Source organism: Malus sylvestris, chromosome 8, assembly GCF_916048215.2.
Source record: "Malus sylvestris chromosome 8, drMalSylv7.2, whole genome shotgun sequence".
NCBI lineage: Eukaryota > Viridiplantae > Streptophyta > Magnoliopsida > Rosales > Rosaceae > Malus > Malus sylvestris.
Window position 1 is genome coordinate 21,735,442 of NC_062267.1, and position 72,089 is coordinate 21,807,530.

Genomic DNA, 72,089 nt, shown 5'->3' on the forward strand with positions numbered 1-72,089 from the left:
AAACTTCCACTAATTCAAGATCAAGTCCTCCCCCACGGCCCTTGAATAAAGTGTTCATCATTCATCATTCGTTCATCCCTAGATCAAGCCCCGACCGCCCTTTGGATCAACGATGTCAACAAATCCGCACAACTGTTTATCCCAAGATCAAGCCCCGACCGCCCTTTGGATCAACAACATCAAATCCACCCATTACAAAGATAGAATCAGAGGCTAAATTTGTAGAAGAGATTGTAACCCCTAAATCATCAATACAAATATTATTTTGTACACGTGTTTCTTGTCTCGTTCATCGCAGGAATTTCCGTGTTTACAGATGGCTTGGGGGGGTGGAGATGACGGCTGAGGTTGGGGTAGGTGGCTGGGTAATTAGTTTTATGTTTAGTTTATTTTTTATTTAGTTATGATTTTAAAATTTTGAAAAAGAAAGATATTTTTTTCTCAAAAAATATAATTATTTTTCTTTTCTTTTTTGGTCCAGGTGGCGGCATCTCATTGGACTTGTGGGTCTCACATGTGTGCCATGTCAGTGCACTAACAAAATTGTGACAGAATTTTAACATAATGACTATATTGATTTTTGAAAACAAATTTTAGGAAGGACATTGATTGATTTTCAAATTCAATGACCAAAATGAGGATTTATGTCAATTTTAGAGACCATTTGTGATAAAAACATTTACTTGAATTTTCAATGGCAATGAGAGGTTTTCAATTTGTTTTCCTTAAGCCTTGGCTCCAGCATCATTTCCTCTTCTCGAAGAAAACTCGTTCTCAAGTTTTATTTGAGTAAACTTCAAGTCAAATCGCAAAGTGTAGCAACCATTCTTTCCTGCAATGCTTTGTTTTCTTCCTCTAACTCAGTGGCGGATCCAGGAAATAATGTTTGGGGGGTCAACAAGGATAGCGCGCGCAGCGCGAAATTTTTTTTGAACAGAAACGGCATGCATATCGTCATTTCATCGGGTCTTGGTAAGATAGCGTGATCAGCCTCTCGCCGATAGTTACCATACTGAAAGGTGCCTTCACTTTCCCTGACAACCAAAAATACCACAACTAATCAGCATCAATGTAATCTTAGATCTCAAATTGAAAAAAAATGCAAACTTTGCAAGTACGAACAGTATGATACCAAAAATACCACAACTAATCAGCATCAATGTAATCTTATACAAACGTGTTTATAGCAGGTTCTATGCTGAAAGCTAGCTGCTTGCCATGAAATTATTTTGGAGAAGTCAGACCACTGAAGAAGAAGACACCTAAACCGCCAATTTCATCGGGTCTTGTTAATCACTTCAACTATATATTTTATGTATAAAATGGCTCCGACAAGTTGTTGTACATATCTTAGTATTATATGGAAACTGTCCAATTTACCTGAAAAAGGATTTCTCTTCCATTGCGCACTGCTGCACAGGGGCGGATGAAATGACGATGCGCAATTACCATTACAGACCTTCGGCGTGCACATCTCTACCTGCTAAGAAAATACAGAAACATTCTTAGTTGACTGAAGTAAAATTTAACAAGAACAAAGCTACTTGTTTCATTCGTTATAATTATTGGAACACCTCATACTAAACATACATATTTTTTCGGAATTGCATGAACTGTGTGATTTCCTTGTCGCATGAAGGTCATCCTTCTGCCGAGGCCTCACTCCCAAATCAGCTTCACTTTCTTTATATGCATACATGAATGATCAAAACGATGACTAAATCGACAATCAAATACAGAAACGAAAAATGAAGAACATAAAAACACAAATGAAGGAGATATAAGGTGAGAAGACAAACCCGAAGAGCACGGAGAGCACGGTGAAGGCAGGCGAACTCTTTCTTCTTCTTTCAGACATTTCGTCGATCACGTGGTGTGCAGCTCCAAGAGGTCGCACCGGCAGCTCCAAGAGGTCGCACCAGCAGCTCCAAGGTTATTTCCATGGCTTCCAAGGGGTCGTGTGACCCCATTGACCCCACTGTGGATCCGCCCCTGCTCTAACTTACAAATAGATTTGTTGCATAGAATGTAAGGAGGTTGGTCATCTATTGAGCTCGAATATATTATTAGGATATCCATAAAATGTATTAAAAGTTAAAACACTTGAACAATTCATTCCTTTCACTCAACCTCTTGATGAAAGTATGTATAAAATCCCACCAAATTGTGTTATGGAATTGAAACTCAGCAAAAGTTTGTGCTACCTTTATCCATACGTTGGTGATGATTTGTCATCTTGTGTGTCCAAATTTGAATGTCATCTCCAAATTTTTACGATCGTGAACTTCATTGATGGACTTCATATTGCATCCTTGATTAATCACTTCATCCAAATACTTGCTAGCATCATAAACATCACAATCATGGTTGAGAGAATGTGAATAACAAAGTGAAAAATGATTACCTAGAAGTGAGACCAAAGAAAATGAGACAAAATCAATTTCAGAAGATAAATTGAAATTGAATGACAGATTTATGAGCATTTCAATCAGTAAGCCTATAGAGTAAAAAAATAATCGTCGTTGAGACGTCATTGCTTTGGCCGGATTATGGCAACACAGGTGGAATTGCTCCTATGTGGCCAGACATTGAGGACGAACCTATAGAGTAAAAATATATATATATTTTTTTTTTGCCAAAAATATTGAATTTAAAAAGAAGTTCGAAAACAGAAAAAGGAAAATGAAGAAGAAAAAGGTTTTGGCCAAATATAGACAGGAAGAAACAAAAAAAGGGGCAGGGTTTGAAGAACCCTAACACAAGCGGAGTTGGCGACAAAGCATACTGCTAGGCACCTCAGGCAAGTTTATATTTCACATCCAATTTTTCTGTCTTTCATATGCAAATCACTGCTAAAACCTCACTATAAACCCCCCAAAATATGATAACCCTGATTAACAAAAAGCTAATCTCACTCTCACCAACCTCTGACGGGCTTCACAAATCCCCTCTCTGCAACTCAATCTCACTCTTTTTCTACTCTTCGTCCCGACCCAAAAAGCGGATATCAAAACCCAAAATTGCAGTAGCTGAATACTTAATCAGCCAGCACCAGTTTTCCCCAGAAGCCGCTCTGAAAGCCGCATCAACAGTCGCTTATCTGAAAAGCCCTGCTGAATCCAGTTCGGTGATTTCGTTTCTCAGGGAAAGCGGCTTCTCGAAAACCCATCTGGAAGATGTGGTTAAAAGGGTCCCCAGGATTCTTATTGCCAATCCTGACATTGTCCTCAAACCCAAATTCAAGGTTTTCCAGGACTCGGGCTTTTCGGATTCCGACATTGTTGATATTGTGTCCTCTGACCCCTGGATTCTGTTGCGAAGTGCCGATAATCAGCTTGGCCCTGCTCTGTTGGTGCTGAAGAACATTCTCGGATCGAATGCTAGTGTGCTCAAGGTTTTAAAGTTGTCTGGGGGAGTTCTTAAATATGACTTGGAGAAGACATTGATGTCCAATGTTGAGGTCTTACAGAGTTATGGTATAAAATCGTCACAAATTATCAAATACATATTTCATTTTCCGAGATTTTTTGTGCATAAGCCGGAGAGCATTGTGGATGTTATTAAAAGGGTTGACGAAATGGGTTTCGATATGAAGTCCAAGAGGTTCCTATCAGCAATTCGGATCATGACTTCGCTCACTGTGGAGACATGGGAACGGAAGGTGAAGCTTTTCAAGAGTTTGGGGCTTTCAGAAGATGATATCTCGGCAGTGTTTAGGAGGGTACCCCAGGTGTTTGGAGTATCTGAGAAGAAGATTGAGGAGGTTACAGAGGTGCTTCTCAGCACTGGCAAGTATGATATCTCATTTATAGTTAATCACCCAGAATTGCTTATTTATAGCGTCGAACACAGGCTGAAACCACGACTACAAGTTATGGAGATCCTTGAAAAGAAAAAACTACTTGGGAAAACACCTAATTTGACCACAATCTGCAAGTACTCTGAACAAAAGTTTGCTGAATTATATGTTGTTCCTTTTACAAATGAACTTGAAGGAAGAGTGCATGGAGTGGAAATCAATATCTCCTGATCGTTACTGAGGTATTTTCTTTTGTGCACTTCTGTTTCTTTCTTTCGTTCTTTGTAAGGATGTAACTTTCACATTAATGTGATCTTCGATCAATGTCGTAACTGCTTTGTTTATGAAATTCTTTGAACTTTGAATTCGATGGGTGGAGTGACTAGCATTTCTGAAATTCTTTAAAATTTGAATGCAATATAAAGGAGTGACCATCGAACAAGTAATGATATTTGCTGCTGAAAGTTATGCTTAGTGCTCTTTTAGGCACTAGGTTACCGATATCTTGACCTAAGGTTATTAGTTTCTGCTGTGTGTTTTGACTCTTACGGTTGCATATGTTTTTACTTTGGTCATCCTTGTTTGTATATTAGTGATCGTGATTTAAATAAATTTGTTTCCCAGATGGTGAGCGAGGTATTAACTCTTTGTTGCATTGCAGTCTGCAAACTTATTGTTTAACAGTATGATCTCTAATCAAAGTACATGTAGTTTCATTGAGTTCATCTATCCAAGAGTGAATATTAAATTTCACTATAGAGGTTCTTTTTATAATACCTATGATGCTGATAGAAAGCCGATGATTAGTGGTTAATTGTAGGTCTCTATTTAGGACCATTTGAGCCTGTTGTTTGCCTCATTTTCACTTATATGGAAAAATCGACTTGATTGCAGTTGTAGTTGTAGTTGTATGTAATGCTGCTGTTAATTCCTCAGGTGATAACATATTGCAGAGCCACAGAAAACTCTGTTTGACACTAGGGAATGAATGTCAAAGCTTGTATACTTCTGTACTAAAAGGAAAGTGGTAAGGGATGCCAAGGAAAGGCCCAATTTTTTAATCCCATGGGGGTAGCCAAGTGGTGAGGGAGGGTAGGTTAATGAACTAGGATTAAGATAGGTCATGAGTTTGACTCCTCCGGTTTATAACCGAAAAAAAAGGCAGTTCCTCTGAAGAGGAGATTTTCGGATGTTCCTGTTCTGATACCAATACAAGGACATGTGAAACTCAACTTTTAGTTAGATTGGACCATTCAAGTACTAGCTTTTTGAGTCCTAATTGCTTTTATTTTTACCAATATGGCCTAACGTATCCATCTTTACTACTTCAAAGTCAAACTCCTCTTTTAAGCTCATAGACCATCATAATAATTCAAACTGTTTCTATACCTCAAACATTTTGATGTAAATTAAACTTCATATGTCAAAGTTATCTAAAGCGGATGTGTTCCTCATATGCACCTGAGTTCAAATCCTTCTCACTGTTTCGTTCAACTTTCACGGTTTCACCTATGTTTCAATATTTTATGAAAGGACAATATTAGGGTATGAATGTTGTTTACAGTGTGTTTGAGAATGATAGAGATATAGGAGGAATCATTGTGTTTATGGGTCTGTGACATCATCCATATCTCACCTCACACTTTTTGAAATTCAACTTCTCCATCCATGTTCACTTCACCCTACATGTCTCAAATTCTCCATGATGCAGAAGATAAGCAAGGTCAACAAACATAGATAGTGCCTTTCAATTTCTCCATTATTTTTCGCAACTTTAGACTTGGGCTAGCTTGCTTGCCCGCCATGTTTATTGAACTTTTTTTTTTTTAAATCTTAACTTATGGATTAAATGAACAGAAGACTATGAATTAGTTAAGTGAGCAGTATTAATAGTATATGTGGGTTAGTCGATTTGACAAACACTGTGCTCGCTCCTTTGTAATCCAGTTTGAACTTGTTCATAGATTAGAGTGGTTAAGAATATCGCAGGATAATACAATATTATGAAAATCCATGTTAGCATGGTATTATGAAATCCAATTCCTTGCTTATTGAGGAGTATACATTGGGAAGTTTATACTATGTTTTATTGTATGACATGCACTGGAATAATGAAGGATTAAATGCGTGGTCAAAGGTCCAATGAACAATAATTTAACGACCATAACTCTCTATATCATTTAAGGGAGTTGCAATGGTTTTGACTGCATTTCTAATTTTAGTGTTTGTGGCTTGCAATTTAAACAAGAGATGCAGAGTTTAGTAGGTTAAGTGAGGAGATACAGACAATGTACTTTTTCATAAGAGCACCTTAGAACGAAATGTCAAAATTCTAGGTGTAATATCATTGTGCATATTTGACCTCAAAAATCTTTCTAAACGAAGTGTTATTTACCAACTAGATGTAAAAGCTTTGTGATTAGGAGTAATTTGACATCAATGTCAACTTTATTTTTAATTAATTTTAATGGTGGATCCCTTATTTCACTAATATTTCAACGAATAAAAATTTTGTTTCAACATTTTTTAAATAATTACAAGCATTTTAAACTCTATTTTAATAAGTAAATAACATTTGACAATTCGGTAGGAGAAGTACAAAATTTGATATAAGATTTCAGATTGTCACATCAGCTATCAATTTGAATTGGACTGTTATAATTTGACATATCCTTTTGAGATAGTTTAAGGGTTGGTTTGAGATTGTGGTGCTTTTAAAAAAAAATAACTTATTAAAAAAGTTAGAACTTAAATGAGTTTGGTAAAATAAAAAATAAAATGTGTTTTTTTTAAACTACAATAAAAGTATAAAAGTAGAAAAGCAGAAGTGTAAAGCATAATAATCAATTCTCATTTAATGAAATTTCAAATGGCAAGTATACCCTTATATGTTTTATAAAATTACAATTTTTGCACCTACATTATTGTCTTTGAGAATTATTATATCACATTAAGTACTATATGTAACAACTCGTCCCTAAAAATTTTTATTTTTATAATTTTAATAAGTGAGTTTACAAAAATGCCCTTTGAGGCAAAGTGTTGAGTTTTGTTGGTTGTTGTGTCGTGTCAAGTAAGGTTTATTTTCTTGGCATATTATCATAGTACTCGTCGCTACGAACGCGTGGGCGCAAACGGAGCACAATTTGGAGTTATAACGAAAGAAATATTAACGTTTAAAGTTGATGGCAAAATTGTAAATTAATATTTTCTAGAAAACTCCAAATTTTTGGAGCCAAATCAAGATGGCCACGTGTTTGCCCTAGATTTAAAGAGAGAAGGAATGGGCAGTGTAAATGGGAAAATTATACGGGTTTTACGGTGAGGGGTTATTATTTTTTAAAAGAGAAATGGTTTTTGAAAAGCTTTGTTTTTACCCACTCACATTTTCTGTTTTGCGCCATTCCGGGTTCTAGTAGCAACGTTTCTGTATTGACGAGGATTTGTGGCATATCCCAATACCGGTGGCTTCCTATGATGGTATAATCCTTATCTTACCTTACTATACTTTACTTATGCTCTGACATCGCGTGTGAAATGGGTTCATACCCGCTCACCGCACACTCGTGTACTTAGGCACTTTTAGGATTAAATTTATTCACATTTTCCACATCATCACACTTTATGGCTTCGTCACCTTCTGGGTGTCAGCCAACACAACTCGATTTGGAGTCCTAGTGGACTTTCCGGGTCGGGGTGTGTCAGTTTGGTATCAGAGCATAAGTTGGGCAGTATTGCATTCATCACACGCATGATGTAAGCATTCTTGGTTTTTGAACCTAAATGTCGAATCTTGCCACCTCGTTGAATACGAAAAATGTGTTAGTTGATCATTTTGGCGAATGTCCTTAGAATAGAGCGAAGAAATTCCTTGCTAAGGAAAGATATAGAGTTGAGGCAAGTTGATGGCCTAGGTTAATGTATCGATAACCATGTATTATCGGAGACTTTACCAACCAATTCCATCACTATTCTCCAACCATCAGTATTGATCCTTTTGAGATTGGAAATCCGAGCTAGTTTTGATTCCTTGGCAATATCTATTAGAATTTCACATATTAGAATTCTTGCGAAGTCTACTTTTGTTAAAACTCTAGAAATGTTTCATGTGACGATGTGGTGCTGAAGTGGTAGCACTCGATGGAAGAATATCTTGGGAAAATTTCTTTTGGTCCCTGATAGCTCTAATACTTTTGTGATGTTGCTTTTCGATCCTGAAGAAACCTTGTTAGCTCATTCTTAAATTCTACCTTTCTACTTTTGGCCTGTGACAACATCAGAATTGTTTAGTCTTTCATCATAATTCATCATTTTTGGAATTGTTCGACTCTTTGATAATTAGTCTGCATCAGCTATGTCCGTACACTTAGTTTCATCTCCTGGTATTAAAGATATTTTAGTTGATTTTGAGTCATTTTGTTTCCATGTCATTTCCGATGCTAACAGACTGTCCAGGAGGACCCCTTAGGCGTCGAAACTTTTAGTTTAGACTATCAGTCCTTAAATCACCTAACCAGCATTCTATCGAGCAAATCATTGCCATTGGTAATTTATTATTCTTGGAGCTATCGTTGTAACAAACTGTTGTCAATTTTGAGTCAAGGGAAAAATCTAAGTTTCCGTCTGTCAAGCCTCTTTAAACTATTGTTCAAGTTGAGCCATCTTCCAACCTTTTCGTTGCTAGTGCATGATGCTGTTAGACATTTACATGAGTTCAGACCTCGAAATTGTATATTCAATCCAGATATCTTGTACTCTACATTTCATGAACTTGTTTGATTTTCAAATTCTTGAGAGTTCTATTAGCCTTATTGATAGGGTTTCTCGCTCAATCAGTGAGGAATTCATGATAGGTCGACTCAGCAAATGTGTGCGCTAGTTTCATATCGATGCTGGCAGGAACCATTGAAGTATAATCTTCTTGCGAGATTACCAGATTTATCAAAAAGAATTCCAAACGGCTTTGAGGATTGAGCAGTATTTTAGTATGGTATTGGTGAAGGATCTTATTGTTGTGGTAACGTGAACGTCGAAACACTTCTAGCAGCTGGTTTGGTGTGCTCTAGAATAGTACGATATCGTGATCGAGGCATGAATCGGATGATTTAAGCATATTCGCACATGAAGAGCAAAACAATATTTTGGCATCTTCAGGAACTTCTCACTAGCTTATCGAGACAATAATGTGTTCGAAATGTGCCCTAAAGCCAATCATATGATGATCCTTTACGGACATTTCACATTTTAAACTAATCTAGTTTAAATATAAAGGGCAAATATTATTGTTTGAGCCGTTTCATATAAATGTTATATGCTTAAACGATAAGTCCAAGGAATATGTGATTGGGAGAATGCAATCTAAAGAAGTTAGATTCATGAGACCATTCTTTCGTATACACATCCTAAACGTTCCTGATCATAGGATTGCCAATTGGGCATTGACAGTCCGTTAAGATCAGTACGTGCTGTGTCTTCTCTCAGGGAGAGTGACTAGTCTCGAGTCATTGGTGTGTGTGACATCAAGACAAGTACGTAGGTGCTCAATAGAGAATGAGTTCACTGAACACGATCAACGAAGAGTTCTCATATTCAGGTCACATGAGAACTCATGGTTAGGATAATGCAAAATAGTCCTTTGACCTGAGGCATCACAGTTGTCTTGTGGTTAAGTCCTTGATCTTTGATTATGTCAAAGTCACTCCATTTAGAAGGTGTCCACGGCATCGTTGGGGTTAAGCCACTTAGCCATGGAGACAAGTGAATGCGCAACAAGGGATCTCTAACCTTCAAACCGTTTGAGGGAGAATACTCTATGATATGATTTAGAACCTCTGGCCAGAGTATGAATGAGATTTAGGAAGTCGTTCCAAATCACATTCAAGGTAATCATATAAGCACACGAATCACATTGGATAGTAGACATGAATAAATAAACTATCAAACCAAACAATGTGGTCAAGAGTATTGCATTAGAGAAAGACCGTATTGCATTTGTAATCCTAAACTGAATAGGTTCTCCACCTCTTCTGATTAGCTTGGGTAACCATGATATGCTGCTAGGTGTCACTCATGGTTTGTGGAAGCCCTAAACGTGTGTAATCACTAAAGGGAGAATTGAAAGTAAGTTTCAATTCACAATCGATGTGAAATGGTTTTAATCGCCCACTGCCTCGTTAAAAGGAACCTAATGGATCGTACACCGTTTAAGGTGGAGATTGAAGAAACAATGGAGATGCGTGAGAATAATTAAATGGTTTAATTATTTATGGCAAGGATTAATTAATATGTTAATTAATCAAACAAATAAATTTCGTTAAAAGACCACGGGTTAGTTTTAGGCCTCAAGGCCCAATGGGCTTCGAACGTCAAGCCCATTGACTTAAGTTGTATGACAACTTAATTCACAAAGGCCCAAAAGCCCAATAAAACCCTTATGGCCGGCCATTTAGAGGAGGGTAGTGAACTTGCTTTAATTACAAGTTTGCCACTCCAATGAATAAAGGTATAAATATGACTTTATAGCCAAAATTCATTTAGGGTTTCTTTTGGAGAAAATTGGAGAGAACATGTCTCTCCCTTTCTCTCTAAAGAGGCCGGCCCCCTTGGAGGGATTAGCTAGCAATCCTACTCCTCCAAGGTCACTCATTTCTTCTCCAATCTCTCCTTGGTGTAGAGACTTAGAGGTTCTCAATTTTGGGAACTTGGAGAAACCTTTTCATTCATCCAAATCCATAGATTTTAGATGCAAGGAATGAAGGCCCTCTCTTTGGGTGATTAGCCTTTGCTTATGCAAAGAGGAATCTACAAAGGTATAAATTTCAACTCACTTTGCTTTGAGTTGAGTTTTGGTTCACCAATCTACTAGGCTTTGAATTTCATGGTTAATGTTTTGTTTTTAAGTGCATGCAAGCATGATTCCGCCTTTAATTGTTAATTGCATGCTTATAGATGTTGCTTAAATGAACATGTTTTCACAAAATCATCCTTCAAGTGGTATCAGAGCCTAGGTCTAGTAGTTGGTGAATCCTTTTGGGTTTTGTAGTTCATAGTTTTGATTTAAAAGTTGTAATATGTTACAAGCTTTATTCTTGTTTCTTTGAATGTAAATTTTGTTAGAAAATTTGCCATCTCGAATGTTGTAGATGTAGTTCATATGACCATGAATATTGGAGCTAAAATTTGGTGCCATGATTTTGGGAAAATTCGGCCAAATCCATAGGGTGATTTTTTGGGTTCTTGTTTGACTTGTTAAAAGTGTTTTAAAGTGACTTTTGGAACCCCTATGTACCCTAGTTTGGTTATATGTTATTTCCCTAAAGTTTGAATGGTTGTGGAATGTTTTTTGGGTGAAAAATTTTCATGGAAATTTTTTGAGTTTTTCATGAATGTTCTTCATTGTTCTTGACATTTTTGCCAAGAACAAAAAGTTTTGTGTTTTGATTCAAAGTTTTGATTTATTTCATAAAGTTTATATTTTATGTTTTTCAAATGATTTAATGTGTTAGATATTTGTTTAAATGGTGTAAGATATATTGGTGGGTGTGTAAGGATTAATTTCCTTTCACACACACCACTTGCACCACTTGCATGTTTTACGTCAAAACTCACAAATCAACACACACATCACTCAATTTCTCTTCCAAAACCGGCCCTCCCTCAAGTGGGAGTACTTTTGGGGCTTTTATGCAATTACATAAAGTTTTGATACTTCTGTGTATTTGCACTTTGGCCCAAAAGTTTACGTTTTTACGTTTAGGTCCAAAAACGCTAAAGGACAAATTGTTTTGCTCCTTTAATGAAGTTTTTGCATTGTTTAAATTTTGGGTTCTAGTGTAATTACATGAAGTAGTGGACTTTTGTGTTCTTACAAAGTGACCCCAAAAGTTTATGTTTTTTGCAATATTGCCCAAAGGTTGTGGTAATTGCATTTTGGCCCAAATTAGGTTGAGAACAAAATTGTTTTGTCTCTTTAAATGAGAATTGGATTTTCATTTCATTTAGCTCCATTTAAATCAATTTTATGGATACAAAAACCAAATGAAATGTTGCATTCAATTTAATTAGTTAAAGTGTTAATTAATTAAAGGGTGATTATGAACCTATGCCTAATATAATTGAGCTCTGTGAAAGGCCGTTTCAAATTTGTTTGAACCATGGGAATGTGTAGATTAGATTTTGGTTGTAATTTGATTTGATCAAATGTTGTAAAAGGGCATAAGCCTTCCTTACTTTAAAGTAATTTGTTTTATTCAAATGTTGTAAAGAGCTTAAGCTCTTCTTTACTTTAAAGTACTCATTTTCTTGTTTTATTTGATATGCATGAAATTGGAGTAGTTGGGTCCAACGCCCCTAAGACAACACGCCTTAATGTGATTAAACGCGTAACCAAAATCAATCACCATCCCTAGACCGAGATTCAACACTAGGCTCGTGTTGAATCTAAACAAAGGTTCATAGTCATCCTAAGGCCCTAAGGCAACTATATAGTCCATCAAATGAATGCAAAAGTTTATGTTAGTAGTATCATATACTCTTGCTTTAAAAACCGTTTTATAAGCATAGTGGGAGTATTATATACAACTAAAAACAATCAAATGGACCAATAGTTGTAATAGGACCAAAATTGTTTTAATAAAGATTAAAATGAATATTTATATGTGATGAGACCTAAAAACCCTCAACCAAACTATTATTAAGTTGATAAGCGTGAGAGTGCTTTGAACACTCTTTCGTGGCCTTCCACCGTGGTGGGCTTCAATCGTTTGTGACTCATACACCGTATTCGTCCAATTCTGGGGTTGCAAAGTATGTGCTTACATTCAGGAGAAGCCTATACACATATGATGAAGTGAAGGTAGGCAACGAGTGTGGTCAATATGATATTCTTCTGAGGCCATTCTTGAACCCCTACTTGAACTAGCATGGTGGGAATGACTTAACTAAGTGCAATGTGCCAATATGATATTCTTCTGAGGCATCATTCTCTAGAGGCCAAACTAGATGGGTACTTGCAAGAGATGCAAATGAGTAAGCGTACTCTCTCATTATTATTAACGCTAGCCAATATGATTTTCTTCTGAGGTGGGCTTGGTAGTAGTGAGTCTCCCATACCCTACTAAGAGTTTCCTCCAAAACTCTCGAATTCCAATGAGGGATATGGAATTTGCCAAAAATAGTGGGTGGTGCTATTTGATTTAAAGACCCGGATCAAATGGCTTAAAATCATTCAATTTATATTCGTTATGTATTTGTTTACCAATATATTTGCAAACACTATCCAACACTTGACAAATAAAAGCCGAAAGCTTTAGTTTCCGGACTTGGTACTACAAAACCATAGATTGTCTTTAATGGCTTGTAAATGTACCTAAGTAGTCTCATCCTCACAATCTTCCTATTGATAATGTATCAGTAGAAGAATATGTTAGAAAAGGTCTATCATAAAGAGGACAACACTTTTAATGTCATAATTCTTCAATTACAAATTGTTGTATGAAGAAATAAGAGTTGCTTTGAACAACCCTTAATCAATACAAACATTAGTGCTTGTTTCTTTGTTACATAAATAAGGAACTTGAGAAGAAAGCACAAAGGCATGGACACTTTATGTGCCATGATTCTTCACTTACAAATTGTTGTATGAAGAAATGAGAGTTGCCTTGAACAACTCTTGAAAGTTTGTAATTATGTTTAGAACATAATGGTTGGTTGACAAAAATAGTCCATCAACATGGACTTATGATGATTTTGAATCATTGAGTGTTGAAGTGTTAAACCACTTCAAGAGACAGAAACTAGGCAAGGACTTCACCTTCGTGTCCCTATCCTAATGGTTCACTAAGTTTATTGTAAACTATATAGTGACCAATATCCACACGCTCTCCAAAATTGTTTGATGTGTATAACACAATTGAAAAGGTTTCAAGAGAGATAGTGGGAGTTTAGGGACCATGACTAATGTAGTCAAAGGTGAAAGTCAAATAAAGAAGATAAATTAACTCCAAGGGAACAAACTTTCTTTATGAAAGGATGGACATTGGAAGGGGTATTTGCAAGAAATGTCTTGCAAGTGTCAAGAACACACCTTTCGAAGGTGTTGTAAATTGTTCTTAAATAGTTCAAAACAGTTGGTTCTTCTACTTGAATGCTTGATTCCGTATTAGTAACTATGTTTTACAATCGTTGTAAAAGTGTGACTAATAAGAAGTAGAAAATATATGAGAGAAGGAAAAGGTGCTTCACATTCGGAACGTGAATAAAATATAGATCTCTGCGAAAGCAGATAGTACTTACTTCCTCATATGAACTACCAAAGAAATTGGAAAAACCAAAGATTGTCTATACATTCCAATTTTAAGGAACTTAATTTCGTCACTATAGTAGAGATGGATGAATGTTTTGTTTGACAAAACATTGTTCTTTATTAATCAATGATTGGATTATAGTAATCTAATTGATTGTCTCTATAGTAGAGATGATATGGTAGTGTTAACTGTTTAGAATATAATGATGCTTAAAACCCAAAAGGTTGCAAGGTAGTGACTAATCCCAACTAAGTTGTGATACCTCTAAAAACATAAGTTATGAGTTGGTGAAAGATGGATGCTTTGGATTGTTAGATCCGGATCCAATACCTTCTTGTTAAAATTGTATAGAGGCGAAATGTTCGAATCTTTATTCTTTTGGAAAGAAGAAAGAATCACAAAGTTGTTGAGGTTAATTCACTTAGATGTTAGTGGCACTTGTCCACAACATAATACTACTCATGTTATATGACATTCACCGAAGATCACTCTAGGTTGGACTATAGTTTATTTTGAATAAACACAAGTCCGAATACTTTGCAAAAGGTTTCAAAGAATTCAAGAAATGTAAGTTGATGAGTAAGACGTCTAAAGTATTTACCTCCTTAGATTTGATCCAAGGAAAAGTAACACTTTAGATGAGTTTCCTTGAAAGATATCAAGGAAAGTAGCATCATAAGATAATGAATTTCTCCATTAGGAGAAGAACGAACTCGAATAAGATTTAGTTCGTTAGATGTTATCTATTACCCATATATAGGATATATACTTCTAAAACAATATGATTGTCAATTAGAAGATCTTCCAAAATTTTCATGACTCCATAAGATGTAGTTTGAAAGAAAGACAAATCTCAAGCATGTTAAGATTTGGGGTTGTGTGCTAATAAGCAATATTTGTTTGATAACAATCTTGTGGGATATCCTTAAAATAACTTTTGGATATCGCTTCTATAAACCAACTAACAAATGTTGTTTTGTTGGGTAGTTCATTGTAATCCTACAATATGATTTGCCTAAGAGCAAATGAATGAGAGATAGAACTCAAAGAATGGGTTCTTTGAGAGACAAGATAATAATCAACAAATATAACAACCTAGTTCCTATACCAAAAGCTCCAAGGTAGTTGAGAAGGATTTATAAACCGTCTCAGTTGAATGGTTTGAACTTTATGACTATGTCATAGAGTTGCACCTCTTAATTCGAAAGAAATAAGAATGAAAATCCTTATGACTACATTGAGTGTATATATGATATATACTCAAGGAAATGGTAAAGTACCATTTGACCCGAAATAATGAAACCTTCATAAGCTAAATGGTAGCTTAAGGTAACTACAATCAAAAGGATGATTGACTTTGAAGAAACCATTTTTGACGTAGTCTTGGTTTCAATTAATTCGAAGATAGCTAGCTACAACTAAATGGTGATTCAATGTTTGGACATAATATGGGTTTCCGAAACCATTATTAAGATAGTCTTAATAATATATGTCTAAAACTATGAATCACAAGACATATAAGTTGTAGAGATCCAACCATCATGAATCTTAGCAAGCTAGTGGGAGCTATAAGCATCTTATGAGAAAAGGATCAAATCGTTTGATTTCTCATAAAGATGTAAATGAATCTTTTGTTTACTAGGTTTACAAAAGGTTAGTGGGAGTTAATCATGTTCCTAAAATTTAAATATATATGATATATTAATTTTGGAAATGAAAAGAATACTTCTTCTTTAAAGTTATGACTTTAAAACATTATATGAAGATAGAATGTATATGGGAGACATAGTCTATATACATGGGATGGAAATCTATAATGATAGATTTTAGGATATAATTGGATTATATCAATCCCTAATAATAGACAAAAGATGTTAGGAAGTTTCTCATATGATGATAAACTTCAATCAAATGGACAATTCTAGTAAGACTAAGAAGTTGCTCTTCTCAAAGAGAACGTACTCTTTGATTCCCATAGAAATAATGCGTAAATAGAATCCTTTATGCATAAGCAGAAAGGTGATTTATGTATTTCATATTGTATGAAAAACGTTGATATGAGTTGTACCTAGAACGGTACAAGACGATATCAATGCAAGCCCAGGATCAGAACCATGGCAACTGTCAAGTGAATCCTTAAGTATTTAAGAAATACTAAAGGATAGATTCCTCAAAGAATGAGGAAGAATTAGAGTAACGTAATGGAAGCGTAAATGTATTAGATTATGAATCTAATCCATCATTGGATGTTTCTTCATTATGAATGAAGAGATAAACAGATATCTCTTTATTATGACTAAAGAGATATTTGGATGGAACATTAAAGTAATGACTTTAGTGTGTTCCATTATGAATGCAAAATATATTGCCATATAGAAGTTTACAACAATGTTGTTTGGATGGGAAAGTTCATTTATGAACTCTCTATTCGGTTCCAACCAGAAAGTGTATGACACTAATGGGGCGATAGCTCAAGCCAGGGAATCAAGGTCTCATCAAGGTCCGAACTCATATGAGAGACTGAACCACATGATTGAGAATCATGTATAATGGTGACGTCGTTATTCTCAAGGTTGCTTTTATGGATAACATATAGATATCCATTGTCTAGGCCTACTACTCAGCCATTTATGAAATGACACTACAGAAGAGGTATCATCACTGATGATCAAGCTGATTGGCTCTAGTGCAAGTGGGAGATTGTTGGAAATGTGCCCTAAAGCCAATCATATGATGATACTTTACGGACATTTCACATGTTAAACTAATCTAGTTTAAATATAAAGGGCAAATATTATTGTTTGAGCCGTCTCATATAAATGTTATATGCTTAAACGATAAGTCCAAGGAATATGTGATTGGGAGAATGCAATCTAAAGAAGTTAGATTCATGAGACCATTCTTTCGTATACACATCCTAAACGTTCCTGATCATAGGATTGCCAATTGGGCATTGACAGTCCGTTAAGATCAGTACGTGCTGTGTCTTCTCTCAGGGAGAGTGACTAGTCTCGAGTCATTGATGTGTGTGACATCAAGACAAGTACGTAGGTGCTTAATAGAGAATGAGTTCACTGAACACGATCAACGAAGAGTTCTCATATTCATGTCACATGAGAACTCATGGTTAGGATAATGCAAAGTAGTCCTTTGACCTAAGACATCACAGTTGTCTTGTGGTTAAGTCCTTGATCTTTGATTATGTCAAAGTCACTCCATTTAGAAGGTGTCCACTGCATCGTTGGGGTTAAGCCACTTAGCCATGGAGACAAGTGAATGCGCAACAAGGGATCTCTAACCTTCAAACCGTTTGAGGGAGAATACTCTATGATATGATTTAGAACCTCTGGCCAGAGTATGAAAGAGATTTAGGAGGTCGTTCCAAATCACATTCAAGGTAATCATATAAGCACACGAATCACATTGGATAGTAGACATGAATAAATAAACTATCAAACCAAACAATGTGGTCAAGAGTATTGCATTAGAGAAAGACCGTATTGCATTTGTAATCCTAAACTGAATAGGTTCTCCACCTCTTCTGATTAGCTTAGGTAACCATGATATGCTGCTAGGTGTCACTCATGGTTTGTGGAAGCCCTAAACGTGTGTAATCACTAAAGGGAGAATTGAAAGTAAGTTTCAATTCACAATCGATGTGAAATGGTTTTAATCGCCCACTGCCTCGTTAAAAGAAACCTAATGGATCGTACACCGTTTAAGGTGGAGATTGAAGAAACAATGGAGATGCGTAAGAATAATTAAATGGTTTAATTATTTATGGCAAGGATTAATTAATATGTTAATTAATCAAACAAATAAATTTCGTTAAAGGACCACGGGTTAGTTTTGGGCCTCAAGGCCCAATGGGCTTCGAACGTCAAGCCCATTGACTTAAGTTGTATGACAACTTAATTCACAAAGGCCCAAAAGCCCAATAAAACCCTTATGGCCGGCCATTTAGAGGAGGGTAGTGAACTTGCTTTAATTACAAGTTTGCCATTCCAATGAATAAAGGTATAAATATGACTTTATAGCCAAAATTCATTTAAGGTTTCTTTTGGAGAAAATTGGAGAGAACGTGTCTCTCCCTTTCTCTCTAAAGAGGCCGGCCCCCTTGGAGGGATTAGCTAGCAATCCTACTCCTCCAAGGTCACTCATTTCTTCTCCAATCTCTCCTTGGTGTAGAGGCTTAGAGGTTCTCAATTTTGGGAACTTGGAGAAACCTTTTCATTCATCCAAATCCATAGATTTTAGAAGCAAGGAATGAAGGCCCTCTCTTTGGGTGATTAGCCTTTGCTTATGCAAAGAGGAATCTACAAAGGTATAAATTTCAACTCACTTTGCTTTGAGTTGAGTTTTGGTTCACCAATCTACTAGGCTTTGAATTTCATGGTTAATGTTTTGTTTTTAAGTGCATGCAAGCATGATTCCGCCTTTAATTGTTAATTGCATGCTTATAGATGTTGCTTAAATGAACATGTTTTCACTAAATCATCCTTCATAATGAGTTATCGGTATTACAGGCTGTAAACTATAATATCAACGGCTTAATTGTTGGGTTCATTAAGCAAGTGAGTAATACTAATCATCTACAGTAACACTTATTAGTTAGCTATGGTTTGGACTCATTTTTGAAGTTCGTGACACGACAAATGTTTGGCGAGGTCCATTTTCATTTTGGGTTTTGATTTTTCATACAAATATTTTCTCACTACATTATTTTATACAGGTACACAACTATATTATCAAGGAAGGAAGAAAGTATGAGCTTGAAGGCATGAAAGAGGAATAATTGCAATCCGATCGCAACAAAATGGTTTCATGCAGCCGCTCTAACTCGATTTCTTCCTTGTGTATGTATTTACATACATATTTTCTCACCTAGTTTCGAGTATTTTACTTTTAGCAAGTTATTTTAAAAATTCGGGCACGAAACGTTTTTAAGGAGGGTAGATTTTAACAGCCCGTCCTTAAAAATTATGATTTTTATAATGTTAATAAGTGAGTTTACAAAAATGCCCTTTGAGGTAAAGTGTTGACTTTCGTTGATATCGTGTCGTGTTACGTAAGGTTTATTTTCTTGGCGTATTCTAGTAGTACTCATCGCTACGAACGCGTGGGCGCAAACGAAGCGCAATTTGGAGTTATAACGAAGGAGATATTAACTTTTAAAGTTAAGGGCAAAATTGTAAATTAATATTTTCTAGAAAACTCCAAATTTCTGGAGCTAAATCAGGAAGCCCACGTGTGTGACCCAGATTTAAAGGGAGAAGGAATGGGCGGTGTAGATGGGAAAATTATACGGGTTTTACGGTGATGGGTTATTATTTTTGAAAAGAGAAATGGTTTTTGAAAAGCTTTGTTTTTGCCCACTCACATTTTCTGTTTTATGCCCTTCCAGGTTCTAGTAGCAGAGTTTCTATATTGACGAGGATTCGTGGCATATCCCAGTACTGGTGGCTTCCTATGATGGTATAATCTTTATCTTACCTTACTGTATTTTACTTATGCTCTAACATTGCGTGTGAAATGGATCCATACCAGCTCACCGCGCACTCATGTACTTAGGCACTTTTAGGATTAAATTTATTCACATTATCCACATCATCACACTTTATGGCTTCGTCACCTTCCGGGTGTTGGCCAGCACAGCTCGATTCGGAGTCCTAGTGGACTTTCTGGGTCGGGGTGCGTCACTATATCTTTTTTTAGTCATTTAACATATTTAAAACAATTAATATAAAAGTTTACCACATTCAAACACTCATTTTTTATTATTATTAAAAGCATTTTTACAAAAAAAAGTTTACCAAACACCAATAACTTTATTTTACAGCTATTTATTCTCAGAGCACAGCAAAAACAATTTTATAAAAGAACACAACAATACCAAATTAGCCCTAAGTAGTTTCTGTTGTACCAACAATAAGATATTTACAAAGATTTTAAAAATTAATTTATAGTGTCACAAATGGACTATTTGCAACTTGGTGTTTTTTTTTAATTGAACAAACAATATTATCTACACTAAGGATGACAGGTTAGGCTAAATCTCATAATGAGCTAGCAATAACATGGTTCAAATTCTCCTTAGGCGAAAATCGAACTTAAGACCTCTCACTTGCAAATGAAAAGAAATGCCACTATATCTTATGTAACATCCCACATCGCCCAGGGGAGTGATCCTTAAATGTATATTCACATCCCTACCTAGCACGAAGCCTTTTGGGAGCTCATTGGCTTCGGGTTTCATAGGAACTCTAAAGTTAAGCGAGAAGGAGGCCAGAGCACTCCCATGATGGGTGATCCACTGGGAAGTTGCTCGTGAGTTTCCAAAAACAAAACCTTGAGGGAATGGTAAGCCTAAAGCGGACAATATCGTGCTACGGTGGTGGAGCGGGCTCGGGATAAGGTGGACCCAGGTTGGGATGTGACAAATGGTATCAGAGCCAATCCCTGACCTGATGTGTGCCGACGAGGACGTCGGGCCCCTAAGGGGGGTGTATTGTAATATCGCACATTGCCCAGAGAAGTGATCCTTAAATGTATATTCTCATCCCTACCTAGCACGAGGCTTTTTGGGAACTTACTGACTTTGGATTCCGTAGGAACTCCGAAGTTAAGCAAGAAGGAGGCCAGAGCACTCCCATGATGGGTGACCCACTGGGAAGTTGCTCGTGAGTTCCCAAAAACAAAACCGTGAGGGAATGGTATGCCCAAAACGGACAATATCGTGCTACGGTGGTGGAGCGGGCCCGAGATAAGATGGACCTGGGCGGGGATGTGACATCTTAGTACTAAGTGACCGTAACTTTGTATTAAATTCAAGTCAAACTTCGAAACTTACTCCAATCAAGTGGAGACAAATATTAATTCACCAAAAGCCAATTGATCGGCTTCTATGTACGTTAAGTGGTGCTACATTTTCTTACTACTCTTGCCTTGCATCCTGATTATAAAATTTACATTCGGTTTGTGATCTTTCATGTGTGATCAATTAAGTCAAATACAGTGTGGATAATGTCTATGCATTCTAGTGCAGATTTGAACTCCATCAATTATTTTTCCTTCTAACAACTAACAATTTAACCTATTAACACTATTGTTTGTAATATATATATATATATATATATATATATATATATATATATATATATATATACACCTGTGGTGTGGACAATTCCACCACTACTGATTGACCCGACTGACTAATCTCCCAGGCACAAAGCTAGCCTGATTGGGACTCACAAGATGGCTCATCAAAGGCCTTAATCTGCTAACAATTTTTTTAGAAATCACTATATATATATATATATATAATTTACATTTGATTTGTGATCTCTCTTGTGTGATTAGTTAAGTCAAATACGGTGTGGATAATGTCTATGCATTTTGGTGCTTTGAACTCCATCAATTATTTTCCCTCCTAACAACTAACAATTTAACCTATTAACACTATCTGTTTGTAAAAAAAAAAAATGTGTGTGGACTAGTTATGGTGGGCGACTTAAAGTATAAGTGGTTTAGTTTTTCTCTACAAACCTATGTTAAGACTCGAACATCCAACTCAAAATCAACTAATATCAAATCAATAGAGAGGTGAGAAATGCTAAGGAGACTCTCCACCACTTCATCATTTTAGCACAATATTTATGATGTTAAATTGAATCCCGAAAAGATGTGGAGAGCTCATAGAAAGTTATACTTTTCAGAGTTTTTATATAATTGTTCAAGGCCTTGGGATTAATGATGTATCATGTAAGATTTTATACTCTTTTCATCATGAGATAGAGTGAGAATTTTTTCGGCTTAGACATGCATGGAAGGCCCCAAATAAAAGTAAAGTCTAATCCTAATTCCTAAGGCAAGTTGTGGTTAGAGGGGTCATATTTTTTCCAAGCTCTCAAGTACATTTCTCCCTCACTTCATCATGACATCCACACTTTGCTTAATCCCATTCCTCTTTTTTATGATGAACTCTGCGGATCCCATCCCTTATTTTCTAGGCTTTCGATCTGCTTTTCACAACCCCCTTGGGTTTATTAGTATAAGCAAATTCAGTTAAACAATGCATTGTTCATATTCTAACAACTCACCAGCCGCCACTACATCTTGTGTTTGGCTATAGAGAGTTGGAAAGAGAGAGAAAGGATAGAAAATTAGAATTTAAAATGTAAGTTTAGTAATTTCTCTCACATATTTTGGAAGATTAAGAAGCAATCTTTAACTTATAAATGATATTTAAATTTTCTTATTCATGCGCTATTCGATGAGTAAAAAGGGTAGCATACTGTTTTTAGCTAAATTGATTACATACTCTTTTTAGCTAAATTGACTACGTTTTGCAAATGGTTATCTAAATTTGATTGATATTTTCTTTTCATTTCTATCACTTACCTATTATCTCTTGGAATTTCTCAAAGGAATCAATCTCTTTATCTGTCACTTATCGTTTAACACAGTATAAATTTTCGCATTATATTTGTCATGAGATATCTTTATAGATGTGTCAAATTATGATTTGCAGGTGAACAAGTCAAAGGAACCACGAAGCAATGTTCGTTATTATGCCTAATGGTAGTTAAACCAAGTGATTTGTATGAAATGATATGCAACCTGAATCACTAAGCAATTATTTATAAATCCCATCAAGATGAGAGGGTGTAAAATCACTAGGAATGACTTAAGAAGACCCCCAAAATTCTTGTGGGGTTCAATTCAATTGAAGAGAAGTGGTTTGGTAGTTGTTCACTTGCTTTGTGGGCACTAGCAATGCAATGGAGGAGGAGAGCATGGGTCACAAGTTGGTGGTATGATTTGATCATCAAACAAGGCTCGTGGCCTTTTACTTTCCCATGCACCTTTCTTCTAAAAAGCTTAAACATGTTTTGGAAGCATAGAGAAAAGTAAAGGCTATGAAAGAAGCAATGTCTTGTGACCCTGTGACCCCATTTCAAAGGGTGCAAAAAGTAGTGTCACAACAAATGTCAAACAGATGTTGAAGAGTGCCAAGTAGGGGTGTTGAACCGGAAAAAAACCTTTCGGTTCGATTCTTTTTTGCTGATTTCGGTACAGGTGCGAAAAATCGAACTTGTTCTATATAAATTAGTTTGGTATCGGTTCTATGTTTATTATCGAACCATATCGTGCCCAGGCTTAGTGCCAAGGGAAAATTTTGATGACTGTCTAGTATCAATTTACAAGACTTGATACATTTCCGATACTTTATTTATATTTATTAAAGAGTGTTAAAAGAAAAAAATATTAATTGTTATGGGATATCGGTTTATAGTATTTTATACAGTCTTTTAATACTTTGTCAATACTTATTACAATTGAATTGATATTTGGCCAGTGTTCGGTAATATAGACGACTAATCTCTCAAATATTATTAATGTATTAAATATTGTAGATTATTAGTCGATATCCAGTCAATTACTGCGGAAAAAAAAAGAGTAGGGAAAGGAAAACAAAAAGAAAGTTAGAGAGGTTAAATACATCAAATAAAGGCAAAAGCAGAGGAAAGCTGTCAAACTCTCTCACCTTTCTTTTAAAAGCCAATCCAAAACACACATCAAAAACCCAAAAACACACAATTTCAGCAAGAGAGCAGAGCAGAGCACATGATCTAAGCAACAAACAGTCAAAAGATGAAGGGAAGGGAAGCCAAAGGAGCACTCTCAGCTGATCTCTTGGTATGTTTTCCTTCAAGAACCAATCTAAAACTCATGCCAAAGCCAATTTGCAGTCCCGCGAGGCCCTCGGAGCCCAACAACCGCCACCACCACCATCCCCACCACCACCAACAGCTCGTGAAAAAATCGAGCATTGGGAAAAGTGGTCTTGGCCACGCCAGTCCGCTGCTGTGGAAAAAGACTAAGCACGCGGACCCAGAGAACTCCGAGCCCACCTCCCCAAAAGTCACCTGTGCTGGACAAATCAAAGTCCGGCACAGGTCTGGCTCATGCAAAAGCTGGCAAACAGTGATGGAAGAGATAGAGAGAATTCACAACAAAAAACAGAGGAAACAGAAGAGGCCCAATTGGGCTGAGGCTCTTGGGTTCAAGAAAGAAGTCATGCAATTCTTGACTTGCTTGCGAAGCATTAGGTTCGATTTTCGGTGTTTCGGTTCTTTTCCTCACGAATCCGGTATTACTTCCGAGGACGAAGAAGAGGAAGAAGAGAACAGAGACCGTCGAGAAAACCATGTGGGTGGTGAGGGAATTAGTGACGGTGGTGACCAGAGTAGCTCAAGCACCGTGTTTTCGAAGTGGTTTATGGTTTTACAGGAAAATCAGAGTAACGGGTTTTGTAAAGAGGACAAGAAAAATAGAAACTGTACGCCAAATTTCGATGATGATGTCGGAATTGGATCAACTTCTGAAGCTCCGGCAGCGGCCGTTCCGCCGCCGAATGCTCTGTTGCTAATGAGGTGCAGGTCCGCCCCTACAAAAACATGGCTGGAAGAGAAAGAAGAAGAAGATGATGAGGAGGAGGAGGACGACGACGAAGATGAAGAGAAAGAAGGAGAAAATGGAATGGAGAAAGAGGAGAAAAAAGCAAAAGTTACACTGAGGAGTTTAATGGAGGAAGACAAGCAGAACAAAAAGATGGAGAAGTTGGTGGTGATGGCATATGATTCTGATTTCTACAACATTTCATCAGACATTGCAAAGGAGACGTGGGTTGTTGGTGGATTGAAGGAAGCAATTTCCAGGAGTCGAAGTTGGAAGAGATGATGATTTTTTTTTTTATAATTTTTAATCTCCTGCTTTGATTTGTTTTTAATTTTATTTTTGTGAGCTGTTTTGTCCACTGAATTATTCAGTGGGAAACTGGTCAATCCAAAGCTCCTTTAGTATTACTTTTGCTTCATTCTTGTTGTTGTAGAGTAGTACATGTCCAGCTTTTCTCTTTCTTTTTTGCTGCAAAAGGGTTTTGCCAGCATTTTACATTTTCGTCGTGTATATCTTTTGCTTCAGAAATTAGAAATAGAAACTATTTGTGATTTTTAATTTTACACTACACGCTGGTGCAGGATACACTGCAGTTTAAACGGCTAGATTAATATTGTCAAATTTCAGCCGTTAAATATATCAGCTCAAATATCGATGCACTGTAAAATTTAGAATTTCAGGGAATTAAGTGCAAAACATGTGTGTGTGTGTGTGTGTGTGTGTGGACATACTGGTGAGTGTTGAACCAAGGGGAATGTTCCAAGTAGAAAAAGGACTGAGATTTAGTCAGAATTGTAGGACCAAGAAACATGACATATTATATCAACCAGCAACTCTTGAGTAACTGTAGAGGGATTCTCAGAGCAGCACCTTCCTCATGTGGAGTATGATCAATCTACCAAAACTCCAAAATGAACAAAAAGATAAGCTTCAAATGGATTCCTAACTGCTCATTTAGAGAGAGAATTGATGTCATTTTGTCACTTTTTCTATGCATGCAAGTAAGTTTTATCTAAACATAAATGGGTCTACAATGTGATTAATAAGTTTGTCTAGATTGTTATCTTTTGACGATTACGTGTATGTCATCCATCTGTCCTAAAGTTTATCACGATTGCTACGTTTTTATCACTCTTCCTAAATGCATATTGTTTTTTGTTTCATTGTTATTACCTTGTATTTGTATGTGCTCTAATATTCTAATGGATGAGGCGTTGGGTTTTTATCTATGCGTTCCGAGTTTGAAACTCTCCCTCCCCTAAAGTAGTGTAATAATTTCGAATCCTATCCCCTCCCCTTAGTATTAAAAAAAAAATTGTTTTTACCTTATAGGCCTTTTCTTTAGTAAAACTAAGTCATATCTTAATAGATAAGCATTCTATAATGTAATTGTTGGAAAATATTAGTATGTAGGTTTATTTTAGTATTTGGGTTTTACTTGTTAGTTTAGGATTTGTGCCTATCCCATATGAGTTAGGGTTTCTTAGGTTTAGTTCTCTATAAATATTGATTGTAATTTAGTTTGAAAATTAAGTCATTCACAATGTAGTCTCTTAGGGTTTTGTAGCCATTCGACATTCTCATTTGTTTAATAATATTCTTCTTTTGTTAGTTTTATCGTTGCGCACTCTGATATTCAACTTGGTATCAGAGCGAGTTCGATCCTTAGGGTTCAATATGTTCTCGTTGGTATCAATTTGTTTACCTTTGTCGTCGTTTGTTTTAGATTTGTTAGTTGGTATTGATTGTTTGCAAGGAAAAGAAAAATGAAAGAAAAAAAAAAGTTTTGCTTGCAGAGGAGAAGATCCCCCGACAAATAAAAAAAGGGGACGAAGGAGAAAAGAAGGCAAAAAAAAAGAAAAAAAAAAGGAACCACGGAAAGGAAGAAGGAAGAAAAAAAAGGGGAAAAAAAAGAAAGGAAAAAAAAATATGGTTGTTTTGTGGCACATGTATTCTTGCATTGGGCATGGTAGCTTGAACTTGGAATGGAAATCTGGCATCGGCATCACCATCGGTATTGGCATTGGCATCGGCATCGGCATTGAAATTTGGAGTTTTGCATCCACATCTACTTTGGCAAACTCATGTCGTGTACCGCCATGAGTTTGACAGGAGGTGTTGGAAAATATTAGTATTTAGGTTTATTTTAGTATTTGGGTTTTGCTTGTTAGTTTAGGATTTGGGCCTAACCCATCTGAGTTAGGGTTTCTTAGTTTTAGTTCTCTATAAATATTGATTTTAATTTAGTTTGAGAATTAAGTCATTCACAATGTAGTCTCTTAGAGTTTTGTAGCCGTTTCGGCATTCTCGTTTGTTTAATAATATTCTTATTTTGTTAGTCTTATTTTGTTTTGTGACCTATCTTATTGTTATACTTTTCCAATCTTTCTATATGCATGTTTTCCATTTGCCCCAAATTTGTCTTCACGATTACTTGTTTGCCAATCTTCACAAATGCGTATCATCCATTTATCAGATGTTATTTACTCTTAGACCTCATCTTTAGTATAAGTGATTTCAAACTTAATAAAATTTTAGCCTGAATGATTACATTTTGGTCACTCTTGCTATGAGTTCAAATCTCCTACACCCAAAATCTTTTGTAACTTGTATCATTGAATGACACATGTCATTTTTGTATAGTTTATCTTTAATAGTTTAAAGAATGGTCATGTGTTAACAAATAAGATAGGTCACAAAAAGACTACCGAAAAGTTTGAGTGCAGAAGATTTGAACTCTCTTGCTGCATGCATATTATCCATTTTTTTCATGTTTTTAACTAGTACAATAAACCCCAAAAATAAAACTCAGTCAAAATGTTGCCTATATTGGGACGAAGCCAAAATTTGTGGCTAAATCTCTATGTATCAGGTCCAGATCACAATGAAGACCCATAAGTGAAATTCAAAGAAACAGTTGGACCCCGAGCCCAATTGGAGGTCATAGCCTAACTTGGTGCAATTAGTAGTGCAACAACGTAAGTTGTATTTAATTGTGTCATGGACTTTACATTCTTCAAAGAACACACATTTGTGAAACCCTTGACAAAATAAAATATTCCAAATAACACACATTTATTCAGTTGTATAAGAGCAATCATATGATTGATCAACTGCAATCACTGTTAGGGCTCAAAATTTTCACCTAAAAGCCTAATTATATTCGGAAGCCTATTCATTATATTTTCATAGCAAACCAAACTCAAATTCAAGCGTAAAGTGCAAAGGGTATGCAAATTCACAATCATGCCATGCCAGAAAAAAAAAAAAATTCATAATATGGACAGTCAATAAATTTACGCTAAACTCATACAAAACCACATGTATTCATCATGTCTATATCGAAAACAAGTTTATAATATTAATACATTAACATTTTAATTCGAATCACGCCAAGTTACTCTTCACCCAACACGCTTAACTGGCCCAATCCACATAATGGGACTTGCCGTGTGGGTTATAGTGTAGACGAGTTATGAATGTCCATTGGGTCTGTATAGAATTAAAGCTTGTGAATGTTTTGGGCTGCTTGGGAGCATCAAAGTCCAAGCCCACAACTTTAATTTCAGGTTGGAAGGATGTGAGACATAATTTCTTACCCTTTCCTTACAAACCAACTAAAAGACTTCAAACCCAAGCATATTCAAAACCCACTTTCCCTAGATTCATGCGTTGAAATAATCCAACCTTGAACCGCACACCTCGTTTTAACGTGCAAGAAGAAACTTACCAATTTAAGCTCGCATAGGAAACCAAGAGAGAAGAAGAGAAGAAGCGTAGCCAAAGATTGAGTTTTGCTATGAGATTTGGTGCACGAAAGGAGGGATTATGAGCAGAACGCACGAGGCTACCAACACTCTACACTACAAATCCAAAGAGGCATTATGTGGCTGCAACAATGGAAAAAAAGAAAGGAATGCTTAACAACACACGAAAAAGAAAGAAAACCAAGGATTCTCAAGCTGGGACTTTGAGGAACTCCTGCGCCTATAAATTCAAGCCATTAGCCCGCTTGGAAGGCATAACGCACCAAGCAGAGCAAGCGAACTCTAAGTGCTGTAAAACCCTAATTCATGAGCCTTGGCATTTCTTTTATTCTGATATTTTCCATAAGCCTCCCTTATCCCTCAAAATTACCAACCCGTTAGAAACCTTGATTCGCCACTTCAAAATCAGCCACCATCAACGATATATCTCTCACGCCAAACTATTGGACTTTTAGCTCCCAACACATCATTCAGGCAATTCATAATTTGTTGTACAATCATTGCTAATAGGAGCTGTTGATTTATTTAAAAGTTGTTACCAAACAAGTTTTCATTATTCATTTTAAAAAAAAAAACAAAAAACAAAAAACTGAAAGTATTGACCATGCAAGTTTTCAAATTTTTGTTTAAAGAAAAGGAAAAAGGAATGAAATAGTTATCAATAGGTCCTTAGACCATCTCCAACTATTAGACTAAAACCTAAAATTTTTAGCCAAAAAACAACCTTTTTGTTCTAACCTTTCAGGCCTAAATTTTTTAGCTTGAGATTATTAAAGAATAAATTTAGGCTAATTTTTTCTTTTAAAGTAATTAAAAAAAATTATATACACTATCATAATTTAATTTTATGAACATTTTAACCTAAAAATATTTAAATTCCAATAAATATCAAAAAATCACTAAATTTGGGTGAATTTTGAGGTAAATATATTTTTTTAATTATTTTAGCTGTTGAATTTAAATTTGAGCCATTAGATTTTTTTTTTTTACCATTAGATTTGATTATAGGGAACTTTAACGAAAAGCTCTCGGTACTGTTCACTTTAATAAAAAACCACATTTTTACACTAAAAAGTTAATCATGGTACCATTCACTTTATCCTTTATTTTGTCCTTATCGTTACTCAGAGTTTTCAAGCTCTTTTCATTAGTTTTCCTTTGATTATATTCGATCTCAGTCGTTCGATTCAATAAATCCTGGGAGAGATGCCCATGTGGGTGGGTTCCCGCTAGTGGTGCCCACATCATTTTCTGGGCTAAATCCTGGGGGGGGGGGGGAATTTGGCTTTTGTTTGGTTTTTAGCTTTTAGCCCACACATTTAGCATGGGTTGGGTTTTAGGGGGGGGGAATAAAACCTAAAAAATAGCATTTAGCCAGAGTTGGGTTTGGTCTTAAAAAGTGAAAAGTAAAATGAAATGGTCATCAAACATTCCCTAAGTTCTGCCACTTAGTACTACAGGTTAGTGATATTCCTCTTCACTTGTAAGTGAGAGGTCTTAGGTTTGATCTCGTCAAAGACGATTTGCTAGCCCATTGTGAGGCTTAGCCCACATCCCCATCCTATTAGTGTAAATAATACCGTTTGTGCAAAAAAATAATAATAATAAATTCCTTAAGCTCTGATCAAACAAAAAGAGGTTGTGCTCAAGTGGTTAATTAAGTGCATTTAACCTTCAACCTGATGTCCTAGTTTCGATTTTTCTTTCTGCTATGAATATATATATATATATATATCATCAAAATAACAAAGTTCTTGTTCGATTTCTCTACCTACTATCACTTGTAGGAAAATAACAAAAATAACAGAGTTAACAGACAGTATGAATATTTAAAACTTCCTCTAACTTCTGATCAACCATAATTCACTTTTACCAGGGCACATGTTGGTGTGCAACATATGGGAGAACAAAAACCAAAGTGAAAGAAAAAAAAAACAATCATGAAGGTATACAAATTCAAGTCCACTCAAATTCCCTTATTCTAAATTTCATCTATGATTACACTGATCCTCCTCCCATCCTTTTTGCTTTATGTGCAGTGCAGGCAAAGTTATCAAGCAGATATGATTGGCCCAATCAATTTTGTCATGTGGCCTTCTTCTTTTGCAAGATGTGAAGTTTCTTCTGCCAGTCACCTTATATAAACTGTAATTTTTGGTTATCTTCTGTTTAATTTAACTATCCCGATCAGCTGCTAAACAATGTGACTGAGCTTTCTAATAATTCATGGTTTTTGCCTGGAATTTCTTTGACCCTTGATCCATTTTTATATATCTTGAAAGCTGGGATTGTGCTCACATCCTCCATTTTGGCCAAGTAGGGGTGGTCTTCAACCTCCACCTAATTTAAAAAAATTACTCTGAAAGTTAAAAAACAATACTAATATAATCTCATTAAATATGTAGAAATTGAACTTTCATAAAAAAAAAAATGTAGAATTAGAACTGGTAACAAACTTGTAGTAAAAGTAAAATTGGAGGGAAACCAAAGTTTACAAACTTGTATTCAAAAGTAGACTGGGGTTGGTTGGTGGGGTCAATGTTTTGGTTTCAGTCCAGAGATAATCTCATACTGACATCAGTGCGATTTCTGGTCTTGACCAAAACTAAACTATGCCCCTCGTTCTACTTTTTATTAAAAGTTTACACGAAGTTCTGTTTGTGAATATTTCATGTTGACCGTATAATCTTAGTAATATCTAACCTTGAGAAAATTGACAGATGGGAATCTTTTGCAGACTTGGTGCAGGGCTTGAAACACTTCCTTTTGTTTAGTTTTGTTACAAAACAGCACCACAGACATCCCTGTTGTTGAGACAATAAAGTGTTAGTTTTGTTGACTTCTTTGTAATCTAGTTAGGCAGAAATTAGACTTATTCAGCTACCTGGGGATGTCACAAAGTGTCTAAAATGCTCATTGCTGGTAACAAAAACCAAATTTGATCCTAATTTCGCATCTTCAACATCTTCGTCGTATTGTTTTTTAAGCTGGATCTTGGCTTCAAACAGAGCCTTCCCAACTTCCTTGTCTCCAGGAGTTTCCCGTATCAGCATCTCATAATCTTGAATTGCAGCTCCCCACCTTTCCAACTGAGATAGCACAAAACAAATAGAAGTGTACTAATTAGTAAAGGATTGTTACAGACTCAATTTTTTGTGCAGAAGGTGTGCTTGGCTTTCAAGTAATAACAATTCACCTTGGCATTGCAATCCGCGCGGCGTAGCCTGGCCTTGCTATAAGAGGGCTGCAAATCAAGTGCTGCATTGCAATCTTCAATGGCCTTTTCGAATTGACCAAGCTTAGAACGACAAGCTGCTCGATTGCATAGTAAAATAGAATTGTGTGGATCGTGCTGTAGTCCTTGGCTATATACTACACAAGCTTCTGAAAACTTTGATACCTTGAAGAGAAGGTTACCACTTACTCGGGCTGACGCAACAGCTCTAGCCCTCTTCACCACCATACTGACATTCTTGTCACATGGATTTAGCCGTTCTGCATTTTGAGCTGCACCTATGGCGTCCTCAAACCTGCCAACCCCGTAGCTCTAAGATGTTAAAATCTTGACATAACATCTTACCTGACCTAAGATAAATTAATACTAAATTACTAATGATCAGGATGCTAAGTGTACTTAAGTTGGCTGCAAATAAATTATAGGGACCAAACTAACTTGTGATGCAATACACGACATATTTAAAATCCTATATTATATTAATTAGCACTAATTAATTAATTAATTAACTAACCTGCCAGCCGCCAAGTAAACCTGAACTCCTATCACTAACAGGTAAGTACTATTTGCCATTCCAAAAAATTTGGTGCAAATATCAGTGCCAAAACTGGGTCGATTTTGGTAGGTGGCATAGGCTTCTTGATGTCTTTGAAGCTTCAGCAAGGCCTCAGCTTGTAAAGCAAACACCTAACCATGATTAGATTAATTATTCTGATTAACAGATTAGATTAATTAACTTTTGGCATAGCTTGGGGTTGACCAGAGAAAAAAGCTAATTACCTGTGGAGCTGAATTGGCACCTGAGGAAATTGCCAGTTGGGTTTCGTTTAACAGAACATTCCACTCTTGTAATTTCTGAGCTTCAGTGCATCTGCTGAGGCATTTTTGAAGAGCCTGACATTGGTCAACGTCTTTCGAGTAAGCGTATGGACCCGAGTGCTTGTAGTGATCCAATGCTTTCTCTGCTTCTCCCAATCTAAATGACAGATTAATGTTCTTGTGTAAGCAAATGTCTTAAAAGAATTAAATATGTTACCTGAAAATTTTTGTCATGTAGGAAAATATGTTACCTGAGATATGTTGTTGCCAACCGATGATGAGCTTTGTGGTAAGAGGGTTCAATCTGGATTGCTTCTTTGCACTCGAAAACCGCCTCAATGAGACGGCCTAAACCAATCAAAGCTGCTGCTTTGTTGCTATAGTAGGCTGCCTTGTTTGAATCCAACGCAATTGCGCGATCATACAAACCCATGGCTTCTTCGAATCTGTCCTCCTTGTATGCCTCATTTCCCATGGACTTCAAAACCTCAGGGTCATCGCTGTTTCTCCTCACAATGTTGCCCATCACACCATTGCCTCCTAGTTTTCCAAAGCCATTTTTTCGGCTAGGTGTGGAATTCGAGTCTTCGAGGTTTCTAGGATGATAAGCCAGATTCTTGGTTGAAATGGCACTGGGACTATTGCTTGCTATCTGACTGGTAACGCCGGGCTTCCTCAAGTTCCTAGACTGTCCTGTAAAAATTAAACTACTTAAAGTGGCTCGGACTGGAGCTTCGGTTTCGTTGGCTTGCTGGTGATCACTGATCTTCCTACTGAGCTCTGCAGAGCTAGCAGTGAACGCTCTTCGTAGCTTCATCTCTTTCGCCAAGTCAGGGTGCTGTGACATCTTAATTTGCCCTGCTCCATTGGATGAAAAAATTGAGCTTCTTGCAGCATCTGAATGTCTTCTTGGTTGAACCTTTTGGTGGCAAGCTGAAGGCCCTGGATGACTCAAGCTAGGCTTCCTGGCATGTTTTGAGTCCAAATTCGGAGAAGGTTTACCTGAATTCAAGGAAATTACAGTAGCACTACCCTCTGTGGATTTGGTTTGTTGGTTCTTGGATTCATTGTACTTTGAAGAACAATATTCACTGGTTGGTGCATTCAAATCATTTGTGCTAGTATTTGAGGGTAGTGAATGAACAGATGATTTTCTAGGCCAGTAGCTACTGCACTGGAAAATCCCACCCATAAAACCACAACCCAATTCATTTCCCACCTTGTACTTTGCCATATCTGCCATTTTTTTCTTCAAGTTTTTGGTACCTACAGCAGAAGCTACTTATAGAAGACTGGTGTGTTAAAACTCACGTTAAAAACTAATATAACATGTAGAATTAGGATCTGTATAATAGCAGAAAACAATTAAATGAACAAGGAAAAAAGAAAGACTCGTTTAAAAATATGGGAAATATTTTTTTGAAGAGATGGCTTCACCCCTGAAGGATTTTTTTGAAACAGAATATTATCCAAAGGGTGTTTAAATAAGCTCACAGCCTCCTTAGAGTGGCTTCCAAGAAACCAACTTTATCTTCTTCTTTTTTGAGGTTTTTTTTTTGGTAGAAGCTGTGTGTAGGGTCAAAACCATAAACACTTAAAAGGAAAACTAATGAAAAGGGCTAGAAAACTTTGAGTTTTAATGATAAGGACAAAATAAAGGGTAAAGTGAATAGTACCAGGATTGAGTTTTTAGTGTAAAAATGTGGTTTTTCGTTAAAGTGAACAATACCGAATGATTTTCGTTAAAGTTCCCTAAATTTAATTAGCGTCTTCAACAAAAGGGATTAGCCCCAGTGTAAGACTTTTTGTTATTAGGGTTCCCAAAATCGTTATTCTAATGACCAATTGATGTGAAATCTAAAACATTAAATTTAAATAAATATAGAATGAAGACATGGCACTACTATTCAAAAAATTTCCGCCAAAGGTGATATGATTAGAAAATAAATAAGATTATTCAAAAAGGGACTTCTCAACCTCTTATGGTGGCTGAGGCTCATCTTTTTGACGAAGCACAAGACGTATACGGCTGGGAAGTTAGACAATTAGACAAGGATAATGTTATTCACTATATATTTTTACTTTACACGCATCTTTATTAATTTTTAAGAACTCAAAATTAAAAGGAGTGAAAAGTAAAATTAGATATGTGGGTCACACTACCATTAGACAAATTTGGAGGATGTGGGTTTAAAAACTATGACAAGTGGCTTATTAAATCCTGATTAATATTGAGTTGTCTTTGTTAAACTTATGGTTAGAAACTGAGAAGTTGACCAATGCATACACCTGATAGGGAATATAATTAGACAAGGATAATGTTATTCACTATACATTTTTACTTCACACGAATTTTTATTAATTTTTAAAGACTGAAAATTAAAAGAAGTGAAAAGTAAAATTAGATATGTGGGTCGCACTACCATTAGACAAATTTGGAAGATGTGGGTTTAAAAACTATGACAAGTGGCTTATTAAATCCTGATTAATACTGAGTTGTCTTTGTTAAACTTTTGGTTAGAAACTGAGAAGTTGACCAATGCATACACCTGATAGGGAATACATAGCTACAAGTCTTCTAAAATAAGCTTTCCCAATTAAATAGAATGAATCATACTAATACAATAAATCATACGATAACAATGAATAGAATGAATCATACGAAAATAATGAATATAATTTTAAGCAAAAATGTGCTGGGAGAGAAAAATAGTGTTTGTTATATATATATATTTTTAAATACAATAAGAGCAATTCCATCCCTAAAGACTTTGCGCCAGCACCCAGCTCATTTATCCACTCAAGTGAACAGTAATAAATTCTAATAAACAGTAATAGGCCAAAGCATCTCCACCCCTAAAACCAAATAGATATTATTAATTTTTATTATAAAATAATAATTTAATTTTTAACAAATGCATCTCCGCTCCCCTCCCCTGTCTCTGCCTCAGAAGCTCCCCCACCGCTCCCCTCCAATGTGCAGAAGAAAGAAACCCATTAACAAGATGAAGGGATATGGGAAGAACACAGTGGAAGGGATCTCTCTCTCTCTGAACCTCAACCTTGAGGAAGGCATCGAAGGCCCCCAAACCCCCATCCCCGCCGCCCTTTGCTTTGCTTGCAAATTTGCCTTCTTCAACCTCAGCCTCGAGGAGCTCTGCACCAAGATCTTTCTGCGACACGTTGATCGTGTGGGAGGTTGATGGCTCGGCTGACAACAGATGGCCCGGCATGTGGGTTTGTCAATTTTAGGCCGTTCTCTTGCCTAGCTTGGGTTGGGTGCCGGTCAAAATGCTAGGCTGGAGTGGATAGCCTGAGTGCTGGGCTGGTTTTTTGGCTGGGTGCTGACCTATCAGTTCCCCGGTGGAACTACTCTAATCAAATTATTTTTTAGATATATCCTAAAAGCAAGAGAACAGTTTTAAATCCACATTTCAATTTTAAAAGTCATCCCCCACTATGAAAAGGAAAAGGGAAGCTCAACTCACATTCGAAATTTGGTGGGTTGAAATAATATGAAGTGCTTGTAGTTTCCAAAATTGAATAACTTATAGAGTAATGCATGGGAGATTAAATTTAGAAACTAAATTTGTAAACTAAATGATATGTCACAAATAGGAATAAACATATTTATCAACGTTTAAGTAATAAACTAATCATAAACTTCTATGTCTTTTAGTTTTCAAAATTTATCTACTAATTTAATTTCCCTAGCATTCCCCTAACTTATAATATTACCCAACTTCTTCAAGAACCTAGAGGTATCAGTAATGATTACATAGGAAAGGAGCTTTGTAGATGTCATGTAGATCAATTTTTAAATCAAATTTGCAAATTAAATAATGTATTATTTTAAACACGTTAATCAATATTTAAACCTTAATTCAATCATCAATCACATTATTTGATTTTAAAAGTTGGTCTTCCTAAAATTACTCTTTACAAAAATTTAGCATGACAAGGATAATTGGCTTCCAACCTGAGAAATGAAAATTTATATAATATTGGAATTGAATTTCTAACTACTTGTAAATTGAATGTATTTACCAAAATAAAGAAATAACCTCGAATCTGAGAATTGAAAATTCGAATATGGAATGACATTTAGATATATAAATTATTGGAACTATTACTAACTTTATTTGAGATAGTTTTCCCAAACAATAGATTGCATAATTCATGATCCAATATCATAGTGGATTAGGTGCTGAGTTTCCACACATGCCTCTTGCATTCAAAACTCCCCCCCTAAACTATTGTAATAATTTCGAACTCTCTCCCCTATCTTAATAATAATAAATTTATAAAAAAATAAGATTGTATTGAGTTGAAAAATACATAGCCAAATTAGATCAATTACAACAATTTCCCTCGCTGAAATTCCTTTATCGATTTGATAAATCCCGTATTAGGTGAACATATTAATCGTTGTTTATCACAAAGATCAATTGGTTGTTACATTATATTTCTTGTCGTTGTCGGCTAGTGTAATGCGTTACTTTTGTTAATTGCAATTGTTGTTCTTTATGCATAAATAGATGGGACTGTCGACCAAACTTGTTCTATACAGAAAAGCGACTAAGTCCATGCTGTTTGAATGTGTTTTGGTCTGCGATGTTGTAGGACCTATTGATTTGGAAAGTTTGTGAGAATATTTGTCCTGAATTTGCCCCCCTCATGTCTGGTGGTGACATATCTAGTCGGTGCCGGCTTATAAACCCTAACAGCAACCTCACAAATTCTCAAACAATTTGGCTGACGAATATAATTCCATCAATTATTAATAGTTGGAATTTGGAAGGTATACCACATAATCTCATATGATTAATATATGATCGATCGACGTGCCACTCCAACTAGCTAGCACAGTAATTTGGTTCGGTATATGCAATGAGATTCCTGAAACCTACCATCTTATACGAGGTCAAGCAAACAGAACTTAGGTTAGGCTTGTGCTTTTGAAAGGTTGCCAAATCTTAAACACCGATCTGATGATGAATTAGAGGTCATTTATTTAACAGGATAATAGAGGTTATTTGTTCGTGCAATGGTAACGTTGTTCTGTAAGGCAATGTGTCATTACGTTATTAAACTGACAACTAGGTCTGACAATTTCTTACATGACTCGTTAATCCGATACGAAATAATACAAAACTAATAGGTTTCAGATTAACCCATTAACGAGTCAGGTTGTTGTAGGGTCACTATTAAGATTTTATATAACAATAATCTGTCGACCTTACATTTCAAATAATAGGCTTGCCGCTCAAGTTGTTAAAAACATAAATTCATGCACCTAAGTCTTGTATTTGCTTCTCTTCCAATAGTCCTTGGATAAACCAAAGACATAACATAAATACCAAACTTATTAATAGGAAAGTTTTCCCTTGCCAAATTTTCTATGGTTATGTTACTCAACGGTGAATTATGTTGATTCTTGTCTATATGTGCAACCCAAATTCATACAGTAATATTTATTTGGCAAGAGAATATTACTCATCTCCTGTAATGTTTATAAGATTATAGAGGATGGGGTAATGACGCCATGTTGCAACACTTTTTTGATCTGGTTCTTCAGCCAAAATCCATGTATACATATTAGACTTTATTTGCCGACTAGTAGGCAGTTGTGTCATTCTCTTCAAGATATGACTTAACAGGGGTGGACTCAAAAGTGGCAAAGGGGCATTAAATCCCTAGAGAATCACACACTCTGTGAATTCTGAGCTCACTAAAAGCTAAGAATAATCTAGTCAAAGTTTACAACTATACATAATACCAAATGATCGACGAACCCCACTCTGATCTGATTTCAATATCCCTCTCTTATACATTTGTCTTTATGCTCAAGAAACTTTGAACAAACGTATGGTCACGACTTCAAAGAATTTGGTATCGTAGGCTTAATATTCATAATATGCATGAAGGAGCAGAATATCTATGATGATTATTGCTGGATGTGGTTGAAAGCAAATACACGTGTTATGATTGTCTGCAAATAATGTATGCCTTCTATGTCACACAATCTAAAAATCACACGTGAATATTTGACTAGATAAATAAGCCAAGAGCGCCAGATGCTCCTGTTAGATGTCCTAAATCACAAGCAAACACTATGACTTTATTCTATGCATATCCTCATCAGTCTTTCTGTTACATTTAACCAATTCTTCATGTATATTATTGCAAGCAGAAAATGATGGCTGAAATTGTTTATATATGAAACAAAAAAAGTGTTTCTGAAACAACTCAGCTAACTTAGTGTCAGAAATTTTTGTTATAACATTGAGAAATATTTTAGTATGATTGTAACACGGGTACGAGGTATTATGTCCAACTAATTTAGTCATGATACATGTATCTATCTATAATATTATACCTCAAGTTCATAAATGGTTTCTCTAACCTATTAAGTCCCTAAGCGGAAATTAAGCAGTAAGAGTGGTTAGGGTTACTAATCTAACATATGTTCATGCCACAAAAGTTAGATGAGGATAACATTTATAAATTAAAGTAAAGGCGGGTACTCTGGGTAGGCCTAGGAGAGCAACACTTTTGCTTGGTGCAATCCAACTTTACCCAGCTGGACTTTTCCAACAAAATTGTGCCATTGGCATGCAATGTAAATCAACACACACAGCATTTTATGTATGTAAACAATTGGCCATACCAATACAAAATATAAGGATGAGCAACATTCTTTTGGGAAACAGATGTTTATATTGTCAGACTGAATTTAGAATTATACACGTGTTTGAAGACATAGGACAATAAAAGAACATTTCCTATGTGTCACGTAATAAAGAACATTCTCAATTGATTTGGTAAAGTTTCGCTTTGAACCCTCATCTATGTTTAACTATTACAAATTTTCATATTTAGAGGGATATTTAGAAAGAAAGAAAAATTGGTGCATTATTGAATAAAGGTATATAACACATAAAACAGAATAAACTGCACGAATAAAGACACGGTAAAACAGAGGATAAATCTTTTTCTACTTTGAGGCATTGGTAAAAGCTAAATGCATGAAATTATTATCCAATAAACTTCTTCTCCACGTTGGAATCTTAAAAAGAATGTAAAAAAAGAAGACAGGCTTGGAATGCAAGGCTTAAGCTGGATCATGGGAAAACGATACGTATAAGGTGTGAAAAACGAGGCAGCTGATGAGAGGCCCTGAGAGATTTTCTGAGATTGTAATATTGGCGTTTGGCAAGATGCAGATCGACGAGAGGCCATGGCCAGCTGCGTGCTGCTTGGGAACCAAGGCTGAGAGAAAGTTGAAGATACGTACAATAGGGTGTCCGGAAAGGGAGGCACGTGCACTTTAAGTAAAGACGACAACAGCTGGTCACGTGATCCAATGCCATCGAAAGCTGGCCAAGCCTTGAGCTTTAAGCATGTTTGTCATCTATAATAATGTCTTTGTAACCAGAACCCTAGCCAGTTGTGGCTCAGGTTCACATGGCATGGGGATCAGCCTCAACAAAACATTCTAATTAGCAGTTCCCATGCATACAGCTTCCCCCAATGCTCTTAAAATTTTGAAATTTGTAATCTCCCGACTCTCGCAAAGTGGTAAGCCTTATTTGCGTGATAGTTAATCCCAATGACATAGATTATGATTTGTTAAAAACGAACCAAACCAGTGGGTGTAAAAAAATGTGCTTGTTACATCTGGGTGAGATCATACTTTTTCTTTATTCTTTGTTTGAAAATTGTGTACTTATTCCATGTATTTTTATATTGCAATGAATATATTTTGTAACTTAAATCACTTATTCAGTTATTCTTTCCATTTCATAAACTCAAGTCAGAACTTTATTATATGGTTCAATTAATTGTCAGATAAAATATGATGCATTGAACTTTACACACTCTTATCATGTTTCCTTTTCTTCTTCTTTTTCTTTAAAAGAGAGAGAGGGAGAGAGTATATATGCATGTAATTATGTGTGATAAAATTTCATCACAATACCTTTTTAGAGCCGTAAAAATATAAAGGAAAAAATTCTTATAGAAGTGCTTATAATAGTGGTTTCATATTGTAGTCTTGTGTATTTGTCTAAATTAATACGAACTATGTTCAGGCACATGTAGGACGTGTTAGAGTATGATCATAAAACCAAAATCTTTAGGCCCGCTATTAGGATTTAGTTGGTACAGAAAAGTCTCAAGATAGGGGTACTAATCTTACAGATGTGGGGATTATTTTGAATTATGAATGTTGGCTCGAACACTTAGTATTGAACAAAGAAACATAGTTTGTTTGTATATGAATTTTAATAGGAGAATTACATGAGTGTAGGTAATAAATAATATATATATATATATATGTATGTATATATATATATATGTATGTATGTATGTGTGTATGTGTGTGTGCGCGCGCGCGCGTGTATGTAGAGGTCTTTGCTCTTATAAAGATACACTTAATTTCTAACCCAAGAGCCTATTATTGGTTAAGCATTAAGCTACAATATATATATATATATATATATATATATATATATGTGTGTGTGTGTGTGTGTGTGTGCGCGTGCGTGTGTGTAGAGGTCTCTGCTCTTATAAAGATACACTTAATTTCTAACCCAAGAGCCTATTATTGGTTAAGCATTAAGCTTTTGTCATAGAGGAGAAGGAACGCGATTGCATTTGATCATACATCGTCATCATCAAATCAAATTGATAAACCTTATAGGCCTAACATGGTCCACTACCAATATTACCAAATTGTCCTAAATCACCTATTACTAGGTTTTGGTTTTTATCACAAAATGCATTAGTGATATTAGAGGTAGAATCTCCTTGAGTTGTATATTATTTTGTCATATGTTCAACGTGAGATTCTATTCTCCAACATGCCCCCTCACAAGTGGCCCCACACGAGGTCATACAAGAAACCTATTCCCACATAATGAACTGATCAAATCATTATACTTGAGTTAATGCCAATCTTTTTTAAAGTCCAATTAGTCAATAGTCAGTCGCTAGAGCCAAAGCCAATGTTTTCAAAGGTCCAACTTAAAGGAAGCACATTCGAGTCCAATAACTCAGGCTTCTAACGTGTAGAGAGAATATCTTGCTCTAATAACATAATAAACGTTATAGGCCCAACATGTACACCAACAATATCACTGATATTGACGCAACTTAACTACTTATTACAAGGTGTTAGGTTTTAACTTAATGAGCATTGATGATATTAGGGGTCGAACCTTCCATATATAAGTTGTATATTATTTTATTATATGCCTGATATAAAATTCTATTCTCCAACACAATTTGTACAAATTAGTTTTCTTTCATATGAATAGGTAGCTTATAAGAGTTGATGAGTTTGTGGTTTATTAACTACCTCAACAAAGATCATATGTTGAATATCATACATGAGTACTGTCAATTGAGTCTTTATACATTACAATATTGATATTTTTCCTTTAAAGAAAGGGGACAGTAGAGGTTTACATAATGGATCAATCATAATTAGTATTAAGGGTTAATCTCATTTTACTACCCTGAAGTTTCGTGGTTTTTAACATTTGATACATGAAGCTTTTTTCATCCCAGAGTCATACCTTAATTCTTAATTTTGGGACAGTTTCATAGACTGTTAAATTTTCCGTTAGAACTTCTGTTAACTGATGACGTGGCACTTACGTGGACAATAACTAAGCGTCACGTGTCAATATGGGCCCATTTTAATCTTAAAAACTAAAAAAAATAAAAAAAAACCCACCCGTTTTCCTCCCCAACCCCTCCCTTCCTTCTTCCTTCTGCAACATTCACCCTCTCCCTTAGCCTTCCTTCACCACCAGTCTCCCTCAACTTTCCCCCACCTTCCTTCTTCCCTCTGTAATTTCTTCCCCATCCACCTCGTCTCTCTCTCTCTCTCTAAAATCGCTACTTTCGACATCACCTCCACCATTTCTACAAATAAAAGGTGCAGAAGGTACAGTAAGTGCAAGTCAAAACTTAATTCCATGGATACTAAGAAATCAACACTTAGATCTCATTCTTTTTACTAAAACAAAATCAAGTCATCGAGAAGTTCTTCCTAACAGTGTTCCAATTCAGATTCTCAAAATTAAATAAAATTGCAAAAAAAAAAAAAAAAAGGAAAGATATATAATTGAAAGTTTTTTTCTTTCTGGTTTCTTTGATTTTTTGAGTAGCCAAACAGAGCATAAGGCTTTTATTTCATGAGTTTTGAAGCCAAAAAAATTGTTAAAAAAAAATAAAATAAGTGAGAGAGTGAGGGGATAAGATGCTACCATTGTAACGCTCGGCTTGCTCGGCGAGCTTCGCGGTGTAGACGTAGTTATCTCTCTCTTTGGGGGAAGCAATGGCGGATCTCACTCTCTCACTACTTCCTCTCTCTAGTCTATGTGAGCTCTGAAGTTTCCTCTCTATCTCCCCCCTTCTCCCTCAACCCTCTCATTTCCTTCTTCCCTCTGCAACCCGCACCCTTTCCCCAGACTTCCTTCACCACCAATCTCCCTCAACCTTCCTCCATCTTCCTTCTTCCCTCTATAATTTCTTCCCCATCCCTCTCTCTTGCTCTCTTTCTAAAATCCCTACAAGCCTAACCTATGTGGATATTTCTCCTTCTACCACAATTTCTTTCACATTTCCCTCTTTCTTTCTAAAATCCCTCTCTACAACATGCAATCTGCCATCTCCCCTAACACACTCAAATTATAATATGTAAAACCCTAATTTCTACCTATTTCTCTCTCTCAACTGCTCCATAAAAGAAAAGAAAACCCTAATTTCAATTGGCGAAGGGACTAGGGAGGTGTAGATGCATTTCGCAAGAGTGAGCTTGGATCTGAATTGGTTCCTGCACTTCATATTGTAGGTTGTCCAGAGAGAGAGAGAGAGAGGGTGGTGAAGGAAGGTGAGGGGAGGGGCTTCACGACGGGGGTTTTGGTCTTGTGCTTCTTGTTGTGGGGGTCGTCGGAGTAAAAGACAGAAAGGAGGGGTTGGGTGCTAGTTGTAGGGGGTTTGGGGAGAAGACAAGTGAGGGTTTTTTTTTTCTTTTTTTGTTTGTTTGTTTGTTTTGTTTTGTTTTGATTTTGTCTTTTTTTTAATTTTTTAATATTAAAGTAGGCCCATATTGACACGTGTCGCTCATTTATTGTCCACGTGGGCACTACGTCATCAGCTAACAGAAGTTTTAACAGAAAACTTAACGGATGTATTAAATTGTCCCAAAATTAAGACTTGAGGTATGACTTTGGGATGAAAAAAAACTTCATGTACCAAATGTTGAAAACCATGAAACTTTAAGGTAGTAAACTGAGATTAACCCTAGTATTAAACTCAACACAAATATTAAAAGGTCTTTATTATTCAAGCTTTAGTCAAAACTAAGATTTTCCACATATATACAAATAAGAAATACCATTAAACTATAGCATTGTTAACTCGAATATCATGAATTTAGCTCAATTGTTTTAGCAAAATAAATAATTAAACATGTTCAGCTCAATTTTCCTTGATGGAGTTTTATTTGACTAAGCTGAGTTAATTTTAGTTTATCTTAATTAAGGCTTGAGTTCAAGTTTGGGCTAATCTCAAGCTATATAAGCCTAACATAGTCTAGTGATATACTAATAATGACCCAAAGACGTCAGGATTCAAGGGAGTTCATAGATCATCATGAACCACAAAAATAGTTTCATTTTATCAGGATAATCATCATTGGATTCCCTGAACCTTTCTAAAAATGATTCATGGACTGGCTAATGAAGATATTCTGCATTGGTCTCGAGAGACGAAAACAGACCCTAAACCAATTTGGTAACTCTTTTAGAGTATGAAGGTGAAGCTGAATAAACCATGTGTGGGAATATCAGATACTTTGAAAACATAACACAATATCCCACGCTTTTTGGTAATCCCAAAAGTTATACCTCTCGGCCTACAACTATAGCCTGAGCAATTCCTTTATCAGAATTTTCATTCAATTTACTTGCAGATGAGAACATCATCATATGCCTCATGGTATTAACTATCTGATATTTTGTTTATCCATCAATGCTCTTGTAAACACGAATTTCCTATGACAAATGAGACAAGAACACGTGTACAAAATAAATGATTTGTATTAATGAATTTGTAGGGTTACAATCTCTTTACAACTTGATCCTCTAATTCGATCTTCGAAATGTAAGGTGTGTGATGTAAGGGTTGTTGATCCAAGGGTCGTGATGACTTGATCTTGGATGAACAATTGACTCAAGGAGTTGACTTGTGGCGAATGAAAAACCGGCAGGTGTGGTGGTGCTTGTTGATTCTTCAAAGGTTTTGGCAAAGAACATAAATTGCTTTCTAAATTCTTGGGAGTCTTCGGGAATTTGAGAAATTAGATGCTTGAGAGTTTAGATTTTCAAAGCTTTAGCGTTTAGGCTTGAAATAATTTTCTGCCCCCCTTTCCTTTGTCTAGGAGCCTTGTACTTATAGTCTTCCCAAGCCTTGCCTACAGATGGATTTGACCTTGATTGAGAGCTTTAGATTTTCAAAGGTTTAGTGTTTGGGCTTGAAATAATTTTCTGGCTCCCTTTCCTTTGTCTTAAAGCCTTGTATTTATAATGTCTTGGCGCCTTGTATTTATAGTCTTCCCAAGCCTCGCCTACAGATGGATTTGACCTTGATTGAGAGCTTTAGATTTTCAAAGCTTTAGCGTTTGGGCTTGAAATGATTTTCAGGCCCCCTTTCCTTTGTCTTGGAGCCTTGTATTTATAGTCTTCCCAAGCCTTCCTACAAATGGATTTGTCCTTGATTGTGAGCTTGATTAATTGACGAAAAAATCAGGACTTGATTTGTGGCTTGGCTCGTGGTTTGTTTCCATTAGTCAATCAATAAACCAATTATTTAATTTAAATAAAATCAAATAATCAATCTTGCCCAATTTGACATTTCTATTTGTTTTAATTTAAATTAATTAATTTGTTTAATCTAAATTAGTATCAAATATTAATTTCCGCCAATCATTGACATGTTCTCTTGATGACTCGTCTAGTCTTGATGAGTTATATGCCACATAAGCCCTCGCATGCCAAAATTTAATGTGTTTGGTGATCATTTATTTCACCAAAATTTTGATATCTACAAATTCCCCCACTTCAAGGCTCGTCGTATGCATGTGCTTGTCATGTGTAGAAGATGTGTTTTGAAGTCCCTCACATAGTGAATGTATTTGACCATTGTGCTTTGAAGTCTCTCAACTTCCCTCAACGTCGATGTTGATTCAAGGGCCATCGAGACTTGATCTTCAATTAGGCTGGAAGTTTCTTCTAGGGCTGTCGAGGCTTGGTCTTGAATGAAACGGGACCATAAGAGTTTCATGTGCGACTTTGGTAGTGGATGAGTCAGCACGTGCTTGTTATGTTTGTTGATTCTTCATGAGCTTAATGAAGAACATGAGTGTTTGCTTTGGCTAGAGAGCTTTCTAGTTTACTTCAAAGGTTTGGCTTTGCTTTTCTTTGGGGTCGAACTTGATCCAAAGGTGGTGGACACTTGATCTTGAATCGGACTTGTGATTTCTTCACCGGGCCGTCGAGGCTTGATCTTGAATGCAATGAGACCACCAATGGTTTCACGTGATGGGTGGTCTTCGGCTTTGGTGGTGGATGAATCGGCACATGTACTTGTTGTGCTTGTTGACTCTCCACGAGCTTAATGAAGAACGCAAGTGTTTGTTTTGGCCATAGAACTTTCTAGATTCAAATTTTATTCAAGGGTGGCACATACTTGTCCTTGAATTTGACTTCTGATTTCTTCAAGGGCTGTCAAGGCTTGATCTTGAACAAATCGGGACCACGAGTAGTGTCATGTGGTTGGTGATCTTCGGCATTGTGAGATAAATCGGCACATATTTGTTGTGCTAGTTGATTCTCCATGAGCTTGATGAAGAACACGATTGATTGGATGTTTTAGAGATTTCTGGATGTACAGGGTTTCGACTTCCTTTTCATTTCCCCACTTATGAAGGAGTACCTAGTATTTATAGGCAAAGAATTAGGCTTGATTTGAAATACCCAATTGGAGCATTAGGCTCACCATGCTCTTTTATTTTGAACCGCTTAGACCGGTGTGCCTCAGTCATGTTGTTGGATTCCTTAGTATTGATGCGTGATGATGGAGGAACCGGCACATGTAAGTGGTGCGACTTGAAAACTCGTATGGCAAATGTATTTTTTTTATACCATGCTAAACGTTGATACCAATCTTAGTACCAATCAATGTTGGAAAATATTAGTATTTAGGTTTATTTTAGTATTTGGGTTTTGCTTGTTAGTTTAGGATTTGGGCCTAGCCCATCCGAGTTAGGGTTTCTAAGATTTAGTTCTCTATAAATATTGCTTGTAATTTAGTTTGAGATAGAAGTCATTCACAATGTAGTCTCTTGGAGTTTTGTAGCCATTTCGGCATTCTCGTTAGTTTAATAATATTTCTTATTTTGTTAGTCTCGTTTGTTGCGCACTCTGATATTCAACTTCTTATCAGAGTGGGTTCGATCCTTAGGGTTCAATCTGTTCTCGTTGTTATCAATTTGTTAGCCTTTGTCGTCATTCGTTTTAGATTTGTTAGTTGGTATTGATTGTTTGCAAGGAAAAGAAAAATGAAAGAAAAAAAAGTTTTGCTTGCAGAGGAGAAGATTCCCCAGCAAATAAAAAAAAGGGATGAAGGAGAAAAGAAGAAAAAAACCACAGAAAGGGAATAGAAGGAAGAAAAAAAATATATGGCTGTTGTGTTTTGAGATTTGGGGCCCACGTTATGTTGTTGTTTGGGCTTGTTTCTGTACCTTGTTGTTGCCTTCTACAACGATTACTCGAATGGTTGGACTGATGACCATTCGAGTGACGTTGTGGACAGAGTAAATTAGATTTTTTAATTGTTTGTTTGGAAGTTGGAATTTGCATTGGCATTGGAATTGGTATCGGCATCGGTATTAATATCGGTATTGGCATTGGTATTGTTCTTGGCATCGGCATCGGCATCGGCATCGGTATTGGCATTGGCACTGGCAATGGAATTTGGAGTTTTGCATCCACATCTACTTTGGCAAACCCATGTCGTGTACCGCCATGAGTTTGATGGGGGGTGTTGGAAAATATTAGTATTTAGGTTTATTTTAGTATTTGGTTTTGCTTGTTAGTTTAGTGTTTGGGCCTAGCTCATCCGAGTTAAGGTTTCTAAGGTTTAGTTCTCTATAAATATTGCTTGTAATTTAGTTTGAGATATAAGTCATTCACAATGTAGTCTCTTGGAGTTTTGTAGCCGTTTCGGCATTCTCGATAGTTTAATAATATTTCTTATTTTGTTAGTCTCGTTCGTTGCGCACTCTGATATTCAACTATCAGTGCATTTTCTTTCTTTCTTTCTTCAACATGACCATTAGTGCATATTTTTGGAAGACCAATTGGAGAATTAGACAGCTTCTCCAATAACATTTTATATGGCAAGAAATCCCATATTTCCTTTAATATGCCTCCAACCAAATCAGCGAGATAGGTCCACTCTTGTAATCTCTTTTGGTAAGAAGCTCAATGTACCACGCAAGTATTAAGCATCTGATTTTGTGATCATATAGCCTATGCAGGCAAGTAACTATTTGTGCGGCTTGTATAGCTTTGACTAATTTGAGACAAAATGGGTACTAAATTTGGGAATTATTAACTTTTCCCTTGTGTGGCCTGCACTCCAAGCGGGTAACTAAGAATGACTACATAACCAATGTGATTATTCTCTACAAACAAAATTTCCAATAATCTTGTGATCATTAGACCCAACAGTTTTTGACACGACACGACATGAAAATAACAAGTTTCGGGCCAACACGATAACTAATCGGGTCATTATTGGGTGGCCCGTTAAGAACCCGTTAATAACAGGTTCTTAACGGGTATACACATGGGTAACACGTGGGTAACCCGTTTCGACCCGTTAAGAAAAAAATTATTTTGATAATTTTAAAGTTTAATTACTAAAAGATTTATTATAAAATATATACAATATATTCTATATTAAATATATAGTTTTGTATTATTATTCTATATAAGTTTAAAAAAAAAGTTTCAGACATTATTTATTTTTATTATGAGAGTTCTTTATTATCATTATTAGGATAAATTTTACTTAACATGTTGTTGTCCAAAATTAAAATAAACTAGTATAGTATTTGTTTAGGCAAGAACTAAGAAGACATACATACAAGTATGAAAAATGTGAAATAATATATAAACACTCATGATTCATCATTATTCATCCACGAGTAGATAATGGTTACTGACACACCCCGATCCGGAGAATCAAGGCGTGTTGGCCGTCACGTGAGTGTGACGTAGCCAAAAGTGCAACACGGAAGCAAGATAAAACAGAAATATGAAGGAATTTAAACCAACCACTAGCAGCATAACCTACTAGCATACAAGAGAGAGTTATAAAGTAAAACACACGAATTTAGAGCGTAGGTATAAGTGCAGTCAAGTAGGACCATAATTAAAGTACAACACCCACAGGTGAGTCCTACATGCAGAACGTCTGTCAGAATGCCGAAAAAGACCTCGTGAGCCACCAACTGCTAACTAGAACCTGGAGGGGCGCAAAACAAAGATGAGTGGGTCAGTAAAACCAAGGATTTTCCAAAACATTTCATTTAAAATATTTCTAACCCCTCACCGTAAAACCTGTATACTTTCCCATAAAATAGTATATAAACATATATATATATATACATAAATCATCAAAACTCAGCTTACCATCTATCAACATAACATCTCAGAAAGAATACGCCATGCCATGCCAAAATATAATATGAATGCATCAATATAACTCAGGTGAAATAATAAATCAACCGGAGACCCTGCAGTGGTCCTATACGGCTGATTCTATAGCTCAATATCCCATCCAGCCGGAGTCACCAACTGTGACCTGTACGGCTGTGCTGGAGTCACCAACTGTGACCTGTACGGCACTACACTGCACATAAGTCGGAACTACCTATAGTAGTCTGTACGACTAAGATGGTGAAATAATACGCTCTAGTGCTTCTCTCATCAATCATCTGTGCACATAATCTAAAGTCACCCACCAGTCAGAACCCCTCTAATGGTCTGTACGACTGGCATGTCGGAACCACCTCTAGTGGTCTATACGACATCCACCTACTTGGATCCAAGGTGAGCGTGCGGTGTGGTGAATACTATAAGCACTAATACCAAAGGTGCAGTTTATGAGCTCACAACGCAATCACATCATCATTCATTCATATAAACCATATAAACTCACCTGATACTCACTTGTGCGTCCACGGCACCAATTCACACATATATATGCATCAATTATCAATTCATAACTCAACAATTACATGCATGGCAATTTAAATCATATTTTCATATAAACTCATTTTCTGGGAAAAACAGTAGTATATAGGTAATACGAAAACAAAACTGCCCACTCACTGGTAAGTCGATGGGTCGTAACCCCCGTGACGTCCCTGGATGCGCTCGTCCTCGGGATAGGTGTCACCTATATGCGAAACAACTATAAAAACGTTAATTTAAACACATAACCAATAATTCGAAATAACTTCTCATACGATGCTCAATTTGGGTATATGAATATACCACATCGACCTACTCGACGTCACGGACGTCGAGAAATTTTTAGATAAATTTTTGGAGGCCGCACGCACCCCCATGCGCCGGGATAGGCACGGGGACACGCGCCCCCATGCGCATCATCCCTAACCTCGGCTCGCCGGACTAAACTTTCCGGCGGCCGGTTTCCGGCCAACTTTGAAACTCCTTGTTCTCCTTCGTTTCTCAACCATTTTCTTCTTATTTTATACCAAAATGAAGCCCCAAACATGTAGAATCACGATACACTACTTTTAAGCTCCAAAAACAACTAAATCTCACCGGAAAATTCCAAGCAAAACCGGCCAAAATCGAACCTAGTGATCCCGACGTCCAAAACCTTCAAACGAAGCACTCCGAGCTTCCTTGGGACCTCACTAAGCTCACAATAAGCTTAGAATTCCCTGAAACACAACATTTCACGTGTGCATGAACAGTGACAAAAAATGAGGGGTTCGGGTTCACGTGATATCGAAGGTTCCACGTCCTAAAAGTAGCACTAATCAACTCAGAACATCACAAGGATGAAGAATCTTACCTTGTTTGCTTCGATCCATTGAGTTTTGGAGGGTTTTGGGTGAGGTCCGTACGATATGGGTGCGAGAGAGAGAGAATCGTGAGGGAGGAGAGAGACAAAGTGATACGGGAAGAGGGAGTGAACAAGAAGTGTGTGAGGTGTCCACACTAAATCCTCACCATCCATCCAATTCCCTAACCACATAATTCCAAAACCAAAATTTTAATCCCAAAACTTATAAAATTAATCCAAATAACGTCACACACACGTACCTTAGCCCCCGCTAAGGGAAAATCCGATATTTCACGTCATTAATAAGAAAATCTCGGGACGGGCTGTGACAGTTACACTTACATTATTTAGATTTTTAAAATCCTCCAAACCCTCATGAATAATGTTTTTTATTTGAGGGAAAAATTAATAAAATTAATAATAATTATTGTAGAAGTGTTAAAAATGTAAAAAAAAAAAAATACAATACTCATAGTGACAAGCTTTACAACTTTCATGAAGGGGTCAGCTTCGAAATCCAACATTATAATCCATAAACCTTAAATTTATATTTAACTGTCGATAGTCATTTACGCTTTAGTCTTCTTACTGAATTTCAATTTTTAAATTTTCTTTTTTGAAAACATGGTCATCTAGCGGATGTAAGAAAAAATGAACTGTTCAGATATTTGATATAACGTTTCGATATTTACGGTTAACTGAAATATGAGTTGATGTCATATAGTTTGTAGAAACTTTATAAACATCAAACAATATTTTCACTAACCGTAAAACTCTGAACATAATATCAACAATCCAAACCGTTCACCTTTCTGCATCCTCTAATAGATCATGTTTTCAAAAAAGGAAAATTCGAAAAAACAAAATTTGATGAGAAAAATAAAGCGTAAATGTAAACAATAATCAGCGGTTAAATTTTGATCTATGATTTATATGATTATAGTGCTGAATTTCAAAGTTAAGCTCTTCACAAAAGTTGTAAAACTTGTCATTACGAGCGTTTATATATTTTGTAATGTTCTAAGGTTCCAATGTTCTAATGTTCCAATGTCCTTAATTTTGCAAATCTTTTGAACATTTGATATTTTGTAATGTTCTAATGTTTTTTTTATTTTATTATGCTTTTATTTTGGGTATGTAATATATATACTTAAAAGAAAATTGTGTTTTTATGTTTTGGATGTGACAATATGGTATGTATATACTTATTTAGTATTATGTTTTTCATTTGATTATTTATTGGTTTAAAATATATTTTCCTTAACGGGTAACAGATTGGGTCATATTACCTGTTAATATTATCGGGTCGATTTTAGATCAGGTCATTTTACCCGTTTATTTTAATGGGTGTTATACGACACGACCCGTTAAGATATCAGGTATGACATGTAAACGACACGAACATGGAAAACACGACACGAATGTCAGGTCTAGTGATCATGAATAATCAAACAAGCAAAGTATCCCCATGACCGGTGGTATTTGGCTTTGATTTTCCATATCCAAATTGGCAAAAATGGATCTAATAATCAATGTGATTGTCAATTTTCTTCTCTTTTTAGATATTTTGTAGCCTGCACAAGGAAGCCTTGAATTTTTTTTCCTATATAAAGTGAGACTAGGGTAGACCTTTTATGCACTGTAGCACCGTACTTTGTCTCTGCACGGACTGGAGTCACCATCGCCGTCAACTGTTGCGCTTCCTCTATGAGCCTTGACAATGCTCACCGAGCCCGTCTTGGCACGATCATGGTGGTCCTTTCCAGTTAGTTTGCTTTATCAATGGATGTACGAAGGAGCAAGTACGATCGCATTCATCTCCATTGTCATGAGCCCACTATCCTGAAGAAGATCGACCATGTCATTCCATTGGTTCCATGCTACCATTCGGCAGTGCCGAACTATTTTCCTTCTGTTGGAACCAAAAGGTATCACTTCTAATTTTCATTAAGTAATTAATTTAATATATAAAATTTTCCAACACTTTCTTTTTTTAATCTTTTTATGTTGTAGGTTACCCCACGACATGAATGTCAGGCCCGGCCTAGGCCCAATGCCACCAAAGCGATTGTTCCGGGCCCAAAACTGAAAGGGGCAAAAAAAAAAAAATCCAAACAACTAGGTATAAAACAAAAAACAAAAAAAAAAAGTCCAGAGCCCAAATAAAGGCTGGAGGGCAAGAGCCCAAGTTTGACACAAGATGAAAAAAGGGCCCATGTTTTGGGCATTGCCAAAAAAAAAAAAAAAAACAACATATGAGGGACCACTCGGTCCCTAATTAACCCTAACTTCCTAATACATCCACCCTTTTCCTGATTCCCCACGCCATTTCATTCCCCACTGCCCTGCTGCCTCTTACTCCATTTTCATTTTTCCCAATTCCATTGGCTATAAGTGAGTGATTTATTGTTTCCTGAGTTGGCAACAGTAAGTTGTTGCGCAGCCAGACAGATCTCTCATTCTAAGCTCAACGTCATTCACTATTGGCTGGAAGTGCATTCACCAACCCTTTTGAGTTTTGAGGTAAACTAATTTTTAAAATTTGAATTATCAATTCATAATTTAATATAAAATTTTGCAAGTGACATAGACTTATATGATAATTGTTGTATAGAATTGTTGTTGTTGATGAATTGAATTATTTGATTTCATTTCAAACCCAATTTTTAGGTTAAATTTTATCAATTTTAATAATATGTTAGACTTTGTGTTAGTGCTTTTATAATATATAATGTGTTGGAATGATAATTTTGATAGGAAATTTTTTGTTATATCATATGTTGGTAATTTTTGCAAACAAATTATCGAAGCCATGTCTTTTAGGAAACAACTCTCTGGTAATATGAAAAGGAAAAAAAAGGCAAAGGATAACGAAATTTCCGAAAGTTTAAGAGAATCTCTTAATAAAAAAATTTTCTACAAAGAATGAGACGGTTGAAAATTTGAGAGAAAATGATGTTGGTGAAGAGGCACAAAATGTTGTTGGGGAGTCTCATGATATGAAATTGGTGGTTATGTGGAGAAAAATGTTAATGATGAGTCTCATGACCATGAAAATGGTGGTGATTTAAAGGAAAATGTTGGTGATGAATCTTAAGACCATGAAAATGGTAGTGATTTAGAGGAAAATGTTGGTGATGAGTCTCATGACTATGAAAATGGTGGTGTGGATTTAAATGTTGATGATGATCATATTGATGTAGAGGAAAATATTGAATCTTCTAAACCTATTTTCCATTTAAACATTTATGATGGTCTTAATGCAAAAATGAGAGACTTGTAGAAAATGGACTAATTCAAGAAACTAATCTCACTTATCCTAAGGCCAAACTCTCTAGAAAATTTTCCTCACACTACTTGATCGAAAATTATGAACATGTGAAATTTATGATAAAGAGTTGGATAAAGTCCTTTTCTTTTGTTGTAAATTGTTTAAAACAATTGCCTCAAAAAGTGAGTTAGCAAAAGATGAAATTAGTGATTGGAGACATCTTGGTGAGAAGCTTGACTAACATGAAAAGAGTAAAAAGCATCTCACTAATTCGAGAACTTGGGTTGGGCTGAAAAGTAGATTGAAAAAAAATCAGACAATTGACAAAGAATTTCAAATGCGAATCAAGAAAGAGACAAATCATTGGAAACAAATAACGCTTAGAATTATTGTTGTTGTGGAATGTCTTGCCATATGTAATTTAGCATTTAGTGAAACAAATAAAAGACCTTATGAAGACTCTACTGGCAACTTCTTAGGTTTACTTGAAATGATTGAGAATAAAGAGATTTATCATCACTATTTGAGCCATAAAATCCAAAATGAGTTGATAACTTCTTTAATTTCAAAAGTCAAAACCATAATCATTAAAAAAGTAAAAGAAGCCAATTTTTTTCTGTCATTCTTGATTGTACTCCTGATGCAAGCCAATTTTTACATGCCATGTGGTTCTCATTGTCTTAATTTAATAGTTTGTGTTATGGAAAGTTCATGTCTTAAAGCAAAATCCTTTTTTGGAGCATGTTAATGTATATATACGGTGTTTTCCAACTCTACAAAGTGTTGGAATATTTTGCTTGAACATATTGATGGTTTAACTTTGAAGTCATTGTCAACTACTCGATGGGAAACTCACATTAAAAGTGTTAAAGCAATTAAATCCCAAGTAGCCAATGTTAGAAATGCTTTGTTTAAGTTGGTGGAAATTACTGAGAATCCCCAATTGAGTAGGGATGCAAGATGTTTAGCATCAGGAAAACTTTCAAGTTTTGATTTTGTATTAAGTTTGGTTATTTGGTTTGACATTTTGTTGAAGATTAACATGGTGAGCACAAAATTACAATATGAAGACATGTGTCTTAATGTTGCTGTAAAGGCATTGGAAGCACTTGTTATGTTTTTTGAAAACTACAGAGAAACTGGTTTTGCTTATGCCATGAGTGATGCTAAAGAAATTGCACATGATTCGGAAATTGACCCTGTTTTTCAAGCTAAACGCAATAGACCTAGAAAAAGATATCATGATGAAGTTGATGGTAATGAGAAAGAACAATAGTTTGCTGAAGAATCATTTAGAATAGATTATAGTGGATATTGCTTTTTCTCAACTGAAACATAGGTTTGAACAGTTAAAGACTTTTGAATCTATTTTTGGCTTCTTGTTTGATGCACCGAAGTTAATTTCATTGGATGATCAAAAGCTAAAAGAAAATTGTATGAATTTTGAAGCACATTTGAAACATGGAAATACCATAGATGTAGATAGAGACGACTTATGTTCCGAATTACAGGTTTTGCAAATGATGTTACCTGAAGAAGCATTTCTCTCAAATAATCCTTGGACATCCATGGAAATAGCAAACTTTGTAAAAGAAACATACATGTGTCCTAATGTCTTGATTGCTTATCGTGTACTATTGATTGTACCTGTGACCATGGCATCTACAGAAAGAAGTTTTTCAAAATTGAAATTATTAAAATCTTACTTGCAGACCACTATGACTCAAGATAGGCTAAATGGATTAGCAATCTTATGCATTGAAAATGATGAGATTGAAGACTTGGAGTTTGATGATATAATTGATGATTTTGCTTCAAAACATGCCAGAAGATAATTTCTTAAAGGTTGAAATTTCAAGGAGCTTTGCTAAAAGTGGTTGTATATGATTGTACTTTTGATTGTTGTGGTTTAGGTAATATGTCCCCCCCTCCCCCGGTTGTATATTTTCTCAAGTAATATAATTTGGACATGAGGGCCTAGCCCCCTAGCTTCGACTGGGTTCTAGCCCTCATTAATTTTTTTTTTAACATATGTTTCCGTATTAAAAAATAGCACATTTTGAGCTTTCGCACTGGCACAAAATAACTCAGGATCGGCCCTAACGAATGCATGGTTTGGTTGTGAGCACAAAGCTGAAGTGACAATTTTGTGATGGCGAACATGATTTGATGATTCAACGGAGGGAACCATGTTGCTAGTTGTGACCGATACATATGCCCCGGTGAATGAACATTGTGGCAAAGTGAGTTCCCTACAAAACAACGGTTGCTCCTATTACTTGCTCCTTCTTGTTGCGTTTTACATCCCTTGTTGCAATTCACTGCAACCCCTATGTCCATTGTTGCGATTCACTGCAACCCCGTTGCTTGCTACTATTGCCTCATGCGACTTTAGTAGTGCTGCTACTGTCACTGTGCACTTGCTGACTGTTGCACACTGCAATTCTACTGTTGCCCACTGCATCATTGTGGAGTTTGATGTGAATTCTAAACAAAGAAAATGAAGTAGCTTTGGCAAACTGAAGACGTCTCTAAATCAAAAGCGTGCATCTCAGCCTTCTAATGTTGATATGCTTTAACACCCAGCACTTCCATGCTTTAGCCATGCATAGCCCTTGCATCATGTGCCTTCAACTTTTGGCACAACTATGCCAAAAAGTAATGTTATTCATACCATATTTTTATACCACATTTGTATACCACCTCAGGTGGCATCTGATGTGGACAATCATATCATTTGAAAAAATTGCAAAACCCAAGGAAATGAATGAGAAAGACTCCTCGTATACCACAATCATCATTTAATTAACCAGTTTTTCTTAATTATTAGTTTATTAAATAATGAAGTAAATTTAAAAATCTGATTAATTCAAATGATGTGGCTGTCCAAATCAAATGTCACCTAAGGTAGTATGAAAATGTGGTACAAAAACAATTTGTAAGTGGGCCCCTACCTTACTTAGACATCACCATCCACATATATATTATATATTTTATTGCAAATTGGTGCATATTTCTCATTCTTCTCTCCTTTCTTTCTTTTTTCGTTGTTTGCTTCTTCTTTTTTCTAAACGTTTTTTTATTTTTTTTTATAAATATTCTATCATTTGGTCCATTTTTTATGATTAGTTTTTTAGAAAGGATTCTTGCAGGATCCTCTTTGTGAGGATCCTAGGGATCCTTCAATCACTTTCGCTCATCGTATATCATGCGCCGAATCCTGGTACAACAAGGGGTTTCGGTGTTGGAGGCATTGAGAGTATAGGAATGAATCTGATTCATTATAGAGCTTGGTTTAGAAACCTAGTCAGATTGGATTTGGGAGTTTTGGTCCGGGTACATCTTTGGTTCAGCCAGGAGTAGGTTCGCTACTATAAATAAAGAGTCACACACAACATTCAAGCCTCTCCAATTAACACACAAACTGCCATGCGCAAACTCTCGCTCTATGCGAAACCTCTTAACAACCATGAGATTTTTATTTTCTTTTTTTTGTCAACACATCTTCAGTTTGGATAAACAACACTGCATTGAGGCCGACTGGTTACCTATCCAAGTCTTGGTCAAGAAGGATTTTCGAGTCCTTATTGGCAGAAGTCATCCCATTAGCCTTTTTGGCGAAGTGAGGTGTTACAAATTATTGGGCTAGGCGCATTGAATGCCGAGTTGCTTTATGATTGGATATTCACAAGTAAGTTTTAGAGTTCGGCATTCTAACGGCTGAACCATATTCACCATCAAGACATACATCTCTTTTGAGTACTTGTGTCCATATAGTTTGGTGCCAGTGTGGCATGCTAATACTTTTACGAATATAATCACTGTGACTGAACCCAGTGTTGATGTTCCATGAACTTTGCAAGACTAGCAGCCTTGTCTTCACGCTCTAGAACTTGAAGGCCAAGACATGTTCCTTCCTCGGCTGCAGTTGCAAGATCGAGAAGTCAGCAGCGTGCTCAACGCAACATCAACACATTTTACTCCCTGGTCGAGCTCGACCAACGAGTTGGCATGCCCAACACATAACTGAATGCCGTAGTTAACTTATTAAATACTCGACATGCACACCACGTAGGTTTGGTAGTTTTTAGGGTCAACATTTTGGTAGCCTAGTGCTAGAAGCTGCGAAGTTCATGACCATTGAGACACGGTCAGTAAAAAGGAAAACAAGGATGGGTAAATCAGTGACTAACCTTCCACCTATGGTTCAAAACCCAAATCATGTTGGCCTATCACAGGCACAGAATCCTCATGCTACTGTCACTCCCGAAGAAATAAGTGCGACACGCTGAGAAAATGAAGTCAGTCTCGGGGGACAGGCTCGTGATGTGAAGATCACAACCAGAGTGACAAAAGGAATTTTTGTCGAATGAATGGTAGAGGATTGTGATGAAGACGGTGGTGAAGCATCTGATCCACCAATTAGGTCATTTTTCTGAAGGCGACTTGAAGAGAAATCTTGGCAGTTTGAGCAAACGTTTAGCCGAGAAATAAAAGGTATACTTGAATAAGTACGTGGTTATAGCGCCGTGCATACTAGATTGCTCAAGGTTTTGGTTAGTAATACCCATAATATTGGGCATGCCAATCGATCCAGACAGCCTATTCCAAAGAATAATCCAATAACAGCATTACCGGCCGAGACAAGATATGCTCAGCTTAAAATGATTGATCTGGAGAAAAAAGGTTGATCAAGAAGCAAAGCGGACGAATTCGACCAAAGAGCAGAAATGGTATCCGTTGATATGGTAGAGGTCCAAAGAATGATCGATTTGGCCTTAAAAAGGGGCCGAAGCTCCCAAAATTCATCCATCCATACCCAGCTTATGTAGAAAAGTTCGAATATCCTAAAGACTTTAAAATCCAAGACTTCAGCCTTTTTGCTGGAGAATCGTCCCTATCCTCGTTAGAACATGTAGCTCGCTTCATTGCGCAATGCTGAGATGTTAATAGCGACTTTCATAAACTAGGACTATTTAACTTCTCATTGACAGGCTCAGCATTTGCATGGTACATCAACCTCCCACCTAACTCTATCCAGAGTTAGGAGGAATTGGTCGAAAAATTCCATGAGCAATTATATCAGCCGGGAATGGAAATGTCAGTTTCTTCATTTGCCAAGATGGCTCAAGCATCTGACGAGTCACCAATGGATTATTTTACAAGGTTTAAATTGGCCAGAAACGGGTGCTGAGTACCCCTCCCCGAAGTCAAACTTGTCAGGCTTGCCTTGAATGGGCTAGACATGGAAAACAAAAAGAAATTCCTGGGGGCAAACTTTCGAGATATGTATGAGTTGGCTCAACACGTCAAACAATATGATTATTTGCTCCGATAAGAAAAGATCTCAAAGTCATCATCTCGAGGGACGATCTATAACAACCCTGTAGTCAGTTATGCATTAGTCGAAGTTAAATAACCTAAATGTGTCAACATAGACACGGTCGAGATAGTGATTGATAAGCCTTATGTATGCAAGGCATTGGCACACACCAACTCCAAAGATGTCAAGACCTGCTCGGCCAGTGTATAATGAGCCATTAAAACATCGAAGGTCTACACATTCGACATAACAAAGGCTGATGCCATCTTCGACCAGTTACTGATAGTAAAAATTGTCAAGCTTCGACCGGGACATAATATTCCTAAGGCCGATTACTTAAAAGGGAAAACTTATTGCAAATACCATAACTCAGACAAGCATACAACGAACAACTACGTTATGTTTCGGGATGCCAACCAAAGTTGGATAACAACGGTAAACTCAAGTTCCCAGAAAAGAAAATAGGCGTCAATACCGACCCGTTTCCTACAACGACAATAAACATGGTAGACGCCCATCTACCCGGTGATAAAGGAAAGGGAAAAGCTGAGTTTGTCCCAATACGGTTCATCCCAAAACAGAACTCTCGACCACGAGTGAAAATTGATTTATTCTAAAACGAGCCACCTTAAGAATTAACTAGGCCAGCTGTTGTCAAATCAATGTCAAGCTCTAGCGCCAAGGAAATTGAAGAGCTGATGATCCTATGTAGTCGATGCAAAGCGAAAGTCAAACCGAAGGAAAAACTGTGTCATAAGGTTTTTGATAGGTTTGGTCCTCAGGTCCAAGATACTAAGACATCTTCTGCAAGACAACGCCTTGATTTTGACGCACTGTTTTATAACCAATATTATTATGCGCCCAGCTCCAGCAGTTTAAGTTCACCCATAAACCAGCGCACCTTTAAACCTCCTGAGCCACGTATCACCATTGGTATACCTATAATTCCCCTAACGGTGTATACACTGCGCTGACCAAATCACATAAACATCAACGCCAAAGAATAGATTCTATAGCTCACCGACGAGCAGCTCAGGATACTTCGGCCCCCAAGTGGCAGCAGCAAGAAAAAGCCAGCAACGAAGAAGAACGACAACCTCTGACAATTATGACCGAATTACTCCAGGGAAAACAGGTAGTTGATAATGACTTTGAAACCACGATTAAGGAATCCGAAAAGTGGATCAAACTCCTTCTTTAGCCCGGAGAAATGAAAGCTCGCCTCAAGTACTTCCAGAATGAAGTCAAGAGCAAACTTTGTTTGTACCATACTTAGGGCATTTGTATTTAGATCTCGTATAAATACTCAGGGGACTTAAATGTAATTATGTAATAAAGGAAGGGGCAAATATGTAAAAAGGGGATGAGCCCTTAGTCTATAAAAGGGCTTTCTCACCCCCTCAAGCCTCTCAGATTGAGAAGAGCTCTCTCACCCTCAAAAGCTCTCTCTCTCCCTCTTCAACATCTTAGAGAAATGCAATATCAGTGTGGACGTAGCCCAAACATTGGGGTGAACCACGATACATTTTGTGTTCTTTACTTTCTTGCAGATTCACGGTCGGATTTACGTTGTTCCAAGACCCCTCCGGTTTTGTGCATCAACATTTGGCGCCATCTGTGGGAATCGACACGAAAAGTTATGTCGGTTCTCTCTCAATTTTTCACCTCCATCGTGAATCTCCAAAATCACAAAAAAACCAAGAAACCAGTCCTCTTACACAACTCTCTCTCTCTCTCATCCACAACCCCACATTTTGCAAAAATGAGTGAGTTCAATTTCAGAAGCATCACATTCATGCTAGTAATTGCATTTCTAGTTTGGTCGTCGAATTTCGACGCTTGCATGGGCAGAAGAGGTCGGCATTGGAGGCAAAGCAGGGCATCCTTTGCTTCTCTTTCAAAAAAAAAAAAAAAGGAAAAAGCAACCACGGCGGCAACAACTTCACGGCCACTACCACAACTGTAGTGGATCAAAACCAAGCCCCCATCTCCACCTCGTAACAAGGCACAGTCTCCACCTCATAACAGGGCACCATCGCCACCTTAATATAAAGCTCTACCACCATCACAGAAGGGTCCCTCAACTTATAATGTGCTAGATTGTGGTGCTAAGGGTAAGCTCTCACGTACTAGACCGCAGCAGTCTCATGACCTCGTCACCAACCCCTGCCACCAATAACAGCAGTTCCAAGCCCTACCACAAGTGGGTTGGACCCAGCGGCCACCACCTGATCATGGTCGACGTGAACGGCTCTGGGGACTTCCAATCTGTCCAATCCGTCGTCAATGCAGTCCTGGTGAACAACACGGTCAATATTGTCATCCTAATCAATCCCGGATGTTACATAGAGAAAGTGGGAGTGCTAGCGACGAAGCCGTATATCACGTTTCAAGGAGTCGGGAAGCGACGGTTATCGAATGGCATGACCGTGCCAGTGACCCTGGACCCAAACGGCCAGCAGCTCAGAACTTACCAAACAGTTTCTGTTACTATTTTTGCTAACTATTTCTCTGCCAGAAATATTAGCTTCAAGCACGCACCACTTCCATGGCAAGTTGTGGAGCAGGCTGTGTTGGATGTGGGAGCAGGAAGTGGAATTCTTGCAATTTGGTTAACGCAAGCCAGGGCGAGGAAAGTTTACGCCGTTGAAACGACTTCCATGGCTGAACATGCACGTACAGTTGTGAAAGCGAATAATCTTCAAGATGTGGTTGAGGTGATTAAGGGCTCTATGGAGGATGTTGTCCTGCCAAAGAAAGTGGATGTAATAATTTTGGAGTGGATGGGGTATTTCCTATTGCGTGAATCGATGTTGGATTCTGTGATATGTGCACGTCACCAATGGCTAAAGCCAACTGGAGTCATAAAAGCTATGGATAGCAGGCAGTTGTCACTTTAGAGAAAACCAAGAAAAGCAAGTGAGTGGTGTCAAGGCTGTCCAGGCAGCTGTTACGTTTTACATGAGAACATGTAGGAAATAGAAAAGAGAAAGTAAAAGCAAAAGAAAGCAGAAAAGGAAAAGCCGAAAAGAAAATGCTCCACTATTCCACTATCCCACGGGATAACATGATTAAAGATAAGAAGATGCCCACCAAGGTTCCCTGTCTCCACTTTCTGTTGGACCAGAAGATGCCCATCAACATGCTGAAAACATGTAATTTATTTTTCTTATCTTTCGAAGACATCTGTATAACCCTATCAGAGGGTAATAATAAAAAATTTTAAAAAAATGACAAGCCCAAAATAATGGGCTGGAAGGTTATGTGAAGGGCGAAGGCCCATATGCCCAAAAGAGCCAGGCCCAATGGCTTCAAATTTATTCGGCACCGTGCCGCTATTATCACTAACCAGGTGATCAAAAGTATGCCCAGTACCTCAAATTTATTCGGCAGCCTGCCGCTATTATCACCAACTAGGTGATTAAAAGTACGCCCAGTACTCCAAAATTATTCGACAACCTGCCGCTATTATCACCAACCAGGTCATCAAAAGTACGCCCAGTACTCTAAAAATTATTCGGTAACCTGCCGCTATTATCACCAAACAGGTGATCAAAAGTACGTCCAGTACTTTAAAATTATACATGAGCATCACTCATGTTAATCATACATAAACATTCATAAGCATCACTCATGTCAATCATACATAAACATTCATGACCATCATTCATGTCAACATTCATGAGCATCACTCATGTCAATCAACATAAACATTCATGAGCATCACTCATGTTAATCTAGCTTCAAAAGCTTCATTTACATAGCTCTAGCTTCAAAGCTTCACTTGCAAAGCTTCACCTACAAAGCTTCAGTGCAGGGTATACAAATACTGCCTCCGAACAACTGCCACTTCGGCCCATACATGGATTCAATTTGAAGTCTTCAGCCAATAGACTCTATTAATCGAAGACTTGGGGGACTACATTATGTACCATATATTGGGCCTCAACTGGGCCTCATGAAAAATACTCGGGGGACTTAGCCCATTATTCATGTACTGAGGAGCAAGCCCTTATTTTTACAAAAGGGACTCCCTCACCTTTATTAGAGAGCATCGCCGCCAGCTGAGCAACCGCCTAGCCGCAAGCATCACTCCTAACCCATCACTTATGTATTGCAGAGTGAGCCCTTATTCTATAAAAGGGATTCACTCACCATTATTAGAGAGCATCGCCGCCTACGAAGCAACTGCCTCGCCGCGAGCATCAATTCTAGCCCATCATTTATGTATTGAGGAGCGAGCCCTTATTCTATAAAAGGGACTCCCTTACCTTCAACGTCACAAGTCGAGCCAACCAAGGCAACATAAGCCACAAGCCGAGCAGCCTCGCAACATGTGCTACTTCTAGTTAAGCATCATTTCAGATTGAGCACCGCCTCATATTTAGTATCAGTCCTAGATGACATCTGGTTACTTCGACCCACACATGGATTGAATTTCAAGTTTCCAGCCAAAAGACTCTCTTGACTGAAGACTTGGGGGACTACTGTTTGTACCATACTTAGGGCCTCCGTATTTAGATCTCATATAAATACTCGGGGGACTTAAATGTAATTATGTAATAAAGGAAGGGGCAAATATGTAAAAAGGGGAGGAGCCCTTAGTCTATAAAATGGCCTCCTCACCCTCACAATTCTCAAGCCTCCTCACCCCCTCAAGCCTCTCAGATTGAGAAGAGCTCTCTCTCCCTTTTCAACATCTCAGAGAAACACAATATTAGTGTGGACGTAGCCCAAACATTGGGATGAACCACGATACATCTTGTGTTCTTTACTTTCTTGCAGATTCACGATCGGATTTACATTATTCCAAGATCCCTTCGGTTTTTTGCATCAACAAACTTCTTTCGCTACCTACACAGGAACCGTTGATTAAAGTCAAACGAAATCTACATTTGCCATTCCTCGGGAAGGCTTTAGGGTACATGCAGGAGTTTCATAAAAAGCATTCAGCTAATGACTTGTACAGTTTGCCGAAAGCATGCCCAGATGCTGAACGAATCATCCAAAGAACTTCGGACCGGGGTCTGAAAGCCAGGTTCCAGCATATACCCGAGGCTTGAGTCATCGGCTTTGATGTAGATTCATACATTGATATTGATACGACCGAACCTCATTTTTCTCTCGAGAACCTACAATATTTGCGGTACCATTTCAAAGTCTTTTTAGCTGTTTCCCTCTTTGGCCTTACGGCCGATGAGACAGAACGTTTCGCTTGATTAGATGCTTACCTCGACACCAGAGATGCCTAAATCACATATCAGGAGCAAACTCATGCCACGACCTAAGTCTCAAACCCAATTCTACCTTCCGGTGAACCTAAGGCTAGTGAACAAACTAAGAAGGCTTCTGTAGACTTATTACAAGAACATACTCTAGCGCCAGCCGAGGAAGACCACGCCAACATTATACACACGTTGCCAGCAGATCCAGAAATAGGTTGCGACCCGATGGGTCATTCGATCATCGACAATATGGAAATCAGCATGGTTCATGTCTTACCTGCTGAGTTCCAGCCAACCGTGTCTCAACCAAATTTCTTGGATGGCTACATAGTTGCCGAAGAAGCCACATATGTCAATTTCATGGCCACTGAAGAAATTCAGCCGACCACAAAGGAAGACAAATTCAAAGCTCTTGCCGAGTTGTTTCCCCGTACTTCTTCAGCCAACCTTCATCATTTGAAGCCATTGTATGTTATAGCTCACATCGAGGGGTATCCATTTTCCAAAATCTTCGTCGACTATGGAGCAACGATCGATATTATGCTTATCTCCATCATGAAGGCACTATGTCGCTCTAACGATGAACTTATTCCATCAAAGATCACCATAAGTAGTTTCGTCAATGACAAGTCCCACACAAAGGGGTACTTCCGTTAGAAGTAAATATCACAGGTCCCAATCACATGACCGCATTCTTCATATTCGATTCAAATATCGAATATTATGCATTGCTCAGTCGAGATTGGATCTATCAAAGAGGTTGTATTCCTTCATCTTTATATCAATTCCTCATTTTCTGGGACATCAAATCAGTCATGGTTCATCCAGCTGACAATCAGTCGTTCAAAGCTAACATGATCTAGGCACGTTACTATGACGAACACATTGGCTATATCACCTTGCACGGTTTCAACGATGAAGGACAACCGACTTGAATTTCAATTTAGAAAGTTATTGAGGTTGGCCCTGAGACTGTTCACCAGGATTCAGTGAGACTTGGGTTGGCTGACCTCATTACTGAGCCCGATGTCTGACACCAAACAGGTTGAGCAACGGGTCGTGGTTTCATCTACCATGGAACGACCGTTGGCTTACTAGTATACTATTTCCAAACAACCGAATTCAGGTGTAAACCTCGTGAAGTTTCTCGCCGAATAAGATAATGGTCCCATCTTTTCCCTTGAAAAAGTCCAGGCTGTCTCGACCGAGCTCGAAAACAGTCGGCCCCAAGTCAAAGACCCACTAGAGGAAATAAATGTTGGAATAGCCGATAACCCTCGGCCATTATTTATTAGTGCTTTGTTACCCCATCTCATGAAAATCGACCTTTGTAAGTTACTAAACGAATTTAAAGATTGTTTTGCTTGGAGTTACCATGAGATGCCTGGTCTAGATCGAACTTTCATCAAGCATGAATTACGTATCAAAGCTGGTTGTAAACATTTTCGCCAACCATCTCGATGATTCTCGACCGAAATACAACTCGTCATAAAAGATGAACTAGTTCGACTGTTAAAAGCTGGGTTTATTCAAATTGCTTGATACGTCGAATGGTTGGTGAATATCGTACCAATGTTAAAGAAAAGTGGCGCTATGCGCATTTGCATTGATTTTTGTAATTTAAATTTGGCAACCCCCAAAGATGAATACCTGATGCCAATCTCAGATTTATTGATTGACATGGTAGCCAACCATGAAATGTTGTCATTCATGGACGGCCATGCTGGCTACAAGCAGATCTTTATCGCCGAAGCCGATATTCACAAAACTAACTTTCGTTGCCCAAGGGCATTCGAGACTTACGAGTGGGTAGTCATGCCACTCGGCCTTAAAAATGCTAGTGCCACATACCAACGTGCTATAAACACCATCTTTCATGACCTGATTGGTACGATCATAGAAGTATATATCGACGATGTGGTAGTTAAAGCGAAGAGTCGTCGAATGCATCTACATGATCCTTGGCAAGCTTTCCTCCGCATGCGCCAACATAACCTCAAAATGAACCCAGCCAAGTGTGTCTTCGGTGTATCAGCCGGTAACTTCTTGGGATTTCTTGTACACCATTGTGGTATCGAGGTGGACACGAATAAGGCTTATGCAATGATCGATTCTCCACCCCGACAACCAAAAAGCAACTTCTCCGCCTTTTCATAGCTAATTCGGCAGGGAAAATGAAGGCGTTCTCTATGCTTTTGAAACTTAAGGACTCGGACAAGTTCGAGTGGCAGGAAGACCATCAAGCGGCCTTTACACCAATCAAGGTTTCCCTTACAACCCCACCAGTCCTCGTACCACCTCGGCGTGATAAAGCTCTTAAGCTATACATTTCAGCGGTCGAGTAGTCCATCGGTTGCCTCCTTACATAAGACAACGATGTCGGGCGTGAGCAGGCCATCTTTTATCTCAATCAAAATCTTAACTCACCTAAAATTAATTATTCAGCCATAGAAAAACTCTACTTGGCTTTGTTTTTTGCCGCATATAAACTCCAGCATTACATGCTCCCTTCGATATATACTCATTCGACCAATGGTCAAAGGACAAATTGGAAAATGGACAATAGTATTGTCCGAATTCAATTTGCAATACATGCCACATAAAGCCGTCAAAGGGAAAGCACTAGCCGATTTCTTGGCGCAACATCCTTCTCCATATGGTTTCGGGGGCACTGATGTCGAAATCGGTACGGTGGAAACACGTGATAATTATTGGACGATTCGGCAGGCGCTGGATCGTCATTCAATCCCTAGATAAACACCGCTGGTATTTCTCTCTCAAGCTCTTATCGACCTCAATATCCTTCACGACTTGAAGGCAGCCCGTGTACTTATCCTCGGTAATTCGGAACTTGTGATTAACCAACTCAATGGAACTTCCCGTTGCATGAGTTGTACTCTGGCGCCTTATCACATGGTTCCCAGCTATTTGGCTGAGTCGTTCGATGGTATCACGTTCAAACACATCTCCCACGGTCGAAACACCGATGCAGATTAACTGGCTCAAATAACCTCCGAAGCACAACTTCTGGGGGGCACGCTAGGCATGGCGATACCTATAGTACGACAATCGCACCCAGCCTCTCGGTTAATTAACAAGTTCTCTAACACGACCACGCGATCCATACACGAGTGATGTCTTTGCCTTCATTATTAGAATTAGGAGATCCTATAGACGTGTGTGCTGTCGAAACATTACCAGACGACTAGAGAAGGTCAATCATGCGATATCTCGAAACCCTAGTGACAAACACGACCGCAGAATAAGGGTCCATGCCACAAATTACGTGTTGTATTAGAACGAGTTATACCAAAAATGTAAGGATGGTTTATTGTTATTATGCCTCTACCCGCAAGAAGCTACCCAAGCAATTGCAGAAGTACATGAAGGAATTTGCAGGGCTCATCAATATGGACGCAAGATACGTTGGTTGCTTCAATGACACACTATTTCTGGCAAAGTATATTGAATGATTGTATCGAGTATGCACAAGGATGTGTAGAATGTCAAATTCATGGGCCTATACAAAGAGTCTCGGCCAAATTACTTCACTTATTCACCAAACCTTGGCCATTCAGAGGATGGGCCATGGACGTAATCGGCAAAATTACACTGTCTTCCGTATCAGCAAAGCATGCATGGATACTCATAGCAACAGATTATTTCACCAAATGGGTCGAGGCAAAGTCATACGCCGAGTTAACCTCAAGAGAAGTTTGTAGTTTCATGGAGGAAAATATTGTGACAAGATTCGGTGTGCTAAAATCGATAATAACTGACAACGGCACAATCTTCATAGCCGATAGGATCAAAGAATATATGGCGAACCTAAAAATCCACCATATTACCCACAAGTAAATGGACAAGCCAAAACATGTAATAAAGTTTTGATCGGCATTCTCAAAAAAATGATAAAAGAAAAGCCTAGCATGTGGCATTTGAAGTTAAACGAGGCTTTATGGGCATATCAAACTTCGCTTCGATCAGCAACGAGGATGACCCCATATGTGTTGACCTACAGGCACAACACAATGCTACCAGTCGAACTAAGTATAAACTCGTTGCGCTTAGTAGAGCAAAGCAGTTTGAGTAGTGCTGAATATAATCAGGCTATGAGGCAAGAATTAGAGGATTTAGAGGAAGCTCGGCTTAATGCTAACAATTTATTGGTAGCTCAGAAAAAGATCGTTGAACGAGTTTATAATTGACGAGTTTGACAAAAGACGTTTAGCAAAGATGAGCTAGTTTGGCAAACCATGTTACTAGCAATAATTAAAGATCCCAGATTCGGGAAATGATCGCCGAACTGGGAAAGACCATTCATCGTCCATAAAGTTCTTAGCAATGGGGCATACCATCTTAAAGGCCAAACCAGTCTAATTCATAAACAACCAATCAATGCGAAATTTTTAAAGAAATAATATGCAGTCACTTAGGAGATGCGAGAATAAAAGGTTCATTTCATTAACTTTGCAAAAGGGCGTACAAGTGAAGTTACAGAGAATTCCAAAAGTTGATTACAAAAACCAAAATCCTAAGAAGATGAAAGAATGAAGGTTTCAATAACGGCCTTCAATTCTAACCACCTTACTTCGTCCATTGTAACCTCAGGTTACTGAGTCCTCTTATCCATCTTCAAGTACTCGATCTGCTTCATGGCAGCCGCGTATTCGGTCAAACAAGGTTTGCTTGACTCAAAGTCCTTTGCAAGCTCGGAAACAACGTTTAACAGTCGAGGTCTGCCAGTTGGTCTTTCTTCGCCTTTATTGCCTCGACCTTTGGACGAAGAGCATCTTGAACGACCATTACAGCTTTAAAGTCGTCTTCCGCCTGAAAAGCTCTCTCGAATATGTCAAAGTATTCTCTGGTTCATTCTAGGATAGAAGATACACGAATGATAGTTTCATTGCTCAGTAGGCTGTTGGCTGCAAGGTTGTTCAAACATTCTCCTACTGAGTCGAGGCCTTTGCATCTGAGGATTTGAGAAGCTGAGACAGACAAGAGCTCATGCAGTTTGACAAGGGCATTTGGTTCGACCGTCGATGTTGAAGGACCGGTTGTGGTAGTAAAAGGACTGGCCATCCTTGAAGAACTAGAAAGGAGAGCGTCGTGCTCAACTTCCCATGAAGGTTGTACAAAAAAGATGTTAATAAAGAGGAATCCAAAATGATAGCATATAAGGAAGTCATAATATACCTGCCAAAAGGAGACCTCGGCCATGTATTCTAGTTCATTGCTCGAACCTAGAGAACTTAGTGGCCAAGCCTAGTATTTAAGAAAACCTCTTAATTCATGGGGCCGATGAAGGCTATCTACATTCAACGGCCACTAAGGCGGCCAAAAAAATATAAATAACACCCTTCGGCATGTAAAATTATCGGTGAAATGAATGATCAGGCACCTGGCATTTTAATGTTTACTCTTGGTTTAGAATTCTAAAGCAGCAAGTTGATGAAAATATTATGAAGGTTCTTATGAAGGCCGAACTAACCTCCTGTGGAGAAATGTTGAGATTCTGGTCTTGAGGGTGAATCGGAGTCTCTACCGTCGCTTTCGTTTCGACATGAGGTACCGCTACATGCCCCGCGTTTGTCTTAGCAACAGAAGGGTTGACTTGGCCAGCCGCTTTGATCACTAGCCAAAGGATGGTAGGTGGCAGCTCAGCCGGTTAGGGGCACTTTACCAACAAAGGTTCCTCGCTCTCATCCTTTCAAACATAAAAGTGTTGTTCATTAGTTGAGAGATCCAGTAGAGAGAGAAAATTGCTAACAAAAAATAGTCGTACCTATTCTTCTACGATGACTATTGATTTCTGTTTTGGATTTGAGGGAATTTTTTCTCGGCCAGAGTGGCCGTCTCCCCCATAGAAGCAACGGCTAGACTAACAACTGGAGAAATGGCCGCCCTGGAGTTGCAGAACCCTCAACCAATGGAACGACAACTGGTTCAACAACGCTTGGAAGAGCGAGGTGAACGTTTGTTGCAGGATCCAAGAGAGGATTTTGCAGTCCTTTCGTCGAAGCCTTGATGACAGGATAAGGGAGAGAAAGCTTGATAGGATCATAAATGCCAAAAGTTTTCCACTTTGTGCTGAAGAATTTTTCCATTTGTTCGACCCAAGCTGCCCAGGATACAGGGGTCGAGGGCTAGGCTCTTTGAGGCCTGTCCAATCCCACTTTGACCAATCGTACCTCTGGAGCAAGGGTTTCAAGCAATAGACCTTGAGCATGTCGGTGATGGCCTGTGGGATGACGTCTTTGGAAAATGGTCCCAAGATTTGGTGGTTAGCATTTGAATCGCCTTTGAACCGTAGGGTCTTGATAGTATTGTGGTCGATGAAGTCCTTGCACTTGATGCACTTCTCAGAAAGCTTGGTAATGAAAGTATTGAAAGCCATAGATGAAGACTCAAGGGTTGTTCTAGGGTTTGAGTCTTTCTAGGTTTGGGATTTCTGGGTTGTGAAAGCAACTAGCAAGAGATTCAAGAATTTTGAGAGTGTAAAGTTCGAATGAAGGTGAGTTGGGTATTTATAGGCATTTTTGGAGGAAGATCAACAATTTTGTTTTTTAAATAGGAATGAAATCGACTGAAGGATTTGGAAATCATGATGGATATTCAAAGAATCCAGGTGAAAAGACCAAAAAATTTGTGGATCGAGACTGCACGATGGCATGTGATAGTGAACTTAATGGTGAAAAGACGCTTGAGTGTCCGCACATCTCAAAAAGGTCGATAAACTCGCGAATCAAGGTTGCAATGATGACGTATGGTAGAGAGTTTAGTTATGAGGGGACGTTTCTGTATCAAATGTCATCATTAAAGGCAAACATGCCCAATGAGAGGCCACGTGGCAAAAAAGGTCTAACATGGTGTGATCGTGCTTCATAAATGTGCTTGGGTGGTTGACATATTTGAAACTTTTCGTTATTTTTCAAAGGTACAATTTGACTTTTTCAAGGTCGAGGCTCGGCTAGGAGTCCTAGGCCAAAGACCTTAGAAGTGAGAGGGCAATGTTTGGGCCAAAAATAGTATTATTAGGCCGAGCTTAGGTTTATGCTTGGGCCAGTGCTCTTCAAGAAGTATTATGGGCCATCCAGCTATCATTAGCCATCCAATCAGGTCGACCAAGTCCTATGCTGAAAGGGATTAATTTGGATAAGGACGAAGAAACTGAATCCTGGTACAACAAGGGATTTCGGTGTTGGAGGCGTTGAGAGTATGAGAATGAATCTGATTCATTACAGAGCTTGGTTTAGAAACCTATTCAAACTAGGATTGGCCGAATCCTAGTCAGATTGGATTTGGGAGTATTGGTCCGGGTACATCTCTGGTTCAGCCAAGAGTAGGTTTGCTACTATAAATAAAGAGTCGCATGTAACATTCAAGCCTCTCTAATTCAACACACAAACGGCCCTACGCAAACTCTCGTTCTACACGAAACCTCTCAACAACCTTGAGATTTTTATTTTCTTTTTTCTGCCAACACATCTTCAGTTTGGAAAAACTGACAATGCATCACTGCTATTGAGTTCTTAATGCCGATTGAAAGTTTTGATCCTTGAACATGATTGGAAATAGGTCCTTTCATTTTTTTATTTTTTTTCATTTTCACTTTCATTTGGATTTCAGGAAGATGATTGCACTATCCACCAAGTTGGAAAAAGAGGTGAATCTTTGATATGGCAGATCTGGAACTTTTAGGTAT

General features: G+C 37.4%; 3 protein-coding genes across 5 annotated transcripts; 2 read left to right on the forward strand and 1 right to left on the reverse strand.

The window, feature by feature from the left end:
* Nucleotides 1-2,668: 2,668 nt before the first annotated feature.
* On the forward strand, nucleotides 2,669-19,523 carry LOC126632294 (uncharacterized). 3 transcript variants are annotated; one of them, XM_050302649.1, is made up of 2 exons: nucleotides 2,669-4,041; nucleotides 19,508-19,523. In XM_050302649.1, exon 1 carries the CDS (start codon nucleotides 2,882-2,884, stop codon nucleotides 4,028-4,030), a length of 1,149 nt encoding a protein of 382 aa, XP_050158606.1. In that variant the 5' UTR covers nucleotides 2,669-2,881; the 3' UTR covers nucleotides 4,031-4,041; nucleotides 19,508-19,523. The 3 variants fall into 3 exon arrangements, with proteins under 3 accessions (XP_050158606.1, XP_050158604.1, XP_050158605.1); XM_050302647.1 differs by lacking the exon at nucleotides 19,508-19,523 and adding an exon at nucleotides 18,836-19,065; XM_050302648.1 differs by lacking the exon at nucleotides 19,508-19,523 and adding an exon at nucleotides 4,736-5,881.
* Nucleotides 19,524-23,609: 4,086 nt separating this feature from the next.
* LOC126632295 (uncharacterized) lies at nucleotides 23,610-25,122 on the forward strand. Its single transcript, XM_050302650.1, has one exon. It carries the CDS (start codon nucleotides 23,758-23,760, stop codon nucleotides 24,844-24,846), a length of 1,089 nt encoding a protein of 362 aa, XP_050158607.1. The 5' UTR covers nucleotides 23,610-23,757; the 3' UTR covers nucleotides 24,847-25,122.
* A 5,010-nt stretch (nucleotides 25,123-30,132) lies between these two features.
* Nucleotides 30,133-33,837, reverse strand: LOC126631122 (inactive TPR repeat-containing thioredoxin TTL3-like). The gene is made up of 7 exons (XM_050301279.1): nucleotides 32,637-33,837; nucleotides 32,347-32,542; nucleotides 32,081-32,253; nucleotides 31,528-31,861; nucleotides 31,216-31,420; nucleotides 31,035-31,135; nucleotides 30,133-30,671 (listed from the first exon to the last, which is right to left on the reverse strand). Exons 1-7 carry the CDS (start codon nucleotides 33,626-33,628, stop codon nucleotides 30,519-30,521), a joined length of 2,154 nt encoding a protein of 717 aa, XP_050157236.1. The 5' UTR covers nucleotides 33,629-33,837; the 3' UTR covers nucleotides 30,133-30,518.
* Nucleotides 33,838-72,089: the final 38,252 nt, after the last annotated feature.

Excerpts from the sequence above, each read along its gene's own strand:
- LOC126632295 (XM_050302650.1), top strand. The coding sequence starts at position 23,758 with ATGAAGGGAAGGGAAGCCAAAGGAGCACTCTCAGCTGATCTCTTGGTA.
- LOC126631122 (XM_050301279.1), bottom strand. The coding sequence starts at position 33,628 with ATGGCAGATATGGCAAAGTACAAGGTGGGAAATGAATTGGGTTGTGGT. Across the intron at positions 32,543-32,636 it reads TTGGCAACAACATATCTCAG|ATTGGGAGAAGCAGAGAAAG; the intron begins GTAACATATTTT and ends TCTGTCATTTAG. Across the intron at positions 31,136-31,215 it reads ACACTTTGTGACATCCCCAG|GGATGTCTGTGGTGCTGTTT; the intron begins GTAGCTGAATAA and ends TCTCAACAACAG.
- LOC126632294 (XM_050302649.1), top strand. The coding sequence starts at position 2,882 with ATGATAACCCTGATTAACAAAAAGCTAATCTCACTCTCACCAACCTCT.